Here is a 70,818-nt window from a genome sequence, read left to right as displayed (position 1 = left end):
TGGTTTGGTGGTGATAAACTCTTTTGCCTCCCCCCTACCCCCCCACTTTTTTTGGGGGGTCTGGAAAGCCCTTTATTTCACCATTTATTTTGAATGATAGCTTGGTGAACATAGTAATCTTGGTTTCATATCCTTGCTATTCATTACCTTGAGTACTTCATGTGATTCCCTTCTGGCCTATAGAATTTCAGATGAGAAATCAGCTGACAAGACTTATGGGAGCTTCTTTGCAAGTAACAAATTGCTTTTCTCTTTCTTTCTTAAAGATTCTCTTTTTATCTTTAATTAATGGCATTTTAATTATGATGTATTCTGGGCATGGGCCTATTTGGGTTCTTCTTGTTTGGGACTCTGTGTCTCCTGAACTTGTGTAACTTTTTCCTTTATCAGGTTAGGGAAGTTTTCTGCCATTATTTCTTCAAACACATTCTCTATCCCTTGCTTGCTTTCTTTTCCTTCTGCCACTCCTCTTATGCGAATATTATCATTTCATGTTGTCTCACAGCTCCTGTAAGCTGTCCTGTTTAAAATTTTTTTCCTTTTTTTTTTGGTTTTCTGATTATTTTTGTCTCTCCTGTCTTCTAATTCACTGATCCAATCCTCAGCTTCCCCTAATCTGCAGTATATTCATCCCACTGTGTTCTTTATTAGTGCTATGTCATTTTTTATTTCTGACCGCTCTTTTTTCATAGTTAGTATATATTTTTCATGCTGTTGAGCATCTTACCATTATTATTCAGAACTCTATATCTGATAAATTTTATTTCCATTTCATTTATCTACTCTTCTGGTCTTTCTTTCTTTCTTTCTTTCTTTCTTTCTTTCTTTCTTTCTTTCTTTCTTTCTTTCTTTCGTCTCTCCATTAGGGCTGCCTATTTGTGTTTGTGTTTATATATAGGTAGATGTACTATGACTCCCAATCTCTAGTGGCAGACTATGTCAGACATTGTTTCTGATTGGCCCTGAGTATCCTGTTTGGTGCTATCAGCAATTCACAGTCTGTAGCTCCCTCTGCTGGGGATGGATGTCTTTGAAAAGTACCAAGATGTGCATAAGGATCTGTTTTTCCTATTGTCAGGTCCGGAAGAAGATCAGGCAAACACTCAAAGCCTCCAGAGATCCACCTCTGCCTGCAGTCTGATTGTTATAAGCCTTGATTACTCTCAGGCTGTGGACCACAGGGTGGGACAGGAGTTCTCTCAACAGGGTGTGGCCACTGCACTTCCACCCCCTCCCGGCTCCGCAAACCACCTGGCTAGCAAAGGTATGCAACATGAATGAATGACTCAGCACAGGAAACCAGGGTGGCTGCCCTCTAAGTTCCAATCCCCAAGCCCCCTCCTCTGGACTCTCTTCACACTGCTCCAGTTTGCTCTGACCTTCTTCTGCTGGAGCCCAAGGTGAGTGGCTGCACACAAAATTTTGGGCATTGGCCCTTTAAGAGGGTGCCTGCAGTTACAGCCATCTCTGGCTAGCAGATAGCAACCCTGCTGCTTTTCATAGCCAGAGGTTATATGGGCACCTTATCAGATCTGGTTCTCTGGGTCAGGGAGCCCAACTTGGGGTTTAGACCACAGTTTTCAGTGGGAGCCTCCCACAGATGATATATTCCTCTGGACCTTCAGCTGCTATTTGTGGGAGCCTGGCCAATCTTTTTGTACCTTTGTCCTTCCTACCAGTCTCTTTATGGTCTCCACTTTCCATCCTTCATTATCAGGGTTCTCTTCAGTTGATTTTTTAGGATTTTTTATCGATTTTAGTTGCATTTCAAATTTGGTTTTGGGAGAGTGTCAGTGTAGCTTCCACTTACTCTGCTGCGCGCCCCCCCCCCCCCTTTATTGAAGTGACTGCCTTTAATCCATGTTTGCTCTTATCTCCTTTGTCAAATATTAATTGAGCATAATGGCTTGAGTCGATTTCTGAGGTCTCTGTCTGTTCCATTGATCTATGTGCCTGTTCTTGTGCCAGTACCAGGCTGTTTTGATTACAATGGCCTTGTAGTATTCAGGCAGTCCTCGGGTTACGTCGGACTTGACTTATGTCATTTCATGGTTACATTTACAGTATTTATATATTAAAAAAAGTTTTGTTATTTCAACATATGTGCTTTATGTTATTGTTTATTTACCATAGTAAAGATCAGGAATTGTTATCTTTCTTTAATTTTTTTTTTTTTACTGTTTCACTTCTTTATTGCTGTGTTTGTGCACTATGTGAGTGATGTAGGTGCTTCTGTATGTGGGTTCCAACTTATGGTGAAAATTGAGTTATGTTGCGCTGTAGGAACGAATCTCTTACATAATCCAAGGACTGCTGTAGTTTGATATCTGGTATTGTGATTCATCCAGCTTTGTTATTTCTCAAGATTGCTGTGGCTATTTGGGGTATTTTTAGTTCCATATAAATTTTTGGAGTATTTGTTCTAGATCTCTGAAAGATACCATTGATATTTTCAAAGGGATTGCATTGAATTTATAGATTGATTTGAGTTGTATGGACATTTTAGTTATGTTAATTCTTCCAGTCCATGAACACGGTATATTCTTCTACTTGTTCATATCTTACTCTATCTTTTCTTTCAACATCTTGTAGTTTTCCTTTTACAAGCCTTTTATCTATTGGTTTATTCCAATGTATCTTGTTGTTGTTGTTGTTGCAATGGTAAATGGGATTTTTTTTTGTTAATTTATTATAGTTGTACAAAATTTCATTGATTTCTGGATGTTAATTTTATATCCTGCTACTTTGCTGAAATCATTATTCATTATTAAACTAGCTTTTTTTTTTTTTTTTTTTTTTTTTTTTTTTTTTTTAGTGTAGTTTTTAGAGTTTTCTATGTACAATATCACGTCACTTGTGAATAATGACAGTTTCACTTCCTCCTTTCCAATAAGGATGCCATTTATTTTTTCTTCTTGTCTGATGACTGTGGCTAAGACTTCCAGTACTATCCTATATAATAAAAGTATAATATGCAAATTGTCCCCATAGGCAGGAGTTTGACCGACTGGGAGTTAGATGTGCATTGACCACCAGGGGGTGGCACAGAACATGGTGGGCATCAGTTATATGGTGCTGGCAGCTGGTGGCAGTGGAGGTGCTGCTGGCCCCGATGGGCCCTGCTGAGAGCGGGACCATGACAGGATGACTGAGTAGGTGAGCAGGAGGTGCTGATCAACAGCCAGGCCTAGGGACCCTACCTGTGCACGAGTTTCATGCACCAAGCCTCTAATGTTGAGTAAGAGTGGTGAAAGAGGACATCCCTGTCCTTTTCCTGTTCTTAAGGGAAACACTTATAGTTTTTGCACATTGAGTGTAATGTTGGCTATATGTTTGTCATATATGGTGAGGTATGACTCCTCTATTCCCCTTTACTAAGAGGTTTTAATCAAAAACAGATGCTGGATTTTGTCGAATGCTTTTTCTGCACCTATTGATATGTACATGTGGTTTTTATCTTTCATTTTGTTTATGTAATATACCACATTTATTGCTTTGTGAATATAGTATCAGCCTTGTATCACTGGGATTATCCCACTTGGTCATGGTGAATAATATTTTTAATATATTGGTGGATCCAGCTGAAACCGGTTTGGTTCAGTGGATAGAGCATCGGCCTGCTGACTCAAGGGTCCTGAGTTCGATTCTGGTCAAGGGCATGTACCTTGGTTGCAGGCACATACCCAGTGGGAGGTGTGCAGGAGGTGGCTGATCAATGTTACTCATTCTCTATCCCTCTCCCTCTCTGTAAAAAATCAATAAAATATATATATATATATATATATATATATATATATATATATATCCAATTTGCTAACATTTTGTTGAAGATTTTGTCATATATGTTCATCAGGGATACTGGCCTGAATTATCTTTCTTTGTAGTGTCTTTATCTTGTTTTAGAATTGGATAATGCAGGTCTCATAAAAAGAACTTGGAAGTGTTCCTTCCTATTGATTTTTAAAAAAAATTGTTTGAGGAGGATAAGTATTAGTTCTTTGACTGACTGATAAAACTCCCCTGTGAAGCTGTCTGGTCCTTGACTTTCATTTGGTGGGAGTTTTTAAAATTACTGTCTTAATTTTCTTAATTGTTATTGGTCTAGGCAGATTTTCTGATTCAGTTTGGGAAGATTGTATGTTTCTAGGATTTTGTCCATGTCACCCAGGTTGTCCAATTTAAAAAAATATATATTTTATTGATTTTTTACAGAGAGGAAGAGAGAGGAATAGAGAGTTAGAAACATCGATGAGAGAGAATCATCGATCAGCTGCTTATTGCACACCCCCTACTTGAGATGTGCCCACAGCTAAAGTACATGTCCTTGACCGGAATCGAACCTGGGACCTCTCAGTCTGCAGGCCAATGCTCTATCCACTGAGCCAAACTGGTTTCGGCCAATTTTTTGGCATACAGTTCTTTGTAATATTTTATTACAATCCTTTTCATTTCTGTGGTGTCAGTTATTACATTACCTATTTCATTTGTGATTTCATTTATTTGGGTCCTCTCTCTTTATCTCTTGATGAGTCTGGCTAATATTTTATCAATCTTGTTTATCTTTTCAAAGAACCAGCTCTTGGTTTCATTGATCTTTTGTGTTGTTCTTTTTAGTCTCTATGTCATTTAGTTCTGCTCTTATCTTTATTATTTCCCTCCTTATACTTACTCTAGGCTTTCCTTATTGTTCTCTTTCTAATTCTTTAAGTTGTAGTGTAAAAAAGCTTATTATTAAATTTTCTTGTTTCTTGAGATAGGCTTGTGGTACTATAAACTTCCCTCTCAGGACTGCTTTGGCGGTGTCCCATAGATTTTTTTTCAGGTGTTCATTTTGATTTGTGTCCAAGAAGTTTTTGGTTTCTTTCTTGATCTCATTGGTAATCCATTCACTGCTTATTAACATGCTACTTAGCCTCCGTATGTTTGAATGTTTTTTTAAAAAAATATATTTTATTGATTTCTTACAGAGAGGAAGGGAGAGAGATAGAGAGCCAGAAACGTCGATGAGAGAGAAACATCGACCAGCTGCCTCTTGCACACCCCCTACCGGGGATGTGCCCGCAACCAATGTACATGCTCTTGACTGGAATCGAACTTGGGACCCTTCAGTCCGCAGACCAACGCTTTACCACTGAGCCAAACCGGTTCTGGCTTGAATGTTTTTATTGTAGTTAATTTCTAGTTTCATGCTATTGTGATCTGAGAATATGCTTGATATGATTTCAATCTTCTTGAACTTGTAGAGACTTATTTTGTATCCTAACATGTGGTCTATCTTTTAGAAAGACCCATGTGCACTTGAGAAGAATGTACATTCTGCAGTTTTGGGGTGAAATGTCCTGAGGCAGATTCTCATAAGGTTCTTTGGTCTGCACCCCTTGTTATCACTGGCTTTTTGGGTTCTCCAGCACCCATTTTAGGATCTATGGACAGAAGGAGTATAGGACTCACTGTAGCATCTTCCCTCAGATCCCAAAGCCCTGGCAGCCTGCCTTCTCTCCACCTCTCACATCCTGTTTCACTTGGTCCTTTTGGAACCAATATCCTGTTCATGTTTCATGTTAGGTGCCTGAGTGATGGGCCATGCTGCTTCAGCTTCTAGTGTCAGGTGGCCTTTATTCTGAAATAGTGGCATTTCCAGCTTTTTGTCCTCTGGGGCCTCCATAGTGAATTAGGAAGGGCCAGAGGCAGCCCAGGTCTGGGTCAACCCATGAGGCCAAGAGGGTGCGGGATGAGCAAAGGGTGCGGGATGACCCTTCAAAGATGCTGTGAGCCATTTGTGTGGACTGTTACTCTTAGCTTCGATGGTATGGCAGGCACCTGGCAGGACAGTGTAGGACCCAATAAGCCCTCTCCACCTGCCTAGGAGTGTAATTACACCTCATCCTGGGGGTTTTGCATAGCTCTGAAATGAACTCATCTGTGGACACAAGAAGCAGGGGTCAGGATCTATAACTGAGTTCTGTGTCAGGTTTAGATTGGTGGGAGTGGGCAAGACTGGAACCCTCAAAGCTCTCTGTCAGATAGACCTCCAGGGGTCTCCTCATACTGAAGCTGGGTTGAGTGCTCTGATTCATGCTGCCTGGGGAGCTGTCGAGAGTCCCAGGTTGAGGGAGGGCTTTTTAAATGTCCGGGACTTGTGATGAGTGATTCTGAAAGGATCTGTCAGCAATCAGGTCTCCCAACAGTCTTTTCTGGGTGGCAAGATAGGAGGTGGAGAGGAGTGGTCACTAGAATGTGGGGCAGCCTGGAGAGATCCGTGACTTATGTGGCCTTTACCTGCTGAAAACTACATTAACATCAATGTGAAAAGTCGTGTCTGAAATGATCCCTTGAAGCTCGGCACCAGTTATATTTGTTGTTGGTTGCCATGAAAAAAAAAATCAGCAAAAGGCGAGTTTAAAACACTCATGTATCATGTCGTCAGGAGACAAAGTTGGTGCAGTGTGATTGAGCCCTCTGCACAGGGCCCCGCCAGGTAGATAACAAGGGTGGGCAGTTGCATTCTCATCAGAAGGCTGGACTGGGGACAGAACTAGCTGAACTTCTCTGGGTCATTTTGTCCCATTGTTCTTCTTCATGTTACTGGCAGAACCATAGACCATTGTCCCAAGTGTTGGGAGGCCTGTGAGCTCTCCCTGTAGGATGGCCAGAGCCTGTCTGCTACCGCCAGCTCTCTGGTCCACGCACATGGCCAACAGTTCCTGATCCTATCCTTGCTCCTCAGCCCTAGAGACCACACCCTGGGCTCCAGACCTGTATGGCTGCTTGCTCAGCACAAGGCCCTGTGTGATCTGCTTCCCTGGTGTCTTTCTGATTCTCTGGTGTCTCCTGGCTCTCCTGCACTCTGGCCTCTCCAGTGACCTCCAGGCACTGAAAATGGGGCACATGCATTCAGCTTGCTTTGCTCAGACGGGAAAACCACAGTGGGGAGCTTGCCTGGTTGAGGTGGACACTACAGTTAGTAAAAGGCACTTCTCCACCATGGACCAGTCAGCTGGGTCTGTCAGAGAATTAACTCAGGGAGCAGCAGTCTCCACCCATCCTTGATCCTGGGAAAAACTGTGACATTGGAAAAACAGATGTTGGTTACACACATCCTGCTTCAGGCCTGACCCTCCTAGGCAATATGTCATTTCTGAGAGTCACAGAATCTCAGCTCAAATGCCCAACCTTGCACCACATGGGCAAACCGAGGCACAGCAGGGTGGTAGGCATGGACTGGACCCTCCATACCACCCTGTTCCCCCTCATCCCACAGGGCCCCAATCTCACTTCTACTCTCTCCCTCCCTGGACTAGGGACAACCTGATGGCCTCATTTCACCTTTATCACCTCTATAAAAGCCCCTATCCAAATACAGTAACCCTGAGGTCCTGGGGGCTGGGCTCCAACATGTGAATTGAAGGGAGGGGGGCACAACATAGCCATAACAGTCTCCTGGATTCCGGCTGTCTCCTCAGTCTGGGACTCCATCTGGACCCCTGCCTGTTCTACATGTGGGAACCTAGGCTCACTGCACTGTTCACCCTTCGGGGTCACTGCTCTATGCTGCCTGCTGTCTAACGTCCGAAACCTTTCCATCAACGTTGTCTATTTCTCTGTTGTTTAAGGGGTAGGGTAAATCTGGTCCCTATTACTTCATCTTGGCTGGAGCAGAAGTCTCCCCAGTGCAGACAGTTAGCCTGCCTCCACACCCCCTTTTCCACCTCGTCCTCCTGCCAGCCATGCTTGTCCCCAGGGCTGTGCCCGGGAGACCCACTCTCCTTTTGGCAGTAGCTCTCCACTTGGCCAAATCAGTGGTCTGTGTTCTTCCTCTCAAAAATCTGTTGTCATCTCTCCTCCACTTCTCCAGGCCACTTTGTCCCATAGGTCTTCCACATTCTTCGTTTATTATCATTTTAGCAAGGTCTTGGGAGGAAGAAGTCAATGTGTGGGCTCAGCAGTCATCTTTAGCCAGAAATTGTCTCATGTCTTTAGACAGTTAAATTGTCCTGGAAATGTTATTTGAAAATGGATCCCCTCTGGAGGGCGTTTATACTGTTTATAATTTTGTACTATTACAAATAATGCTTTGATAATTATCCCTGCCTACAGTGTTTGTGCCTCTCTGTTATTTTTCTAGCATAAACGCCTAGAGACTGGGTCAAAGTTTTGATGTGGTTAGTGAGCCCTATTGCCAGATGGCCTACAAAAAAATGTGCATTTTACCCTGCCTTTCCCAGTATTTTCTTCCTATGCTGACGAAGAGTTTTCTCACTGTATACGAACACTCCTGTACTTTATTTTCATTATTTTAATGTTCCTTTAATCCATCTGAAAATTGTTTATGGCAAAGCCAGGCTTGTGTGACTTTTTCAGATAGTTAATTTGTTCTCCTTAAATCGGTTTTCAGTCAATATATCCCTGCTGCATATTTAAACCTCCGCCCACCTCACAGTGGCCACAGGGCTGGACTGGCACTTGGGAGGGACACAGACGTAGACAGGACCAACTTGTGGTCTGGCCCAGGAGGACACCTGTTGGGCCCCGCTGGCCCAGCTGTGACACCAGCAGTCCCCCTCACTGACAGAAGAGCACCTCACCTGGCACCCAGCATCTCAGGAAATTCTTCCCACCATAGGTCAAGTCGGAGCAGAGACAGACTGCCTGAAGAGGTGCCACCTTTGTGATTAAGACCAGACTGCACACAGGCAGGAGGAGATGGAGGTAAATCAGGTGTCCTTGCAGGGGGTGCTGCTGCTCTCTGCCCTGTAGTCAGCACACCCTGGCCAGCTGGAGGGTCCAAAAGACACAGTGGACCACATGGCCTGGCACCTACATCTCAGGAATCCAGGCTGCTGAGTCTGCAGGATGAAGTCATGGGAAAGACAGGTCCAATCTGGTGGGCTGTGATTCAGGCTCCCACAGGTGAAGGCTCCTCAGGATCCCTGTCTCTCCGCTGCTGCTGGCATCTGGACCCCTACTAAGCTGACAGCCCTGACTCTCTGGCTTCAGAGGAACCTGCTAACATTGAAGTTGCTCCTGGGTCAGGGCCAATTCCAGGGATGCTGCTGACCACTGGGGAGGCTTGGCATGACTCCACATCTTCTCTTGTGAACTGGCAAACCCCAGGAGTAGGGGCACCTGACTGAATATGATGGTCTCAGTGTCAGAGCCCCATAGGCCAGAGGGGAAAGGGAAGAGCCTGAATGCCATGAGTCTGCAGCCATTGGACTCCAGCCCTGAGGAGGGGCCTTTAGGAGCAGGAGCCAGGCCTTGATCATGGCATGTGTCAGCCCAGCCCCTGAGTGGGCATAGTGCCTTTTCCACATATGCTCCAGGTAGGAACAGTCATTCTGTCTTAGCACCTGTCCACTTTTTCTGCTGGGTCTGTGGTGGGCATGGCTCAGTGCTCACTGACCGGGACCATGTGCTAGGGGCACTATCTTTACCAGTGGTGGATGAACCAAGGAAGAAGAGCCCATTCAGATTTCTGGTTTGGAGTAGATTATTCATACAAAATCTTTTCTTACATCAGATGTTAGCGTCAAATTAGGGAATAGACTATTTATGATTTAATTAAAAAACAAAAATTTGCCGAAACCGGTTTGGCTTAGTCGATAGAGCGTCGGCCTGTGGACTAAAGGGTCCCAGGTTCGATTCCTGTCAAGGGCATGTACCTTTGTTGCGGGCACATCCCTAGTGGGGGGTGTGTGCAGGAGGCAGCTGACCGATGTTTCTCTCTCATTGATGTTTCTAACTCTCTATCCCTCTCTCTGAAAAGTCAATAAAATATGTTTATAACAAACAAACAAACAAACAAACAAAAAAAAACCCCAAAAATTTGAAAAATGTATGTTTTCATTTCCTTTGAGACCATGGGTTATGTGTTGTAGCCCTGGACAGGTAGCTCAGTTGGTTAAAGCATCATCCTGATAAGCCAAGGTTGTGAGTTTGATTCCTGGTCAGGGCATGTATGAATCACCAATGAATGCGTAAACCAGCGAAATGGCAAATCAATGTTTCTCCCTCTCTCTAAAATCAATTTAAAAAGAACAGGTGTTGTTTAGCTTAAGTGTTTGAAAAATTTCCAGGTGCTTTTCTGGCACTTATTTCTAGTTTGATTCCACTGTGGTCAGAGAATAAACCCCAGTGATTTCATTCCTTTTACATTTGCTCAGATTGGTCAATGTTGCACAGCCATTTGAAAATAAGGCACATTCTGATGCTGCTGTATAGGTGTCAATCAGACTTCTTGGGTTGTTGAATTCCTTGATGCCCTTGTCTACATCTCCCTTCAGCTCTAACAGTTTTTGCTTCATGGATATTGAGGTTCTATTGTTTGATGTGCACAAATTTGGAAATTATAATGAAAATACAACATATCAAATATGTGTGTGAGATGCAGCTAAAGCAGTGAGAGGGAAGTTTATAGCCCTGAATGCTTACATGAAATGGGACATTTCTCAAGTCAATATTCTAAGTTCCTATCTTAAGAAACTTCTAGAAAGAGATGAACAAAATAAAACCAAAGCAAGAAGGAAGCAAGTAATAAGAGGAAAGCAATAGAAAAATCAGTAAAACAAAAAGCTGGATCTTCAAAAAAAAAAAAAAAATCAATAATGTTTACAAACCTCTAGTAAGACTGAAGAAGATAAAAAGAGAGAAGCCACAAATCATCAATATCAGGATGAAACGGGGACATTACCATGATTATAAGGTAATGCTATGAACAACTTTCTACTCATAAATTAAACAACTTAGGAGACATTGACCAATTCCTCACAAACTAGACTACTAAAATTCAACCAAGATAAAATAAACAACATGAATAGTCCTATTATCATTTTTAAAAATTGATATAAATAAGAAACAGACTTATACTAGTAGATACAAACTAATAGTTGCCATATGGAAAGGGTGGGGGGACTAGGTAAAAAGGTGAAGGGAGTAAGAAGTATAATTGGCAATTACAACACAGTCACAGGAACACAAAGTACATCATAGGGAACATCTATATATATATACATATATATATATATATATATATATATATATATATATATATATATATATATATAAAAGCCTAAGTGATAGAATAACCAAATGACCTGAACAACAGGAATGACTGAAACGAACAGTTGCTATCATGTGCAGATGCTCAATGCAGGAGCTGCCCTCTTGTAGTTAGTGTGTTTCCACAGTGGGAGCACTGCTCAGATGATAGACACGTCCTGGTGGTCCACCTGTGACAGCCACTCCCTCAATAGTCCTGGATGTTCAGTCTCCAGAGAATGGGCCAGGCACCGATGGAACAGAGCCACCAGCATGATCCCGACAGCGCTGCCGGCCTCCTGGAAGTAGGCCTCCTGTACCATGGCCGCTTCCCCTCTCTAGTCACTCCACATGGGAGAAAGGATATAAAAGTGGCCGCCAGGTGGCTCTGACAATCAGTGTGAACATCAGCGGGATAAATCCGGATCCCAGGCCAGCAAGGGTGTCCCAGTTCCCTCTTGGAGAGCTGATATGTCCTAGCAATGCCCCCCACTCCCCCTGGACCCCAGCTATGCACGAATTCATGCACTGGGCCTCTAGTAGTCAATAATATTGCAATAACTTTGTATGCCTAACCACTGTGTTGTACACCTGAAACTAATATAATATTGAATGTCAACTGTAATTAAAAAAAAAAGAAAAGAAGCACCAAGAAAAGAAATCTTCATAATCACATAGTTTCATTGGAGACCTCTATCAAACAATTAAAGAAGAAATAACACCAATTTTATGAAATACCTTCTAGGAAATAGAGGAGATGGGAATAGTTCACAACTCATTTTAGAAAGCTAGTATTACCCTGCCTGACACCCAAACCAGGCAGATTGTGCAAAAAAGAGAAACCTACAAACTAATATCCCTTATGAACATAGAAGCAAAAATCTGCAACAAAATATTAGCAAATTAAATTTAGCAATGTATGAAAAGAATTATACACTATGATCAAGTGGGATTCATACTAGGTATGTAAGTCTGAGTCAGCATTTAAAGTCAATCAATGTAATTCATCATATCAACAAGCTAAAGAAAAAAAATCCATATGATTGTATCATTGCAGAAAAAGCATTTGGAAAAATTCCAACACCTATTCATGACAAAACTTACAGCAAATAAGAATAGAGGGGAAATACCTCTACTAACCTTATAACTCATTTCATACTTAGTGGAGAAAGATGAATGCTTTCCCCCATGAGTGAGAACAAGGCAGAGATGTCTGTTCTCACCACAACTATTAAACACTGTGATGGAAGTCTTAGTCAGTGGAATAGGACAGAAATAGAATAAAAACATACACATAAGTAAGGAAGAAAAAAGTTCCTGTTGGCAGATGACATGATTATCTAAAATCCTCCCCCTAAAAAAACCTTCTAAAACTAAGTGAGTTCTGTAAGGTTGCAGGATACAAGAACAATGCACAAAACTCAACCACATTTCCAGATACTCACAGTGAGCATGTGGGAACTGGGGTGCAACACACAGCATTGTTTATAACCACTCCAAAGAAAACAAAAGTTACAAACCGAACACAACGTGTGCAAAATCTGCTTGCTGAGATTACAACATGCTGACAGAAAAAGTCGAAGATGACCTAACTAAATAAAAACACATTCTGTGTTTGTGGACTGGAGGACTCTATTCTCCCCACATTAATCTCCAGGTCTAGCATGATTCCTATCACAATCCTGGCAAAGCTTCTTGTTGGCACAGACAAGTTTATTCTAAAACTTATATGGTAGGGTGCAGGTCCTGGAACAGATAAACAGTCTTGAAAAATAGGTAGAAGAATCACTCTACCCAACATTAAGGCTGCTTTACACTTACAGTAATTAAGACAGTGTGGTATCCGAGGCTTAAAAATGGCAGCGGAGTAAGTGGAAGCTATACTGATATTCTTCTGGACCAAACTGGAAATAAAACTAAAATATAGAAACACCTCCCTGAAAAATCAACTGAAGACCAGCTGAAGAGAATGCTGCTAACCAAGGACAGAAAGTGGAGACTGCATAAAGACTGGTAACTAAGGAAATGTGGAAATATGAAAGGGCTGTCTGGGTCCCACAGACAACAGCTAAAGGTCTGGAGCAATATCTCAGCTGTGGCAGGTTCCCACCAAAAACTCCGAGAACCAGAACTGGTAAAGGTGCTCATATAACACCTGGCTATGAAAAGCAGGGCTTCTGTCAGCCAGTTAGAGACAGCAAAAACGCAGTCACCCTCTTAAAGGGCCAACACACAAAAATTTTGTGCAGTCACTCACCTTGGTCTCTGGCAGAGGAAGGACAGTGTGGGATGGAGATGTGTGAGAACAGACCAGAGTTGGGAGCTTGGGGGTTGGAGCGTAGAGGGCAGCCATCCTGGTTTCTGTGCCGAGTCATTCACTCATGCTGCATAGGCGATCTTTCTCTGTGGACCTTTGCTATCCAGGCGATTTTCCTCCTGGGGGAAAGCAGCTGCTTAATCCTGTTGGAAGACCTCCTGCTCCATCCTGTAGTTGATAGCTTGAGACTAATCAAACATGAATGAAATCAGACTGCAGGCAGAGATGGGTCTCTGGAGGCTTTGAGTCTTTGCCTGATCACCTTCTGGGCCCAAGATTAGGAAAAGCAGACCCTTGTGCATGTCTTGATCCTTTCCAAAAGACACATAGCACCAGCAGAGGGAACCCCTCTGAATTGCTGACAGCTCCAAACAGAGTACTCAGGACCAGTCAGAAACAGCATCTGACATAGTCCTGCACTAGAGATTTGGAGTCATAGCAGATCTACCTAATATATAGATACAAAGACAAGCAGGAAGCCCAAATGGGGAGATAAAAAACACACCAAAAACCCCAAATGAATTAACTAGAGAATTCTCCAGAATTCTCTTATCACCAAACAAAATGGAGATAAGAAATTTATCAGATATAGAGTCCAGAATAATGATGGCAAAGATGCTCAACAGCATGAGAAAAGATATAGTAACTATGAAAAAAGACCAGTCAGAACTAAAGAAGGACATAGCACTAGTAACACAGTGGAAGGAATAAACAGCAGGTTAGGAGTGAGGATCAGATTGGTGAATTAGAAGACAGAGTAGAAAAAAATCATGCAATCAGAGAACCAAAAAGAAAAAAAAAATTGAAAAACAGGAGGACAGCTTAAGGGACCTATGGGACAAAATGAAACATAACAACATTTGCATAATAGGAATGCCAGAAGGAGAAGAAAGCAAGCAAGGGATAATGTGTCTGAGAAACTAATGGCAGAAAACTTCCTTAACCTGGTGAAAGGAAAAGTCACACAAGTTCAGGGGGCATAGAGAGTCCCAAACAAGAAGAACCCAAAAGGCCCCTGCCCAGACACATCATAATTAAAATGCTAAAAATAAAAAAACAAAGATAGAATCTTTAAGGCAGCAAGAGAAAAGCAATTTATCACCTACAAAGGAGCTCCCAGAAGTCTGTCAGCTGATTTGTCATCAGCAACTCTACAGGTCAGAAGGGAATCACATGAAGTACTCAAGGTAATGAATAGAAAGGATCTGAAACCAAGATTACTAGATTCAGCAAGCTATCATTCAAAACTGATGGTGAAATAAAGAGCTTCATACACACACACACCTACACACACACACACACACACACACACACACACACACACACGTGGCTAAAGGAGTTTATCACCACCAAACCAGCACTGCAAGAAATGCTGAAGGGACTAGCATTTCTATTAATAATAATGTAATGAGGGGAGAGAGAGAGAGAGAGAGAGAGAGAGAGAGAGAGAGAGAGAGAGAGAGAAACAACATAGGCAGGCAGAATTAAAATGGCAATACATAAGTACCTATCAATAATACCTTTAAATGTAAATGGATTAAATGCTCCAATAAAAAGAATAGGATAGCTGAATAAATACAAAAATATTACTCAACAAATGCTATCTACAAGAGACCCTCTTCAGAACTAAAGACACACAGGATGAGAGCGAAAGGATAGAAAAAATTTTTCCATGCAAATGGAAATGAAAAAAAAAATGAAGGCTGGGGTAGCAATACTCATATCTGACAAAAAAGTCTTCAAAATTATGCCCAGGACCAAACCAGAGACAGTTGGACCTGCATCACCACCATTTGTCCACCAACCAGATCTGAAATATCATGGCTGACATATACACATAAGGAACTGTTTGACATTGAAATTGGGACTCAAAAGAACTTTTGGCCCAGAAAGGAACTCACTATAGACTTATTCATTTGTCTCTAAGAATAACCATTATGGCTTGTCTCAGTTTCAGTTCTTACAAGGGTATTTCTTGTATCACATGATCTCACATATCTAGAGAAAATAATGAACAACATAAACTGATGAACAAAAACAGACCCAGAGAAAGAGAAGCAGCGATCAGACTCTCAAACCTCAGAGAGAAGGTAGGGGAGGGTGGGGGTAAGGGGGAGAGATCAACCAAAGGACTTGTGTGCATGCATATAAGCCTAACAAGTGGCCATGGACAACAGGGGGGTGGGGGCATATGTGGGGAGGGGAGGGGTTTGGGATGGGAATGGGGGGATGAGGACAATTATATGATATCATAATCAATAAAAAAATTAAGGCAATCACAAGAGACAACAAGGGTCACTACATAATACTAAAGGGATTGATCCAGTAAGAGAATATGACCCTGGTAAACATATATGCACCCAATATAGGAATATATATATATATATATATATATATATATATATATATATCAACTTCTTAAGGACCTTAAGGGAGAGACTGACAGCAATACAGTCAGATTGGGGACTTTAACACCTACTGTCTTCACTGGATAGATATTTCAGACAAAAAATTAACAAGTAAACAGTGATTCTAAATGGCATACTGGATCAGATGGATTTAATTCACATTTATAGTCCATTTCACCCAAAACTGAAGAATATACATTTTTCTCAAGTGTGCATGGGTCATTCTCAAAGATAGATCACACGTTAGGACACAAAACAAGTCTCTACAAGTTTAAGAAGATTGAAATTATATCAAGCAGCTTCTCAGATCACAACAGAATGAAATTAGAAATCAACTACAGTAAAAAACATTCAAACATGTGGAGGCTAAATAGCGTGTTATTAAATAACTAGAGGCCCAGTGCATGAAATTTGTACACATGGGAGGGGCGTCCCTTAGCCTGGCCTGCACCCTCTCACAATCCAGGACTGCTGGCTCCTAACTGCTTGCCTGCCTGCCTGCCTGTCTGATCACCCCTAACCACTTGCCTGCCTGCTTGATCACCCCTAACTGCTTGCCTGCCTGCCTGCCTGATAACCCCTAACTGCTCACCTGCCTATCTGATTGCCCCTAACCACCTCTGCCTGCCTACCTCATCACCCCTAACCACTCTGTCTGCTTGCCTAATTGCCCCTAATCACTTTGCCTGCCTGCCTGATTGCCCCCTAACTGCTCACTTGCCTGCCTGATTGCCCCTAAACACCTCTGCATTGGTCCTTGCTGCCATAGCTTAACTCAGAAGGACGTCCAGAAGGTTGTTCAGCTGTCTGGTCTAATTTGCATATTACACTTTTATTATTATAGGTGAATGGGTTGCCAATGAATCTAGAAAGAAATAAAAAAACTTCCTGAAAACAAATGACAATGAACACACAACAACCCAAGATCTCTGGTACATAGCAAGAGCAGTCCTGAGAGGAAGGTTCATAGCACTACAGGCCTATCTCAAAAAAACAAGAAAAATTAATAATAAACTAACCCTAAAACTTAAAGAATTAGAAAGAGAACAACAAGAAAAGCCTAGAGTAAGTATAAGGAGGGAAATAATTAAGATGAGAGCAGAAATAAATGACACAGAGACTAAAAAAACAATGCAAAAGATCAATGAAACCAAGAGCTGGTTTTTTAAAAAGATAAACAAGATTGATTAACTGTTTGCCAGACTCATCAAGAGAGAGGACCCAAATAAATAAAATTAGAAATAATTCCTGGCCAGAGTGGCTCAGTGATTGAGCATCAACCTATGAACCAGGAGATTGGGGTTCAATTCTTGGTTGGGGCACATGCCGGGTTGTAGGCTTGATCCCCAGTGTGGGGCATGCAAATATCATCATTGATTCTTCCCTCCCTCCCTCCTTTCCTCTCTGGAAAAAAAATATTTAAAAAAAAATCAGAAACAAAAGTGGAGAAGTAACCACTGACACCACAGAAATACAAAGGATTGTTAAGAAAATCCTATGAACAACTACATGCCTACAAACTGGACAATGTGGATGAAATGGACAAATTCCTAGAAAAATATAAATCTCCCAAAACTGAATCAGGAAGAATAAAAAAACCTGAATAGGCCAATAACAACTGATGAATAGAAACAGTCATAAAAAAAACTCCCAGCAAACAAAAGCCCTGGTCCAGATGGCTTCATACAAGAGTTTTATCAAACATTCAAAGAACTGACAAATACAATATATACCTCAATCTATTCAAAAAATCCAAGAGGAAGGAACCCTTCCAAGCCATTTTTATGAGGCCAGCATTATCCTAATCCTAATCCAAAACCAGAGAAATAGGCCAATATCTCTCATGAACATAGATGCTAAAATCATCAACAAAATATTAGAAAATTGGATTCAGCAATATATTAAAAAGATCATACATTATGACCAAGTGGGATTTACTCCAGGGATACAAGGCTGGTACAAGATTCACAAATCAATAAATGTGATAAATCACAACAACCTGAAATAGGAAAAAATTCATGATCATATTGATAGATACAGAAAAAGCATTCGACAAAATACAATACCAATTTTTGATTAAACTCTCAGCAAAAGGGGGAATAGAGGGATATCTCAGCATAATAAAGGACATATGTGACAAACCTATAGCCAACATTATATTCAATGGGCAAAAACTTAAGCCATTTCCCCTAAGAACAGGAACAAGAGAGAGAGATGTTCGCTTTCATCACTCTTATTCAACATAGTCTTGGAAGTCCTAGCCACAGAAGTCAGACAAGAAGAAGAAATAAAAGACATCCAAATTGGAAAGGAGGAAGTAAAATTCTCTTTATTTGCAGATGACGTGACATAGTACATAGAAAACCTTAAAGACTCTACCAAAACATTACTAGATTTAATAAATGAATTTGGCAATGTAGCAGGATATATAATAAATATTCAGATATCGATGGCATTTTTATACTCCAATAATGAATTCTCAGGAAGAGACACTAAACAAACATTCCCATTTACCATTGCAACAAAAAAAATTAAAACACTTAGGAATAGACTTAACCAAAGAGGTAAAGCACTTTTACTCAGAAAATTAGAGGATGTTGAAAAAAAAATAGATAGAGGAAGATATAAACAAGTGGAAGAATATACCATGTTCATGGATTGGTAGAATTAACATCATTAAAATGTCCATACTACCCAAAGCAATCTACAGATTCAATGAGATCTCTTTTTAAATCCCAATGAAATATTTCACATATCTAGAACAAATACTGCCAAAAATTTATATGGAACCAAAAAAGATCCCGAATAGCCACAGACATCTTGAGAAAGAAGAACAAAGTTGGAAGGATCGCAATACCAAATATCAAGTTATACTACAAATCAAAACAGCCTGGTACTGCACAATAACTGGCATATATAGCAATGAAACAGAACAGAGACCTCAGAAATCAACCCAAGCCATTACATTCAATTAATATTCGACAAAGGAGGCAAGAGCACACAATGGAGTCAAGACAGTCTCTTTCGTAAAAGGTGCTGGATAATTAGACAGATACTTGCAAAAAAATGAAACCAGACCACCAACTTACACCATATACAAGAATAAACTAAAAATGTAAGTTGTGAAACCATAAAAATCATAGAAGAAACCATCAGCAGCAAAATATCAAACATCTCTCATAGATACATCTCCCAACAGTGGTTGGCAAACTCATTAGTCAACAGAGACAAATATCAACAGTTTGAAAACTTAAACTTCTAACGCCACTTCTTCAAAATAGACTTGCCCAGGAAGAGCCACACTCGAGGCGCCAGTTTGCCGACCACTGTCCTAAGACTAAGGAGAAAATAAACAAATGGGGCTATATCAAAATAAAAAGCTTCTGCACAGCAAAAGAAACCATCTAACAAAATGAAAATGGAGCTCACTGTATGGGAGAACATACTTGGCAATGATACATCTGATAAAGATTTAATAACCGAAAAATATAAGGAACTCATACAAGTTAACAAAAGAAAGACAAACAATCCAATTAAAAAATGAGCAAAGGACCTAAATAGACACTTCTCCACAGTGGACATACAAAAGGGCAAGGGACATATGAAAAAATCCTCAGATTCACTGATCCTCAGAGGTATCACAATGAGGTATCACCTTACACCTGTCAAAATGGTTACCACCAACAGATCAACAAATGACTAGCGCTGGCGAGGATGTGGAGAAAAGGGAACCCTAGTACACTGCTGGTGGGAATGCAGACTGGTGCAGCCAATGTGGAGTTTCCTAAAAAATTTAATATGGAACTGCCCATTGACCCAGTGATCCCACTTCTAGAAATAAAACCTAAGAAACCTGAAACACCAACTAGAAAGAATATATGAACCCCTAGGTTCATAGCAGCACAATTTACAATCACTAAGATCTGGAACAGCCAAGTGTTCATCAGTAGATGAGTGGATAAAAAAGTTTTGGCCCATGCCCTAGCTGGTTTGGCTCAGTGAATAGAGTGTCAGCCTGTGGATTGAAAGGCCCAGGTTCTATTCCAGTCAAGGACACATGCCCGGGTTGTGGGCTTGATCCCCAGTGGAGGGCATGCAGGTGGCAGTCAATCAATGATTCTCTCATCATTGATGTTTCTATCTCTTTCCCTCTCCTCTCCTCTCTGAAATCAATAAAAATACATTAAAAAAAAAAAAAAAAGCTGTGGTCCCTTCAAACCATGGAATACTATGCAGCAGTAAAAAAGAAGGATCTCTTGCCCTTTGAGACAGCATGGAGGGACCTGGAGAGTATTATGCTGAGCGAAATAAGTCAGTCAGAGAAAGACAAGTATCACCTGATCGCACACATATGTGGAATCTACAAAATAAACTGTTGAACCAAATTGATCCAGATACTTGAAAGAATGGAACAGACTGGGAAAACTCAGAGGGAAGGCAGCAGAGGGTGGGTACTTGGAAGAGATCAACCAAAGAACTTGTATGCGTATATGCGTAACCCGTAGACACAGACAACAGGATGGTGAAGGCCTTGAACGGGGAGGGGGGAGGTTTAAAAGGTGCTGTGGGCAGGCTAGAAGGTGTCAATGGGGGGGGGGAAGGGAACCTATGCAATACTTTCAACAATGAATTTAATAATAATAATAATAATAATAATAATAATAATAAAGACAGTGTGGGCCTGGCTTGTGTGGCTCAGTGGTTGAGTGTCAACATAAAAACCAGGAGGTCATGGTTCAATTCCTGGTCAGGGCACATGCCTGGATTGCAAGCTCGATCCCCAGTGTGGGGTGTGCAGAAGGCAGCGGATCAATGATTCGATCTCATCAGTGAGGTTTCTACCTCTCTCTCCCCCACTCCCTTCCTCTCTGAAATAAATAAAAATATATTTAACAAAAAAGACAGTGTGTGCAGAGGAACACACACAAAGACGAATGGAAGGTAACAGAAGCGGCAAAAAGGCCCACACAGACATCACAACTGATCTTTGAAAGGTGCACAAAAGCACTTCCGAGGAGAAAGGAGCCTTTTCCGCAAATGGTGCTGGAGCAACTGGTCAAAAAAATGAACCTCGATCTAATCCTCACAGTTTAGAAAAAAAAAAATGACTTGAAACAGATCATGGACTTAAATGTAAACTGTAAAAACATTAAACTTGTATTTTAAAAAGGAGAAATCTTCAGAATCTTAGGGTAGGCAAAGAGTTTAGACATCACCAATGGGGGGGAAAAAGCATTGATACACTTCATCAATATGAAAAAGTTTTGCTCTACAAAAGCCCATAGGAAGGGGATGAGAAGACAAGCTACAGACTGGGAGAAAATATTCGCAAAGCAGGCACAAAAGTATCATACCCTTAATGTATAAAGAACTTTCCAAACTCAATATAAAACAATATTAAAGAAAATGGGCAAAAGATGAACAAGCATTTCACCAAAGAGATACAGTCAGCAGATGAAGATCATTACTACTCCACATCACTAGCCGTTATGTAAGTGAAAGCTAAAACCACAATCGCATTCCACTACACCCTATCAGAGTGACTCAGATAAACACAGCCACAACCCAAGTGCTGATGAGGAGGTGGGAAGTAGACCACTCACACACAACTGATGGAACGAATGGTCAGCCCGCCTAGAAACATTGGCAGTTTCTTACAAAACGGAACATGCAACCACCTTACCCTGCCATTGCCTTCCCGGGCATTGGTCCCAGAGAAACAAAACCCATGTTCACACAGACCCTGCGCTAGTACGTGAATGTTTACAGTAGTTTTGTTTGTAGTAGCCAGAAACTGGAAGCAACCCAGATGTCTTTTAGCGGGCAAATGGTTAAACAGACCGTGGGGCATCCGTACAGTGAATTGCTTTGAAGCAATGAACAGGAACTATAGATACATTTGACAACCTGGGTGAATCCCCAGAGAATCATACACAATGCAAAAGCCAATCCTGAGTTACATACTGTATGATTCCAGGTGTATAGCATTTTTGAACAACCAAGTGATAGCAGATTAGCGTGCCAGGAGGAAGGGGGATCCTCTGCTGAGGGAGATGTTCAGTATGACTGTGGTGGTTGACATATAAGCCTCCATGTGTGTGCCCTAACCGGTTTGGTTCAGTGGATAGAGCATCGGCCTGCGAACTGAAGGGTCCCAGGTTCGATTCCAGTCAAGGGCATGTTCCTTGGTTGCGGGCACATCCCCAGTAGGAGGTGTGCAGGAGGCAGTTGATTGAAGTTTCTCTCTCATCGATGTTTCTAACTCTCTCTCTTCCTTCTTCTCTGTAAAAAAAATCAATAAAATATATTTTAAAAAAAACCTCCATGTGTAATAAAAGTGCACAGAACTACGCATGTGCACACAAATGAGTGCATGTAGCAAGGTCAATGGACTATGTCAGTGTCAATTTCCTGGAATATTGTCCTAGGGTTTTGCAAGGTGCTACCTACCATTGGGGGAAATGGGTGATGGGTACAAAGGTTCTCTTTATTTTTTCACAACGGCATGTGAATCTACATTTCTCTAAAAACAATGTTTTAAAACTTTTGAAATACGTTAAAAATTTCGTTTTATACATCCAGTCTTCAACACGTGCAACAGAGAGTGTCCCACCATGAAGAATAACCACATCTCTCTGGCATCAGTCCCAAGAAAGGTACTGTGCTAGGCACTGTCCAGAGGGTGTGTGCGTGCTGGACCAGGATGCTGAACTGGATGCTGGACCAGAATGCTGGATGAGGATGATGAACTGGATGCTAGGCCAGGATGCTGGGCCCTTCCCTTGCCAACCTGCAGGGGGCAGCCTGGCCATGCAGGGAGAGGGCTGTGGTGAAGGCCCTCCTGGGCTCCAATTCCCAGTCCCAGCTGTTTGAGCACCAGTGTTCTCCCCCCTCCTACCCCGCGCAGCCACACACCACACACACACATGCACACACGCACGCATGCTCCACAGCCCATGAGCTCATTCTGCCCAGACTGGCAGCCTGGGTGGGATCATTTCTCCTTGAGCTCTTTGTCCAGCTCAGTTTCAAATGACTCATAAGTGGCTTTTGCTGTCTCCCCCAGGGAGACCCCCTGCCTGGCCCCATAAACCTTCCCAATTAGGCAATGCTTCCTGATAAGCGGCTGTTCACCCACTCTCCCAGACCACCTGAGAGAGCTGCTCCCCCTCCCGGGCAGCAGCCTGGCAGCACGGCCATCCCAGCCAGCTGGGAAGGTGGACCTCCTGTCCCGTCTCCTCCTCCTCTCCCACTCTGTCTCTGGCCCGAGAAGGAGGGGACTGAGAGGCCTCTGAAAGGACCACTGGGGCCTCACTATTGCGCCAGATAGTGAGCTGCATATGTTGGGTAGCTTGCCCTCATCCAGCCTGGTGTCGTGGTGGCCACTCCCCCTGACTTAGTAGGACTTTGCTGTTTGATGAGGCCTTGGCAGCCTTCCACATGGTCAGGCCCTTCCCTGTGTCAACACGCTCAGGACCTGTTGTTGTGCTGACCCTGGCAGCTCACAGGGCCCAGGCCTCATAAAGCTGGACTTCTGCAAACGCACGGGGTCTGGTGAGCACTCATGGCTTGCTGCCTTGATGCTTCCCATCCCTGAATGGGCTCTGCTGCAGAGCACACACCGCTTCCGGGCACCATGCCGCCCTCTTGGGGCTGTGCATGTTCTAACCCTTGTTAGGCAAGTGTGCAGGGCGGAGACAAACCCAGCCCCGCCTGGACCGTTCCTTGTCTGCCTTGCTCTGTGCAGGGCAGCTGTAGTCCCTGCCGACTTGTCCTCTCCTGGCCAGCTAGTCTGTGCCAGGCAGGCCTGGTGGCCACAGGGATGAAGGAAGCCTAAAGCTCGGCTTCTCTGATGCAGGGCCACGTTGCCATTGGCCAGAGCACGCCACGCCTGTTGAGAGAGATCTGCTCTTGGGGAGAACATTGCTTCTCATGCTGTGCCTGAGGCCAGTGAGATGATGTCTGAGGGGCCTGAGCTGGGGAAGCTGGGCTCAGGCATTTGTCCCAAAGCTTGCCCTGCTCCTTCCGCAGGAGTTCTCTGGGCCTCAGTTTACCATCCAGGATCAACTGAGCAGGTGCTGGCTTGTCAATGGTGGTTCCTCATGAATTTGCTTTCCTTCTCCAGCCTGGACAGAAGGAGAGTGGCCAGGGGAGGTGTTACAGGTGACCAGTTAGCATAGGTGGACTGGACTGGGTGTGGCGGAGGCAGTAGCTATAGACACAGAGGTGGGAGCGTTTAAAGGTCCCCTCTGGAGAGGGCTGGACTCCACAGATGCCTTGAAGGCCACTTTGATTCCTCCCCACCCCACCCCCAGTAACTGGAAGGGGGGGGGGGATAGAATGCAGGCGGGATGGGGCAAGGCAGCCAGGCCTGAAGGGTGGTGGGGTTAAGGCTTGGCTGTGTCCAAGGTCCAGATGAGGTGGGGGTAGCTGGTGTACCATCTCCACCAGCTGCCATCTCCCCAGGTGCAGGGGCAGTGGCTGAGGTGGCCTTTCCCAGAACTCATTGCCTGCCTTAGGCGCTGCCTCCACCATGTGGCCTGGTAAAGCCTGGTTCTTCTGTGGGCCTTGTTCCACACTGAAGGGTGTCTTGGAATCCCTCTCCTGCTGATATCTGGGGTTTCAAGTGGGGTACAGTGGAGCTGCTTAGGGCTGGCTGAGCTGACAGGACCATGGTGGTGCTCAGAGTCCACAGGAGGTGCTCATCTTTCCAGACCCTGTGCCAGCTGCTGCCCATGGGTCCCAGGCTGGGCCTCAGGTGGCTGCCTTCTTGCTCACACTCAGGAGGCAGCTAACAAGAACCCCGAGCTCGCCAAGAAGGGAGTTCTGTGCTTGTAACGCTGGCACTGCCTTCCAGACACACATTTACAATCTCACACTTCATTTTTCTTGGACGACATCTCAGTGCCTTTAAACATGTCATCACTCTGCGCCCCCTCGCCATGCCTCACACTTCCCGGGTGGGAGGCCAGGCCTTCAGGTGGAGGCGCTGTAGGCTGTGCCCGCTGTGGTGGGGAGGGCAGGGTGACCCCAGACCTGCAGCCTGGGTGGCCTGGAGCTCTCTCGCTTGTGCTAGTCTGTTGGTGAGGTGACCAAGTAGGCAAGGGAGCACCCCACCCACAGGAGGGTCTCTGGAGAGAGGAATGACGGCTGTCACACCAACGGAGAGGCAATGCCCCAGAGGGCTTCCACAACATGACACTGCAGCTTAGAAAGAGCCACAGCTCCCTGGAGGTTGATAGGTCTCAGATGGGGAAACAGGTCCAGAGAGAGAGAGAGTGATCTGCCCAGACCCCATCTCCTTCCTGTCCATCCCCCACCCAGTCATGCACCGGAAGCTCCCCAGGAGGACAAGCCATGCTCACCTGGATGACCTTCCTGGAGAGGCAGGAACTGAATGGTGTCCTGCTCCGGGACCACTGAGAAGTGCGTTTCCCACCCCCTCGCTTTGCCTCTCGGCACTGTCCAGAGACAGGTCACCAAGGACTGGGGCACTGGGCCGAAGGCAGGTGCTCCGTGTTCAGATGCTGATAGGGAGCTGCACTCTGCCCCGCTGACCCAGCCTCGGGCCCTCACTGCCATCGAAAGGCGGCCAACACTGTGTGGGCATCCAGTGCTGCTCAGCGGATTCAGAGCCCAGCTGTCCTCCTGCGTGTGGCTGCAGACAGGGAAAACCCCAAGCCCAGGAGGCTTGTCAAGATTCTCCTTGATGCCACACCCCCTCCTGCATCTGTTTTAATTTAGATTTGGGGTCTCAGGGTGACACGATTTGCTTCTCCTTTCTGCCTCTACCAACTCCAGGCCTTCCCCCTCGTCTCCTGGAGCCTCCTTCTTCCAGTCTCCCCCTATACAGAGGCTCTGAGGAGAGGGTCACCAGAGGGTCAGCAGTGACTATGACTTTAGCCTCTACCTCATTTTCGATTTAAGGATGGGGAGACAGATGTCCCAAAAGCTTGAGCTTCTCGGCTGGGGTCTGAGCTGGCGGGGTAGCCCCATCCCCAGGCCAACAGACCAGGGAGCAGCGCCCCCAACCCCGCCCCTCGCTTCCCCAACAGTCAGGTTTCGCCAAGGGCGCGGACATCACCTGCTGTCCGGCTCCCTTTCCTCCAAACTCCCCGGGGAGCGGACCGACTCAATTCAGCTGGGGCTAGACACCGGGTCCCCAGCAGCCCCAACCCCCGACGTCCCCGCCTCGAGCTCCACCCCGGGCCCGCTGCGGCCCACCCTCCCACCGCCGCAGCCCCGCGTTCTCCCCACAGCGCCCCCGACGTCCCCACCCCTTCTCCCACGCCGCCCGCGCCCGCCGCCCCGCCCGCCCTCACCCCGTCTCCACCCGGGCCGCCTACGCTCCGCCCCGGCCCCGCCTCCGCGGCCGCCGGGGAGCGCGTCCTCTCCGCGGCCCTCTGCGCGCTCCCGCCCCGCCCGCCGGTCCCGAGGTCCCAGCGCCCCCCGCCCGCCTCCCTCCGCCGGCGCCGGGTGCGCTCCGAGGCCCGCGGGCGGCGGGCGGCGCGGCGGGCGGCGGGCTCGGGTTTCGGCCCGCCCCCGGCGCCGGCGTGACCCCGCCCCGGGCGGGGCGGGCCGAGCCCAGCTGGCGGCCCCGCCCCCGCCTGGCGCTCCGGGCGCTATAAGAGGGCGGCGGCCGCGGGGCGCCCTGCGCGGGGCCGGGAGCGCGATGGTCAGCCGCCGCGGCGCGGCAAGATGCTGGATGGGCCCCTGCTGGCGCGCTGGCTGGCCGTGGCCTTCGCGCTGACGCTGCTGCTGGCCGCGCTGCGCCCCTCGGCCGCCTACTTCGGGTAGGTGCCGGGCGGCCCGGAGGGCGGCGGGCGGGCAGGCCCGGGGCGGGGGCGGCGGCGGCGCGGGGCTCGCCACCAGGTGCGCGGGGCTCGGCCGGCGGGGGCTGCCGGGCTGCCGGGAGCTGTTTGTGTGCGGTGCGCGCGTCGCCGGGTCCGCGGGTCCGTGTCCCCGCCGCGCGGCGTGGGGACGGGGGCCCGGGTACCTGACGGGCTGGCGCGGGGCTGCTGTCCCCCGTGATTCCGGGGTCGTCGCCGCCGCGGCCGCAGCCGGGCGCCGGGCTCCCCAAGGTGTGGTCCCGGCGCCCTTAGGCCGCTGAGTTCTTGCCAAACGCCTGGAACCTCCCAGCCCCTGCCCACCCGCCCCCTCTGCAGCTTCCCCCTCCTTTCTCTCCTCGAGAAGTTAATTTAACAACAACAAAAAAATACGTACAAAATCCAGATGTTCCTTGTACTGAGCCCCAAAGGAAAAAAAAATAACTCCAAGCCGGAGGAATTTATTTTTCTTGCGCTTTGCTGCGGACGCTCCCTCGCCCCGGCTCGCGGGAGCGCGTCTGCGGGACCGGCCGGAGCGCAGGGCCCGGCGGGGCCGTGAACGCTGCCCGCGCCTGCTCGGGGGTCGCTGCGCCGGGCGCCTCTCCGGGCGGCCGCGCGTGGTTTCCGCGCTCCCCTCTCCGCCGTTTCTTCCCACCCCTCCTCACTCCTGGCTCCCAGACCTGGGGTATCCAACCCAGCGACCTTTGGGGACCCTCGCGGCGATACGCATATGGGCACACTTAAGTGTAGGGTGGCATCGTTAGGGCAGCCCTCCGGCTCTTCTCCGCCTCCTCACTCTCCCCCCACCCCGACCCTGAAGCCATGGCCCATTCTCTCGGCCTGGCACCTGTCCGAGGTGCCCTTCCCTTCGGCCGCGCCCCGCTGCCACCCTCCGCCCTTCACCCTTCACCTGTTCCCTAGCCCCTGGCCCCCGCGCCGGCAGGCGGTGGCCTGGCCGGCAGAGGGCCCTGTTGGTCCAGAAATGTGGCACCGCCAGGGCGGGGAGAGGCCGACTGGGCGAGGAGCCCTGCAGGTGTATCCTGTTCTCAAAGAAAATAAAATATTTTCATGGGAAACTTTTCCTTTGTGTCCCCCGCTCCCCCCCTTCTCCTTCTGTTCCTTTCTCCTGGGTTGTCCTTCGGGGTCAGCTCCGTGTCTTACCTGGAGCCCCCACCCCAAGGCCCTCTCCTGGCTGCCTGTGGGTCTGGCCCTGTCTGGGGCCCAGGCTGTGTGGAGGCTGGCACACCCCCGCGCGCCATCTGTGCAGCCTTCCCCTCGCCCTCATGGGCAGAGGGAGGGTCAGAGGATGGCCGTCTGGCCGCAGGTCCACGGGTGAGTCACCCTGGCCTGTCAGCCAGCTGTGCCTTCTTGCTGTCCTGGCCCAGCCGCAGGTCTGCTCCCCAGGCTTCAGACACACCCGGGGCTTGTCTGCTCTGGCTTGTCTGCCCCAGCTGTGCTTTGCCTAGACTCTGCTGCTGCCCACTCCTCCCGGGGAAGATCAGTCAGGGGGAGGTTAGGGTCTTGGCTCCCAGATGCCCTCTCCCCGCCCGTGTCCTCCCCCCACTCTCCACCCCCGCCCCAGCATCCCTCTTTCTGATTTCCCTGCACTCTGCCTCTGAGGAAGTCTTTGAGCGGTTAGTGTGTGTTTTAGCTCCCTCTTGGAGAAAAGTCCTGGTGGGCATGTGGCGTGCGGGGAAAGCTCGGGACCCCACGGCTCCTCCAGCCAGCCGACCTTGCCCTGCTTTTTGCTCCAGGAAGGGCCAGGCCTGGGAGGAGGAGAGGGGGCAACACACAGTCTGCTTTATGCTACCGTGTGTGGAGGCTCTGCCTCTTTGGCCCACTGTGACCTGCTGGGCTGGGGCTCTGGGGTCCTTTCTCCTGGCCCAGCAAAGGGGCAGAAGCCGGAGGGAGAGGGAGGAGGAGATGGCCCGAGGGAGGCAGGGTCTGTCTGGATCCAGGGGGCCTCTCACCGCGCCGCGCAGGGCAGAGGGAGCAGGAGGAAGGACCTGATCCAGGCCCGCTTATCCCTTCCCCCTCTCCGAAATCTCTGCCTGGCACCGAGGCTCACAGTCAGGGCAGCTCCAGTTACAGCCCAGAAACCCAGAGAGGCTGGCCTGGGGGAGGGTCACGTGGGTGGTGGGAGTCCTCCCTGCCCCCTCCTTGAGGCTGCAACCCAACCCATGCGCTGCTGCCCTGCTCCTGCTGCCCTCCTCTGGCCTCTGGCCACTCGGCAGGACCTTCCCGGCCGCCCACTGGCTCTCCTCTCAGGCCTGGCTCTTCTTCTCCGGCATGATTAGCAGGTGGCACTTTCACCTGGTCCTCCAGGGGCTTTGGAGGTGCCTGTGCTGGGGGGCCTAGACCCCTTGGCCAGATGCCCTCTTGGAAAGAGAGGGGAGCCTGGCCCCCAGAAGGAGGGCTGCCCTGAGTCTTTGGTGAATTGGGGGCACACACTCAGGGACCTGGGTGGGCCGGAAGCTTTGGCTGCACTGGGGTGGAGGGCACCAGCACCCAGGCCCTTCCTTGGCCTTCTCCTCAGGTGTGTGCTGAGACCTGCTCAGGAAGGGACTCTCCCTCTACTTCCTGAGCGGCAGCCAGGGGCCGAGTCTGGGGCTTATGGGGGATGGTGCCTGGCTCCCAGGCACCTTGCTGCCTGTTTCTTAGAGATCCTTATGCAGCCCTCACAGAGACCCTGGGGGATTGCTAGACCTGCATCACAGTGCTGCCCCAGGTGAGTGGAGGCCTGTGGCTTCTGACCTGCTTACTTTTCAGAGGAAGTAGGGAGGGGTGGCATGAGCCCAGAGGCTGTCTCATAGGGTTGGCGCCCCACCCCACATTCTGCAGGAAGCATTTATAGGCTGGCTTGGGGAGTTGGGGCCCTCCCGTGAGGTCTGCAGGCTGGTCCCACCTCTCTGGTCCAGGCTGCCGGGAGGCCAGCTTGGAGGAGGCAGCACCAGGCTGGGCACTGAGGACTCCCCCAGCCAGGGCGGGCATTGGCATGTGAGGGGCGTTGGAGCAGGTCTGAAAGACTGCGAAGGCCCTCTGGGGGCCAACTGGGCGTGAGGCTCTTTTTGTTATTGAAATGTAACTCATATCCTGTAAATTTACCCTGTTATAGCAGTTCCGTGGTTTCTAGTTCATCCACAAGGCTATGCAGCCAGCACTCTATCTAATTCCAGAATATTTTCATCATCCCAGAAACCTCATATCCCACCGCCCCACCCCCAGCCCTGGCAACCACTAATCCACTTTCTGTCTCTGGATTTGCCTATTCTGGATGTTTCATAGAAATGGAATCATACGATATGTGGCCTTTTGTGTCTGGCTTGTTTCACTGAGCATATCATTTTCAATATTCATCCATGTTATAGTGTGTGTTAGTGCTTTGTTCCTTTTTGTGACTGAAAATATTCCGCTGGATGGACACATGCAGTTTTCCTCCATCCGTTCCGTTGATATTGGGACTGTTCCCACCTTTTGGCTATTGTGGGCAAAGCTGCTGTGAACATTGTGTACAAGTCTTTTGGGGGAACGTATGTTTTTAATTCTTCTGGGTATACACTAAAGTGGAATTGTTGGGTCACGTGATAATTCTGTGTTTAATATTTTGGGGAGCCCCCAAACTCTTTCTCACAGTGGAGGGCAGCGTGTCACATTCCCACCTGCAGTGAGCAAAGCCTCCTATCCTATCAATGATTGTTATTCTCTGGTTTTATAATTTTTAATGATTTTTGTTCTAGCCATCCTGGTGGGTGGTTTTTATTTGCACATCCCTGGTGAGGCGTTCATGGGCTTGTTGGACATCTGTGTGTCTTCTTTGGAGACATGTCTGTTCCGTTCCTTTGCCCAGTTTTTGGTTGAGTTTCTCTTTTTGTTGTTGAGTTGTAAGAGTGCTTTATATATTCAGGATCTTTCTTGGACTGAGGAGAACCTGCCTTCTTGACCCATGACAGCACACAGAGGCCGCCCCCACAGGTCTTCCTAGCTTGGTCCCCAGCCCTGACTGCGTGGGGGGCCAGGGTGCAGGTGGTTCTCGGGTTACTAGAGTGGTCTGGGGGCCTGGTGGGGGCCCTGGCTGAGGAGGTTGCCCCAGCCCTACTCTGAGGTGGCACTCTGGAGGGGCTGCTGTCATGGGGCTGTGTCAGGAAGCTGAGGACTCTCTGCTTCTCCATGCACCGAGCCTAGAGCCCAACTGGAAGGTCCATGTGGCTTCATGCCTGCTGGCTTCTCAGAGGTGGGGTACCGAGCTGGCCCCTGGAGGGGAGAGGGAGGGCCGTTTCTGGGGACCAGAGGAGCATACCTGGTATAGAAGGATGAAGCTGCATGGTGGGCCTGTGAGGGCGTGAGAAGCAAGATAAGGGGCCGCCAAGAATACGGGGCAGCTCCATTGGGCAGAGGGGGCTGTGTGGGGCTGGGGCTGGGGCCGGGCTTACTTGTGGGTGACCAGGGAGGGACTGGCAGTAAGGGAGGTAACTCCGTGGCTGGGGGCCAGGAGTGGTGGTGCTGGGAGCTGAGCAGTCAGGACTTTGCATGATGGTCAGGAAGGTGCTGTCTGTGGAGACCACCTCAGGACAACCGTGCCTGGATCCAGGGTTTGGGGGAGAGGCCATGGATAGTAGAACACTTGGGGAGGGGTGTCAGGACAGATGAGTTTTACACCAGGAGCGGGGGGAGGGGAGGACCCATGAGAATGACCTTATCATGATGCCTAGGATACCAAGGGGCCACAGGGAGACTGTTGAGGCCCCTCGGATGTGGCCCTGCAGGTGAGACCGCAAGAAGTCAGGCAAGGGGTATATAGGGCGGGGCTTCTGGCTGGGTGGTGGGCACACTCAGGTCAGGGGAGGATGGAGGGAGGTGTGTGGAGGGACCTGGTTTCTAGCCTTCAAAGGAGGGGGGATTCTTCCAGCACCCACCGCCCAGGGACCCCGAAAACATTAGAAGGACTGTCTCCCAGGTGGGCCTGGGCAGGAGTGGGGAGACGTGGAAGGAGCAGCAGACAGACTGAGGAGATGCTTTGGGGGCACCAGCCACTTCCTGCATCTGTGGTCTCCAATGTTTGTCCTCTTGCCTCCCTTCTCCCAGCCAGTCTGCTCTGGGGGCCGCCCTGCCCTGGTCCCCAGTTTGCCCTGATCCTCTTCCACAGTCCCTGGGGGACTCTGCCTGGCCCCCCAATGCAGAGAGCAGACAGGCAGGTGAGAGCCCGGGGCCAGGATGGGACTGGGCTGGGGCCTCATGCTGGCGGTGCTGTGTGCAGGCCTTGCTCTGGGGCCTGAGGTGAGGAGGAAGCCCGGCCACCTGGCTCCCTCAGCTGTGTGAGCAGACGTCCTGCCACAGCCGGTGGCCATCTGGATTGGGGGTGGTTGGACAGCTGGTCTAATCTTGCTCCTGTCCTTGCCACTGTGGCCCTGGACCTAACTCCAGGGCTTTGGGCACCAGAGTTTGGGGGAGAGGCCATGGAGAGCAGCACGCTCTGAGGGGTCCATCTGGAGGGTCCATGTGGCCACATGCCTGGTGTCAGGAGAGTAGTTTTGCATCAGGAGCAGGGGCAGAGGGAGGGGGCAGGGGGAAAGGAGAGGGGTACCCATGAGAAGGACCTTATCATCATGTCTAGGACTATCAAGGGGCCACAGGGAGACTGTTGAGACTCCTTGGATGTGGCCTCCCAAAGTCAGGCAAGGGGTATATAGGGGTGGCTTCTGGCTGGCGGGGGCGGGGCGCACACTCAGGTCAAGGTGGATGGAGGGTGGTGTGTGGAGGGACCTGGTTTCCAGCCTTCAAAGGAGGGGGATTCTGCCAATACCCACGGCCCAGGGACCCCACGGCAGTCAGAGGGACCGAGGTCTCCCCGGTGGGTCAACTCCAGGGTGGCCCTAGCCAAGGGCGCTGCCTGCCGCCTGCCCAGGGGCTCTCGATGTCGAGGACAATAGGAGAAGTGTGTGGGTAGGTTTTCTCCTGGGAAAGAATCTGCACACACGATTCCTCCCCGTGGGCTGTGGGCCTGGACTCAGGAGGGGTGATGAGCTGATAAGGGCCTGGCTCGGATCACCTGGTCGCAGAAAAATGACACCTGTCAGGGGCCAGCACGGGGCCCTCTTAATCCTGGCCTGGGAGCACTACCAGCTCCCTTTGTGCATTGTCCCTGCAGGTGGCGGGTACCCCTGTGGTACCCACCCCTCTCACCGGGCTGGGGCGGGGGCTAGGGAGGGGGCTTTAGGAGGAGGCACAGAGGTCTGGGGAAGTGGGTGAGGCCAAGCCTCACTTGGAGACAAGCCTCTGGCAGGTGGGGAGCAGGGCCTCCAGGCTCCAGGTTGGCCTCAGCTGTCAACTTTTCTGAGAAGCCAGAGGACAGCCCAGGGGCATCATTCTTCACTGTAACAGGAGCTCCTGTCTGAGGAGGCCCGGAGGGTCCCTCATGGAGTCTCCTCCAGCTGTGCTCCCCTGGAGGCCTGTGGGGGTCCCTTCCCTCTAGCCTGGGTCCAGGAGCCCAGTGTGGGGTTCGAGGCACTCATTCCCCAGGCAGGCCAGCCCCCTGCTGCCCCTGGCTCTGACCTCTGCCTGCGGTGCCCATACCTGCTGACCTTGGGTGCATGGATGGTGGGCCAGGGGCAGCAGACCACCAGCCTGGACACTCAGAAGCTGACTTTTCGAGTGGCATGGGCATGGTGCTAAGGGGTGGAGGGCTTCCCGGAGTCCCCAGGGGGCAGGTGTGAGGCGAGAGCTTGGGGCTCTGCCGGAGGAGGGTGGGGCAGCATGGCTGGATGCACTGCAGGCCCGGTGGCCGGGGCCGGGCGCTGGCCAGCCCGCTCTCTTGAGAGGGCTAATCACTACGGGATGTCTGTGGGCTGGGCCAGTCTGGCTGGCAGGTGGCTGCGCTGGGGCGGCCACAGAAGGGCAGCCCCCGACCTGGGTGGCATGAGGCCGCCAGGTTCCATGACCCGAGGACCGGCCCGCGTCCTCCCCTGCCCCTCCCAGTGGTTCTCGGCTGGCCCGCTGCCTCTGGCCACAGGAGGAAGCACGGCCGCCCAGCTGGCAGGCGCTGCACCTGGAGACCAGCAGCCGGACGAGGGAATGGAAAAAGGCAAGCCTCAAGCTGCGTTTGTTTTTCTTAGCGATACCTGAGGTAGATGTGGCCAGGGAAGTGGTCTGGCCTGTGTGGAAAGGCTGCCAGCGGCTCCCAGATCACAGCATGTCACAGCTGCTTCCTCCCGCCCGGCCACCCTGTCTGTGCCCTGCACCTGGGAGCCAGCCCCAGGAAGAAAGCCTGTCGCTGAGGCGGCTCTAGGGCTCTCTGCACACCTGCCTGGTGTCCTACCTGCCTCTTCCCGTGACGCTCCTGGGGATCTGTAGCTGTCCTTGAGGCCTGGGGTCTGGTGCCTGGGACCGAGGCTGTCTGGCCGCTCTGGTTCCTCCATGAAGCCCCTGCTGCCCATCTCTTCCTCTCAGCCATCAGTGGAGCTGGGACCCCACAGCTTCCCCGCTGGGCCCCAGCACCCGGCTCCTGAAAGGAGCCACCAGTAATCAGAGGTCTTCAGGGTCTGCGGGTTCTGCGGTTCTGTGTTCTCCGGGGCCACCAGGTGTGGACAGGGACGTCTCTCTTAGGCAGTGCTGTGGGCCCCAGTGTCCTGGCGTTTGCTCAGTCCTAGGTCTGCCAGCTGACCTCCAGGGTGGCTGGACCTGGGTGAGAAGCTCTGCTTGGGTGGCTGGTCAGAGGTGGAACGAGAGCTCTTTGTGCCCTGGAATATTGGGGCCTTGTGAGGGGGGGAAGCTGAGGGTCTCTCAGCCAACGGAGCTGACAACCATTACAGACACGAGGTCCCTGCCTCAGTGTGAATGGCCTGTCCACATGGGGCTGCCCTCTGCCCACGGCTTCCTGTCCACGACCTCCCGTCCGGGCCTCCTTAGCATGCTGGGCATTGGGTGACGGTAGAGCCCTCGGAAGCCCCCGGACCCTCTCAGTATCTCTGCCCACCCTATCGCTGCCGTCCACGGGCTGGGTGGAAGGCCACAGGCGGCAGGAGACTTGAGGGTTAATCTCAGAACCAGTGTCTCAGCGCTGGAATTTGTTTTGAATTTGATTCACACAGAAATTAAATGCCGTCTGGTGGGGCTGAGGTTTCCTTGGCAGGGCACTGCGGCTTCTGGAACTCCAGCCTCCTCCCCTCCGCCCAACTAGGGTCTCAGGCTCCCCCCACACACGGGGAGCTGAGTTTGCGGGCAGGGTGGCCCTTAGGATGGCCAGGCCTGTTGGCAGGAGGAAGGAGTGTCAAAATCTGTAGCGCTCCCCCCTCCTTCCCGCCCCCCAGCAGAAAGTAACGAGACACTTGGAGGAGAGATGCTGGGCAGGGTGGGCTGAACCTTGCTGGGCTGTTCATGGGTGGGACCCTGAGGACAAGGACATCTCTGGCCTCTGCCTGAGCTACACCTGCCCCCCAACCCCCATATGGCAGTGTCCGTCTGCCACCTGGCTGCCCTCGGGGGCAAGTGTGGTGATATGTGACCAGTTGAGTGCTCAGAGGGGCAGCCACTGGCCCTCAGGCCTGGCTCTCAGAGAGGGATGGGTGTCCCCAACTTGACTCTATCCATCCTAGCTTCTTTCACAGTCTCTCTGGGGCTGGGGCGGAGTCTCAGCAGAGCTGCTCAGGTGGTGAGGGGTGGGCTCTCGACAGTAGGTGACCTAATCCAGGATGGTCTTGTCTCAAAATCCTCACCTTGATCACATCTGCCAACACTCTGATTCCAAATAAGGTCACATTCTGAGGTCCTAGGTGGGTGTGATTGTGGGTCCCTTTATCTTTTGCTTCAGATTATTCCTGCAAACCATTTCTGTGAGGAAATGAAACTGAAGCTCTGCCAAAAAGATGGCAGCAGATCAGTCAGTGAGCAGCAAATCTCACTGTCTGCAAGGAGGGAGAGATGCAGACCGACCTAGCAAGCCTGGAGAAGTACAACTGGGGAAAAATTCAAGTAATGGACTGATTTGAAATCAGATTAGAAACTGCTGAATAGAATTAGCAAACTGGAAGATAGGTTAGGAGAAATCACTGCAGCTAGCCTGGGGCAGGAGACACATGGAAAAGAGAGAGTGCTCCGAGGTGGGGACAGGGTGGTGTCTGGTGAGAATGGCCAAGGGCTTCCTGAAACTGGAGAAATTAAGAGGACTCCAGGGGCCCAGTGCCTTTTCAGGCAGAAACATGAAAGTTCAGGCGGGAACATCATGACTTGGAAGCGCAAAACGCTGAGCACAAGAGAATTATAAAACAGTCCAAGGGTCATGACCTGACATCTCCCTGGAGACCCAGCAGGACAGTCCACTTGGTGTGTGAAAGAAGGGAACGGTGGAGAGGAAGGTGAAAGAAGACATTGTCAGCTGTGTCAGGAGTTGCTCTGAAGGAGCCATGGCTGCGTGGCTCGGGCCTGGGAAATGCCCTGCTGCCCTCCGGACAGGGCCAGGGATGAAGCCAGGAGACTCACATGAAGGGATGGGGAACAACTTCTTATCAGGTCCCAAAAGTAGAACTAAATACCCAACAGCACACAGCCTGGCCTCAGCGGAGTGTGCTCTCAGGCCTCCTGTTGCCCAGAGGGGACAGTGTGGACCATGTTGGGCGTGGGTAAATCACAGACTTGTGTAATTCTGAGCGTCTTCATGAAAATAACAGAAATGTACAACTTCAGATTTCCAAGGGGGAAATGGAATAATAAAAATAACCCCAAAAGAGGCAAGAGAGGAGAAAAAGAGAAACAAAGCAGGCATGGACGGTAGAAAGGATGCACTAAAGCCCCAGGTGTGAGGTAGGTGCAGGGTTGTGGTCAGGTCCTAGCTATTAGAGACACATGGATGACATGAAGAGATGATATACCAACTCAATGGGCTGTAAGATGAAGAGGAAACAAGGGAAGAGAGTGAAGGAGACACTGGCCAAGGCTCAGTACAATTGCCCAGGCTCAGCTTGGTGACCTGAGCCATGACCCAGGCTCTGCATGGTGACCTGATACTGCAGTTTGGGAGAGACTGAAGTGGTGACAGTGGCAGCTTTAATGCATATTTTAGAAATGGCGAAAAGCTCGGAAGTCCTCAGGAAACATCTGTCACAGAAGCGAGAACAGTTAGCTAAATGCAAAGGATATAAAGGGAATGAAGAAGTAGTGAAAAATTAACAAAATAAAAACAGACCTGCATTAGAGATGAACAGACCTGTGTCTGTGAAGGTCTTGTGAATGGCTGAGGAGACTGAGGAGGGGGCTCAGGACACGTGCCCTGCCACGGGGAACATCTCACAGTTCCTATAGAATAAAACAAGGGAATGTAATGAAGAGTTTCGTGCCAATACATCTGAAAATTCAGAAGAAATAAAGAAAACTTGAAAAGCTACAGAAACAAGTTCAAGATAGAATGTTGATGGATACCATAATCAGTAAAGAAATTGGGGCACTGGAATGTAAATGGTGAGGCTACTGTGGCAAACGCTGGCAGTCCCACAATTAAATACAGGTTTTGTCTGTGACACAGCAGCTCCCCTAGGGACATACCCATGAGAAATGAAAACATACATCCAAGCACCAATGTGTATGTGAGTGGTGACAGTGACATTGTGCATAAGAGCTGAGAGTGAACACCTTTGCATGTCTGTCAGCTGAGGGATACAGAATGTGCTCCATCCTACGGTTGAACGCTATCCTATATAATAAAAAGGTAATATGCAAATAGACCAAACGGCAGAACAACTGAACAACCAATCAAAGCGTAATATGCTAATAATATGCTAAGGCTGCTCAACCACTTGCTATGATGTGCACTGACCACGAGGGGGAAGATGCTCCAACCTGTATATTAGCTTGCTACTGGGGTCAGGCCAATGGGGACTGAGCCAGATGGGTCAGACATGCCCTGGAGCCCTCCTGTAGATCCTCCCTGGCCCGATCGTGCACTGATGGGGTCCCTCAGCCTAGCCTGTGCCCTCTTGCAATTCAGGATCCATTGGGGGATGTCAGAGAGCAGGTTTGAGCCTGATCTTTCAGGCCACTCCCCTTGGGACTCTGCCAGATGCAGGGCTCATGGCTGGCGGATGCTGTTATAGCAGCACAAGTCTCTCTTGATCGGGACTGATTGGGCGCCAGCCTGTGGCAGGCACAGTGGGGCCGGGGTGAGTGGGAGTGGCAGGCAGGAGCTGCAGGCAGCATTGGCCTGCGGGTTTCAGCCCATCCTTGCAGGCCACCCAGAGGGATCCTACCCAAGCACAAATTTGTGCACCGGGCCTCTAGTTTGAAAATAAAAAGGGGTGAATCTCGAAAACATTGTGCTCAGTGACAGCCTCAGAGTGTGTGATTCCACTTTATGGATCGTCCAGGACAGGTAAATCCACAAGCAGGAAGTGGGTTAGTGGTTGCCAGAGCAGGGGGAGCAGTGTGGATTGATTTCTAAAGGGTAAAGGGTTCCTTTCTGAGGCAATGAAACTATCCTAAAACTGCCGGTATCTGTGAATATCCTACAATACTAATTGTGTACTTTAAATTCTATGGTAGTGACTTATCCTCCTATATAATAAAACCCTAATATGCAGATTGACCAAACAGCGGGACGACCGGTCACTCTGATGCACACTGACCACCAGGGGGCAGGCGCTCAATGCCCCCTGGTGATCTGTGTGCTCCCACAGGGGGATCACTACTCAGCCAGAAGTCAGGCTCATGGTTGGCGAGTGCAGCAGCGGTGGCGGGAACCTCTCCTGCCTCCATGGCAGGCAGACATCCCTGAGGGTCCCAGACTGCAAGAGGGTGCAGGGTGGGCTGAGAGACCCACCCCAGTGCACAAATGTCATGCACCTGGCCTCTAGTATCTCAATGAAGCTGTTTAAAAACAAAACAGAAGAGAGAAATTGGGCCAGAAAGGAAATCTTTCCATCAAGAAAAGGTTAGCCTGCATGGCTTCATGGCAAGTTCTACCAAATAGTTAAGAAGACACAATTCTAATCTGACACAGCTCTTCCAGGAAATTTAAAAAAGAACATTCACTAAAGTACCTAAACTCAGCAGGAAGAACACAGAGAAGAAAATTACAAACAGATGCAAAAGGCCCAGACAGAGCAACGCCAAGATCCATCACTCCGGGATCACTTAGAGTCCAATGTGGGAATTCCCTACTCGAGCAGATCAAAGGAGAAAAGTCACATGTCAGAAGGAGCAGGGATGGCATTTGATGAAGTTCAGCCTCCATTTGTGATTTGTAAAAGGCTCTTAGTGAACTAAAAGCAGAGGGAACTTCTTTAACCGTAGCGAACTTCTTCCTTAACAGTGAAGTGGTGAACGCTTTTCTTTCAGACCAGGAGTAGACATGGACGCCTGTGGTCATCTTGTCTGAATGTGGGTGATGCCAGCTCTTTTAACAGACCCTCATGCAAGATGGTATTTTTCTCTTAAGCAGTGAGCTGTTCTGGCTCTGTGGGCACACTTTCCCAGTCTTGGCGGTGTGGCGCTCTGCCGGCCTTTAGGGGACACCCCCCCCACCCCCCCCGCTGTGAGCTTGGGCATGTGGAGGGGATATGACAAGGCAGGGGTCCTCACTTCCTAGCATTGGTGCCCAGCAAGAAGGGGAGCTTTTGGAGGATATTTAGGGGGCTGTATTCATGATATTAGAATAGGGATGGGTTTCTAAAATGAAGTAGAGCCGAAACCGGTTTGGCTAAGTGGATAGAGCATGTGAAAGGTCCCAGGTTCAATTCCGGTCAAGAGCGTGTACCTTGGTTGCGGGCACATCCCCAGTAGGAGGTGTGCTGGAAGCAGCTGATTGATGTTTCTCTCCCATCAATGTTTCTAACTCTCTATCCCTCTCCCTTCCTCTCTGTAAAAAAAAAAATCAATAAAATATATATTTTTTAAAAAATAAAATGAGGTAGAGGTAACATAGACAGGAGAAGGCTAAAAAGTTAGGGGCAATAAAGTTAAGAACTTTCATTTATGGAAAGACACTGAAGCAAATGGAAAGGTGTGTTCCTTTGATGTTGAGAGTTTTGCTGGGAAGGGGAAACTCCTACCCTTTCTGTAGGATGTTTGTGCCTCTGCAGGGTTTGGACGGTGGTTCCCACTGACCCTCTGCAGTGAAGGATTCAGGAGCTCCTGAGCTCCAGTTCCTCCTCCCCTCCTTCCTTCCCTCTCTCCCGCTCCCCGTCTCTTCTTTCCTTCCTGTATTAAAGTTGAGGCTTTACATTTAGGTCTATGATCCATATTGAATTAATATGTGGATATTTGTATATAGTAGAAAGTATTTACTTGCATATAGCTATCTATAATAATTGCTCCAGTGCCATTTGTAGAAAATAATCTTTCTGTACCCAATTGCCTTTGCAACTTTATTAACAAAATCTGTTTCCCATATACCACGTGTACCGGTTAATAATGCAGTTTTTGTAATAAAAAAAAACACACACGATCATTTCAAGAGAAACATCAAAAGTGCTTTATTCAAAGTAATGTCCGCCACTAGCTACACATTTCCCCCATCTTTCAGGTAATTGTGGATACCATCACAATAGAACTTTACTTGTTTTGAGGCAAAGCATTCAGAGACCCAATTTTCCACTTCTTCGTACGTTTTGAAGTGCTGCTCAGAAAGTGCGTGTGCCATCGATTGGAACAAGTGTTAATCTGAAGGAGCAAGGTCTGGTGGTTAATACTTCCCAGGCAACATCTTCTAACATGTCTTTAACTGATTCTGAAGTTTGTGATGGTGTGTTATCACGAAGCAAAATTACTTTTCCGTGTCTTCTGGCCCATTCTTGTTGTTTCACGATAAAAGCGTGATCCAAATTGATTATTTGTTATCAGTAGTGATCAGTATTAACGGTTTCACCTGGTTTTAGAAACTCATAATACACCACACCTTCATGATCCCACCAAGTCGCAGAGTGTTGTCTTCTTTCTGAAGCGATTTGGCCTTGCAGTTGATGTTGATGGTTAACCTGGATCAATCCATGATTTTGTGCGTTTGGGATTCTTAAAAAAATAAATCCACTTTTCATTGCCAATTACAATTCGATGCAGAAAAAAAACTTACTTTCATGCCGTTGAAGCAACATTTTATTGGTGACTTTTCAGTTTTCCATTTGTCTTTCGTTCAGTTGATGTGGCACCCATTTTCCTTCCTTTAAAATCTTACCCATTGCTTGTAAATGATCAGAAATTGTTTGAGCAACATTTAATCTTTCTACAAGTTGTATGTGAGTTTGACAGGCATCATCATTCAATAATGCTTATAATGGTTGGTCTTCAAACTTTTTCAGTTGACCTGGAAGTTCTTTGTCTTTCACATCAAAATCATCACTTTTAAACCAGCATTCTCAAGTATCTTGAGATGGAGCCTGTTCATCATAAGTTTCCAAAGTACACAATAACTTTCAGCAGTACTTTTCTTCAAAATAAAGTAATGAATTAAAACTTCCCTCAAATGCTCTTTTTTTGGCACCAAATTTGACATTTTTAGGCATAAAAATAGCTGTTAACACCTTCAGCAAATTTGACATATCAAGTTTTTTTTTTTTTTTTAATGGTGATGTCTTTTTAAAAAATATTTCTTTATTGATTTCAGAGAGGAAGGGAGAGGGAGAGAGAGATAGGAATATCAATGATGAGAGAGAATCATTGATTGGCTGCCTCCTGCACACCTACTGGGGATCAAGCCTGCAGCCCAGGCTTGTGCCCTTGCCGGAATCGAACCTGGGACCCTTCAGTCCACAGGCTTATGCTCTATTCACTGAGCCAAGCAGCTAGGGCCATATCAAGTTTTGAAGCTTACTGTCAATACAACAAAATATCATACATATCAAATAACATATATATCAACATGTGTGTAACTTCAGCTATTGAAAAAATCTGCATTATTAACCGGTACACCTGGTATAGGGGGCCTGTTTCTGGGACTTTGTATTTTGTTCCTTTGATTTTATTTTTATTTTTATTTTTTTTGTCTATGTTGACACCAACACTATACTTTCTTAGTTACCGAACTTTCTAATAAATCTTGAAATAGCCTCCCAACTTCATTGTTTTAAAAAGTTGCTTTGGCTATTTTATTTTTTCTGTCCCCCACTGCCTCCCCTTTGGCAATCATCAGTTGGTTCTCTATTGTTTTGATCATTCGTTTTGTTTTTAGATTCCACAGATAAGAGAGATCATATGGTATTTGTCTTTGTTCATACTACTGACTAATATTCTATTGCATATATGTAGCACATCTTTATCCATTTACCTATTGGTGGATATCTAGGTTACTTTTGTATTTTGGCTATTACTAGTTAATGCAACAATGAACATAGGGGTGCATATATCTTTTCAAATAGCTGTTTTTGATTTCTTTGGATAAGTACCCAGAAGCAGAATTGCTGAATCATATGGCAGTTTCATTTTTAATCTTTTGAGGAACCTCTATGCTGCTTCCCACAGTGGCTGCACCAGTCTGCATTCCCACCAGCAGTGCACAGGGTTCCCTTTCTCCACGTCCTCGCCAACACTTGTTTGTTGATTTATTGATTATAGGCATTCTGACAGGTGTGAAGTAATATTTCATTGTGGTTTTAATTTGCATTTCTCTGGTGGATTAGTGATGTTGAGCATCTTTTCATATGTCTGTTGGCCATCTGTATGTCCTCTTTGGAAAAATGTCTATTTAGGCCTTCTCCCCATTTAAAAAATAAGATTGGGGTTTGTATCTGTGTGTGTTTGCATGTTGAGTTATATGAGTTCTTTATATATTATGGATATTATTGGATGTGTCATTTGCAGATATCTTCTCCCATTCATTTTGTTGTGCAAAAATTTTCTAGTTTGATGTAATCACATTTATTTTTTTCCTTTTGTTTCCCTTGTTCCAGGAGATATATAAAAACAATATTGCTAAGAGTGATGTCAAAGAGTCCACTGCCTATATTTTCCTCTAAGAATTTTGTAGCTTCAGTCCTAACATTTAAGTTTTTAACACATTTTGAGTTTATTTTTATATGTAGTGTTGGAAAGTGGTCCAATTTCAGGGTTTTTTTGCACGTGTCTGTCCAATTTTTCCAGCACCATTTATTGAAAAGACTATCTTTACCCCATTGTATATTCTTGCCTCCTTTGTCATAGATTAATTTACCAAATAAGGATGGGTTATTTCCTGGCTCTCTATTTTCTTCCATTGGTCTGTGTCTGTTTTTATGGCAGTACAATGCTATTTTGCTTAGTATAGTCTTGTAGTATATTTTGATATCAGATAGTGTGATACCTCCTACTTTGTTCTTTTGTAAGATTGCTATGGTTATGCAGGGTCTTTAGTGGTTCCATCTATATTTTAGGATAATTTGTTCTAGTTTTGAGAAGAATGCCTTTGGCATTTTAATAGCAATTGCATTGAATCTGTAGATTACTTCGGGTATGGACATTTTAACAATTGCATTCTTCCAACCCATGGGCAAGATATATCTTTCCAATTATTTATGTCTTCAATTTCTTCATTATCTTACAGTTTTCAGAGTACAAATCTTTTATCTCTTCCGTTAAATGTATTCCTAGATATTTCATACTTTTTGATGCAATTGTAAGTGGTATTGTTTTCTTAATATGGCTTCTGATTGTTCATTATTGGTGTATAAAAATGTAACTAATTTTTGTATATTGATTCTGTATTCTGAACTTTACCGAAGATACTTATTCTAATAGTTTTTATTGGAGCCTCTAATGCTTTCTACTAGTATATATAGCATCGTGTCATCTGCAAATAATGAGAGGTTTACTTCTTCCTTTTTTATTTTGATGTGTTTTATTTCTTTTTCTTGTCTTATTGCTGTGGCTAGGACTTTCAATACTGTGTTGAATAAAAGTGGGGATCTCTGTCCCTGACTTTAAGGAAAATGCTTTTAGCTTTTCACTGTTGAATAGGATGTCAGCTGTGGGTTTGTCTTATATGGCCTTTATTATATCAAGGTATGTTCCTTTTATGCCCATTTTGTTGAGAGTTTTTATCATAATAGGATGTTGAGTTTTGTCAAATACTTTTTCTGCATCTATTGAGATGATGGGTTTTATCTTTTATTTTGTTAATGTAATGTGATTTATGCATGTTGAACCATCTTTGCATACTGGTATAAATCTCATTTAATCAATGTGTTTAATCCTTTTAATGTAGTAGGTTTTTTTGTTTGTTTTGGTTAATCCTCCACTGAGGATATTTTTTCCATTGATTTTTAGAGAGAGTGGAAGCAATGGGGAGAGACACACAGAGAGAAGCATTGATGTGAGAGAGACATATTAATTGGTTGCCTTCCCAGACAAGAGCTGCAACCAAGGTATGTGCCCTTGACCAGAATCGAACCTGTGAACCTTCTAACCACGGAGCAGAACCAGAGAGGGCCTTTAAATGTACTGTTGAATCCAGTTTCCTAATATATTGTTGAGAATTTTTGCGTATATATGTTCATCAAGGATATTGGCCTGTAAGTCTCTCTCTTTTTCTTTTGGCAGTGTCTTTATCTGGCTTTGGTATAATGCTGGCTTCATAAAATGAGTTTGAAAGCATCCCTTCCACTTCAACTTATAAAAATAGTTTAAGAAAGATGCATATTAATTTTTCTTTAAATATTTGGCTGTTTCGTGGGTGAGAACTGTGTTCCACACTTCCCTGGACGTATTGTATCTTATGAGAATGTTAAAGATGAAAAGAAAATCCCTGACTGTGGTAAAGTGCATTTAGGTCTTGTTACTGCTTCCTGGGAAGTGGGCTCGGCACTGTGAGAGGTGATCCACCAGAGGAAGCCAGGTGGGAGGGGTCTGCTGCCGGTCAAGGGGCTGCCCCCTGTGGGCAGCCTGGGCTTACTGCCTCCACGGGCTGCCTGTGTAGGCCTGTGAGCTCATCTGTCCTGGGCCAGACCTTTGCTTTGGGTGTGTGTGTTGCGGAACAGGAGGGGTGTCACGGGGGTGGCAGCTGCATTGAGCAGCTGGGTGGGCTGGGCAGGCTGGGTGAGCCTGTACTGTGCCAGGAGACCTGGCTACTTTCTGGGCTGAGGCAGTCTGAGTGGGCAGAGGCTCCGTGCTAGAGCTAGCATGCAGGTCTGAGAGCTTGCATTGGGCAGTGGTAGGGTGTGTGTGTGGGGCTCACCTGGGCCACCTGCTTCATGCCGAATGTTGTGGTTTTGGATGGGTCACACGTGCACAGCATCGTGTGTGAGGAGCTCACAGGCTGCAGGAGAGGAGTGTTTTCCCTGCCCCAGGCCACCTGGGTCCTGGGTTGCCCATATGCCCGCAAACATATATGCTGCACTGAGGCAGGCAGACCAAGTTTGCCCTGGAGGGGTTAGATCCCAGCGATTCAGTCAGTCTCCAGTCTTGTGTATAGCAGTCCCTTAATTCATGGCCAGTTTTGCTTTATGCAGTTCCAGTCACTGTGGTCACAAATTTTTAAATGGAAAATTCCAGAAATAAACAATTCGTACGTTTTATTTTAATTTTTTAAAATATGTTTTTCTTGGTTTGAGAGGGAGAGAAAGGGAGAGGAAGAGAGAGAAACATTGATGAAAGAGAAACATCAATATCGATTGGCTGCCTCTTGCATGACCCCCACTGGAGATCGAGCCCACAACTTGGTCATGTGCCCTGGCTGGGAATCGAATGGGTGACCTCTTGGTGCATGAGTTGACACTCAACCACTGAACCACACTCGCCGGCTGACATCTTATAAGTTTTCAGTTGTGTGATGTTCTGAGTGGCATGATGAACTCTTAGAGTGTCTGCTCAGTTCACCTGTGCCATAATTTGTCCCTTTGTCCAGTATTTCTATGCTGTAGACACTCCCACCTGTCAGTCACAGATTACCTGTGTTGGTAATCAAATTGGTGAGAGAGAGAGAGAGAGAGAGAGAGAGAGAGAGAGAGAGAGAGAGAGAGAGAGGGACCATGCTCACACATTTATTACAACATATTGTTAAAATTGTTCTACTTTATTGTTATTTGTTGTTAATCTCTTACTGAACCTAATTTATAAATTAAATGTTATCATAGGAAAAAACACAGCATATAAAAGGTTTGGTACAATCTACAGTTTTAGGCTTCCCCTGGGGGTCCTGGAACATGTTCCTGCAGAGAAATGGGGACTACCGTGTAACAGACCGTGCTTCCAGTGTTTTTGTATGACAGCATTGTGTTGGATAGTGTGTGAGTATGTTTTAAGATAATATACCTGTAGCCTGTATTTATAGAAAGGGAATTGGTGGGTGAATTTTATTTTATTTTTAATCTTCACCCAAAGGTATTTTTCCATTGATTTTTAGAGAAAGTGGAAGAGAGCTGAAACCGGTGTTTGGCTCAGAGGTAGAGCATCAGTCTGCGGACTGAAAGGTCCCAGGTTCAATTCCGGTCAGGGGCATGTACATTGGTTATGGGCACATCCCCAGTAGGGGGTGTACAAGAGGCAGCTGGTCGATGTTTCTCTCTCATCGACGTTTCTAGCTCTCTATCCCTCTCCCTTCCTCTCTGTAAAAAATCAATAAAATATATTAAAAAAAAAAAAAGAAAGTGGAAGAGAGAAGGAAACACAGAGAGAAATATCAGTGTGAGAGAAACACATAGATTGGTGCCTCCTGTATGAGCTTCAACCAGGGTCCGGACCAGGGAGGAGCCTGCAACCAAGGTACATGTCCTTCACCGGAATCCAGCCTTAGGCCCTTTGGTCCGAAGGCTGACACTCTATCCACTGAGCCAAACTGGCTAGAATTTTTATAGATATATCAGTACAGAATTCCAGCCATGGAGGGACATCTCTTACTATTTGTCCTTGACAATAATCTTATCAGACACCAATTTGTGCTCATCTGGTGAATGAAAAATAACATATCAATACAATTTTATTTTGTGTTTATATTTTTTAAAAATATGTATTTTTATTAATTTTCAGAGAGGAAGGGAGAGGGAGAGAGAGACAGAATGATGAGCTAGATTCCTGCATGCCCCATACTGGGGATCCAGCTGGCAACCTGGGGCAACCAGGAATCGAACTATGACCTCCTGGTACATAGTTCTATGCTCAACCACTGAGCCACACCAGCCAGGCTATTTTATGTTTCTTTGATCGGGTTGGAGCCTCTTATAAGTTTTAATAGCAGCTATATTTCCTACCTTTGAACTGTATGTGCATATCCTGTGTTCTCTGCAATTGACCCCTTTTATTAATGATCTTTAGGAAAAGATCCACGTGCACGCACAGCACGCACGCACATACACATGCACAAGCACATGAACAAAGGAAGTTGCCCTTGGTTTGGGATTGGCGTTGCAACATTTTTTTATTTTACTCTTGTGTATTGTTTTTTGGTTTTTGCTGTCATTAGTATTAATTTTTAAAAATCTTTAAAAAAATTTATTATCTAAAGTATTACATATGTCTCCTTTCCCCCCGATTGCCCCCCACCCCCAGTCATTCCCACACCAGGCAAGTCCCCACCGCCTCAGTGTCTGTGTCCATCGATTATGCGAATATGCATGCATACAAGTCTTTGGTTGTTCTCTAACCCCCACCTCCCCTGCCATTTGTCTCTGGATCTATTTTTGTTCATCAAATTATGTTAATCATTATATCCCACAAATGAGTGAGATCATGTGATATTTATCTGTCTCCAACCTGCTTATTTCGCTTAGCATAATGCTCTCCAGTTCCATCCATGCTGCGGCAAATGGTAAAAGTTCTTTCTTTTTTACTGCAGCATAGTATTCCATTGTGTAGATGTACCAGTTTTCTAATCCACTCATCTGCTGATGGGCACTTAGACTGTTTCCAGATTTTAGCTATGGTAAATTGTGCTGCTATGAACATAGGGGTACATATATCCTTTCTGATTGGTGTTTCTGGTTTCTTGGAATATATTCCTACAAGTGGGATTACTGGGTCAAATGGGAGTTCCATTTTCAGTTTTGTGAGGAAACTCCATACTGTTCTCCACAGGGGCTGCACCAGTCTGCATTCCCACCAGCAGTGCACGAGGGCTCCTTTTTCTTCACATCCTCTTCAACACTTGTCCTTTGTTGATTTGTTGATGATAGCCCAGTGGTCGGCAAACTGCGGCTCGCAAGCCACATGGGGCTCTTTGGCCCTTTGAGTGTGGCTCTTCCACAAAATACCACGGCCTGGGGGAGTCTATTTTGAAGAAGTGGTGTTAGAAGACATTTAAGTTTAAAAAAATTAGGCTCTCAAAAGAAATTTCAATCGTTGTACTGTTGATATTTGGCTCTGTTGACTAATGAGTTTGCCGACCACTGTTCAGATAGGCATTCTGACAGGTGTGAGATGGTACCTCATTGTTGTTTCGATATGCATCTCTCGGATGATTAGTGATTTTGAGCATGTTTTCATGTGTCTCTCAGCCTTTTGTATGTCTTCTTTCGAAAAGTGTCTATTTAGGTCCTTTGCCCATTTTTTTTTTAATTGAATCCTTTACCTTCCTTTTGTTAAGTTGTATGAGTTCTCTGTGAACTTTGGAGATTAAAGCCTTATCTGAAACAGCATTTACAAATATGTTCTCCCATTGTCTATTGTTTTCTAAAACTCTATGCTACTGTTTCACTGTGCAGAGATTCTTGTATTTTTAGAATAAAATTTATTAAATTTTCAAGGTCTTTTGGATTCTGATTCCCTCTGAGAAAAGCCTCCCTGATTCTAGAGGTGGTTTGTAAACCTCTCATCTTCCCTCTGGCACTGCTGTGATTACTCTCTGTGTTGAGGAGGTTCTGTCCTGGACCCCTGGTCCCTGTCACTGAGAGTTCTCCCGCTAGGCCCAGGAACCAGTCCTCCCGCACCGGAACATGGTCTGCCCACTTACCTTGCCATCCGACACCTCCACAAGGGTCTGTCCTCTGCACCCCAGGCTGTGAGCCCAGATAGCTGCTCCCTCTGCAGGCCGCACACTGAACATACCCAGCAGGGTAGGGGTCTGGCGCAGGGACCATCTGGGTGCTGGTGTCCGACAGTTGGGAAGGGGCTGCCTTGGGAGCAGAACGGTGTGGCTCAGCAGGGTTCCACCCTCACAGCACCTCTAGGGCATGGGGAAGCTGCCGTCAGTCTGCACGGCAGGATAGTATGGCCACAGTCAGCCTAGGTGGCAGAGGACTCCGCTTCTCAGCCCCCAGATGCAGGGTGGATGACCCCTGCCTCAGCCTCCCTGGACTGAGGAGAAGCATGGCCCCAGGCATGGTGGACACCTGCCCTCAGCCGCCATGTACAGCTGGACCGGGTACGACCTCAGGTAGGGGACTCCTGCCCTTGCGCAGTGAGGATGGGAGGCAGGGCAACGCCGGTGTAGGGGGGCTCTGGCCCTCTCCTTACCTGAACTAGAAAGCAGGGTGGCCCTGGGTGTGCTGGGACCCCTGCCCTCAGCCTCTCTGGGCTGGGCGGCACTGTGGCCCACTGTCCTTTCCCTCTCCTTGTTCATTCTCACAGCTGCCCTCTCCGGGCTGGCCTCAGATCCCCCCACGTTGGCCCCACCTTTGGGGGTCCTCTTGGATGCTGGAATGTTTGGCACCGCCTGGAGCTTGGTTAATCTCGTGCAGGTTGGAGGCTGCGGGGTGTCTGCTGCCTGGCACCCGTTCTGGGCACAGCTGTTGACATTCCTGTCTGGGGACAAGTCTCTACTGTGTGAGCCGCCTTTGTGTGGGGAGCGCGGCTTTTCCAGCCTCCAGCGTGGGGTCTGCGGGCCCCAGCCTGTACTCCGTCTGCCTCGGCAGCTGTCTTTGGGCAGGAGGCTTGGAAGTCCACGGAGCCACTCATGGCGGTCCCTGTGCCCTTGGGAACGAAGCACCAACCCTGCGGCAGCAGTGGGGATGCAGGCCACTGGCTGGCTGGCTGGCTTCGTCCTTCACCCACCTCCTCGCTGGCCCCGCATCCCAGCTCAGAGCTCACAGACTCCTTCTCCTCAAAGGCCTTGCTGCCTCTCTGTCTGCACCGCAGGGCCACCCACTCCAGGCCCCTCCTGTGCCTCAGGGACCTTTGGGGCTCTCTCCCAGCCCGGGTCCATGCTGGCCTCCCACTGTGCACGGGGTGGGGGGAGCAAAAGGGGCTCCAGGCTCAGAGCATCACTTAGGAGAGTCGCCCTGCAGTGGAGTCTTCTGGGACGGGAGCTGGCAGGGCACGGCCAGCGCTCTGCTCTGGTGCCAGGCCCACTCTGGGCACGTGGAGAGCAGGGCCCAGGCCTGGGAGTGGCCTTCTAACAGAGCCAGAGTGTGGAAGGGGTGGAGTGTAGGCGCGCATCCTTGGTCTGAGGCCTGCCTGCGTGGCCTCACCCTCCAAGGGTGACTTGCTCCCTCCCACCTGCGGGCCCCTCCTCTCTGCACCCCGGGCCTTTGCCCTGTGTCCCTACAGTGTTGCCTGGCTCCCTGCTGGACCTCCTGTCTTGGGGGAACTGCCTGGAGTGAGTGAGGCAGGCCGTGTCTCTTCAGAGTCTGGGAGTCCCACTGGGCCCTCAGCAGGGTAGAGGCCCCCACCCAGGCAGGGCCCGGGAGAGGTCCTGCTGGGGTGTGTAGGGGGAGGCGAGAGGGAGCAGAGGCAGGGAGACTTTGAAAGCCAGTGCCTGGGTTATCGCCAGAGGAACATCGCTGCTGGGGTCTGCCACGGGGAGGGGTTCTATAGAAAGCTGGGGCTCCTGGGGTCAGCCTGGTAGCCACTGTGCCCCTGAGTGGCCTTTCGAGAGGCAGCAGGAGGGAGGATGGGGCATGGTGAGGGACCATGTTCCCCATGGGTGGCTGGGGTGAGAGGCTTATTTCCAAAGAGGCTCAAACAGAAGGTGAGTCCTGCCCCTGTCCTGGTGGGCATCTCTCCCTCCCAGGGCTAAGGGTCTGAACGAGGCCCAGGTGTGCCGTCGCTCTGTCTGGGGACACACAAGGCCAGGCCTGTCAGCCCCTGGCTGGAGCAGGTGGGCGTGGAGGCAGCAGGACAGAGAGCAGGCTACGGACCCCGTGGGCAGGGCCTGGGGTGGAGCTGCAGGAGAAAGGGGCCGTTTCCCAGTGGCACGTGGCCCCGGGCTGGGAGGCGCTCTTGCAGGCGTTTTGGGAGGTCCCGTGGGGCCTGGGGCCATGTGTACAGACTACAGGAGGACAAGGGCCTCCAAGGGTCACCTCCACCTGGGGATGGCAGAGGTGCCCTCCAGGAGCAGGGCTCCTCCAGCTGGGTAAGCAGGCAGGTCAGTGGGTGCAGTGTCTGTGCCCCCTTGGGGCCCGGCCTCTGCGCCCTGCCTGGCTGTGTGCGATGGCTCTTCCTCCGGGCGCTGCTCACTGGGCTCTCTGTGTGCAGGCTGACCGGCAGCGAGCCCCTGACCATCCTCCCGCTGACCCTGGAGCCCGAGGCAGCCGTGCAGGCGCACTACAAGGCCTGCGACCGGCTGAAGCTGGAGCGGAAGCAGCGGCGCATGTGCCGGCGGGACCCGGGCGTGGCGGAGACGCTGGTGGAAGCGGTCAGCATGAGCGCCCTCGAGTGCCAGTACCAGTTCCGCTTCGAGCGCTGGAACTGCACCCTGGAGGGCCGCTACCGGGCCAGCCTGCTCAAGCGAGGTGTGGTGCCCTGGGCCCAGGGCAGGGGAGAGGAGCTGAGGGCATAGGGGAGGTCCCGGAGCCAGCTCCCGCCCAGCCCCTCCCAGCTGCCCTGTCTCCACACAGGCCTGCTCGGCTGCTGGCAGCACCAGGAGCCTTTGGCAGCTTTGCCAGGGCCTCAGGCAGCTCTGATGGCTTTTCCCACATGCCTGTGGCCAAGGCTCCGTGCCCATAGGGATGGCGGGGGTCCAGCTGGTGCCCAGAGCACAGAGCCTCTTCTCTCCGTCTCCCTCTGCATGTGGGAGCTACTGGGGACTCCTCTGAGCTCTTGATGACCTTGCTAAAAAACGGGGGGCCAGGCAGGGCTTCCCTAGGGCCCCGGGCCATTCTGGTGGGTAAGAGCCCCGGATGGGTGGGATCTCTGATCACCAGGCAAAATGAAGGCCACAGTACCTCTGGATCTATACTCCCTCTCTCCTCCCCCCCCCCCCCCCCCCACACACACACACAGGAGAGCCCTCAGCCCAGGAGGTATTCCCCTCCCCTCTCTCCCCTCAAGTTGATCCCGGGAAGGGGCCAGCAGTCCAGGATTTGGGATTTGGGGCTTCGTCAGGAATGCAGTGGTTCAGCTGCACGTAGTGACAGGTTCTGCTGCTGGTGTCACCACTGACCGGCCCTGCTGCCCCCCCGCCTCCCTCCCCCCGCAGGCTTCAAGGAGACTGCCTTCCTCTATGCCATCTCCTCCGCTGGCCTGACCCACGCTCTGGCCAAGGCCTGCAGCGCCGGCCGCATGGAGCGCTGCACCTGTGACGAAGCCCCTGACCTGGAGAACCGGGAGGCCTGGCAGTGGGGTGGCTGCGGAGACAACCTCAAGTACAGCAGCAAGTTCGTCAAGGAGTTCCTGGGCCGGCGGTCGAGCAAGGACCTGCGTGCCCGTGTGGATTTCCACAACAACCTCGTGGGTGTGAAGGCAAGCGGGGCGGGGGTGGGGGCGCGGGGTGGGGAGGGGTGCCATGGGGGGGGGGTGGTGGTGGTGGTGGTGGTGGTGGTGGTGGTGGTGAAGGGGGTAGGCCAGGCTCAGAAAGGGCTGGCGGGGGGGGGGGGGGGGAGGGGTCCGCTGTCTGTGCTTTAGTTCTGGCCATGTGGTGCCAGCCACACAGCCTTGTAGTTTGCCCGCTTATGTAAGCCTTATTACCTGCCAAATAGATGGAGATGCTAGTTGCCAAGGAAGGCGTCTGTGGTCTCCAATGGAGAGTGTTCCGTGGCCTCCCCTGGAGGGTGCCCGTGGCCTCTCGTGGAGGGTGTCCTGTGGTCGGTCCCTCACAGAGAGGTAGAACTGGAAGGCCTACTTTCTACTGGCGGGGAAAAGCTGGGTGGGTCTGGGGCCATCTGTGCCTGGCCCTGGGTGTCCAGGCCACCAGGAGGGTCTCTGTGATGGGCAGCATCTGTCCAAGGGGATGGCAGATTGAGAGCCCTGCCTGCCAGGGCTGAGGGGCAGGTGGTCCTGTGAGCAGGGACCTAGGTAGGGGCAGTCTGGAAACTGTGCTGGCCAGGGAAGGCCTGGGTGCAGCTGGTCCTAGTGTGTGTTGGGCGGTGCTTCTGCTTAGAGATCTGTGGCCAGGACTCTCTCCCGAGGAAACCCAGCTCAGAAGACTCAGGAATAGGAGTCTCTTGGCATTTTGGCTGGGCCCTTCAGGGGCTGCGGACTGCAAGCATGACTGAGCCCGGGGGCACCTCGCTCCTGCCACTTTTTACCCTTCCTGCAGTCCCGCGGCTCTCGGGTCCTCAGCACTGTGGTAGGCAGCAGGCCTGTGCCTGAGTCCTAACTGTGGTTGGAGCCCTGCCCCTTTAGGTCCCCAGCAACCTGGGCCACCAACTGCCCCCAAGGCTCACCATTGCCTGGGACCGGCAGGGGACCCCAGGAAAGTGGAGCCCAGGCCTGGGGGTGTGTGTTGAGAGCCAGCCCTCTGTGAGCCTCTTTGTTGACTCGCTGGAGTTCTGAGCCCTGGATGGGAACTCCCTCCCTCCTCCAGTCCTCTGGGGAGGGCAGCGGGAGATTAAACCCCCCAGGCAAGGCCTTTTCTTTTCCCTTGTACTCGCCTTTTGTAAGCTGTAAATGGAAAGTCAGAATATGAAAAGTGCTCCATTAGCTCCAGGCCCCGGTAAGTAGTGTTTTAATTAACTTTGCCATGTTTCTCAGCAAAGTATCATTAAATGTTACTCTTCTGTTGTGTGGCCAAGGAGTAGCTATGCTTCTTAATCCCCTGAGATGGCCCTCCCTGGGCGCTCACACCTGGCGTAGGCCTCTGGGATGGGCTCTGCCCTTCCTCCCCAGTCCCTCTGGGGCCTCCTGTGCGGGCAGCCTGGCAGGAGGCTCCGTGGGGCAGTTGTCTGACTTCCTGACTTTGCAGGTGACACCCAAGTCCTGGAGGTGGAAGTACCTGGCCTGGGGCTTGGGAAGCTTCCCCCAGTCTGAACACAGCTTGGTGCTGGGCCGCACCTGCCCCTGCCCTGGCCAGCTGCTTTCCCTCCTGAGTGGGCTGGGTGGCACCCATATGTGCAGTAGCACCAGGTCCCAGTGCCAGGCAGGGACGAGGTCAGCTGAGTTAGAGACACCAGTGGCCAGTCCTGCCATTGGGTGTGCCACACTCCAGAGAGCACACGGATAGGTGCTGGTGGTGGGGCTGGCGCCTGGCTTGCCGAGCCCGTGTAGGGGCAGCCCTAGACGCAGGGGAGAACATCTGGGCGGGAAGGGAGTGTCCCTGCCAGGCCACAGGTGCTGTGGTGGCTGCTCGAGGCCATGCTGCTGGCCAGAGGGCTCTGTCCTAGGCGGTCTGCGGCCTGAAGGCAGCGAGCGGGAGGGGGGATAAGCCAGGGAGCCTGGGCGATGGGCCGTGGTGGCCCTCTGGGCCATGCCTGGGTTTGGGGGCCAGAGGATTTGGTTCTAGGGTGGGTGCCAGTTTCAGCCCCTTTTGGGGTGATTCGTGGGGTCTGGTCTCTTCTGCCGGGTGTGGCCCACATGCTCACCTCCCCCGCTCTCTCTCCAGGTGATCAAGGCTGGGGTGGAGACCACATGTAAGTGCCACGGCGTGTCCGGTTCCTGTACTGTGCGGACGTGCTGGCGGCAGCTGGCACCCTTCCACGAGGTGGGCAAGCGCCTGAAGTACAAGTATGAGACCGCGCTCAAGGTGGGCAGCACCACCAATGAGGCTGCCGGCGAGGCAGGCGCCATCTCGCCGCCCAGGGGCCGGGCCTCGGGCACAGGCGGCGACCCGCTGCCCCACACGCCGGAGCTCGTGCACCTGGACGACTCGCCCAGCTTCTGCCTGGCCGGCCGCTTCTCCCCGGGCACCGCGGGCCGCAGGTGCCATCGCGAGAAGAACTGCGAGAGCATCTGCTGCGGGCGCGGCCACAACACACAGAGCCGCGTGGTGACACGGCCCTGCCAGTGCCAGGTGCGCTGGTGCTGCTACGTGGAGTGCAGGCAGTGCACGCAGCGGGAGGAGGTCTACACCTGCAAGGGCTAGCGCCGGGCGGCCAGCTGCTGCGGGGGTCCGGGCAGCGTGTGCAGCAGAGGCGTCTACGCTTGCAGACTGAGCCCCGGGCGAGGTGCTCCCGGCACATTTGGGCAGAACGCGGGGGCAGGAGCCCAGCCTGGTCTGACCTCCGCATGCCCTCTGCTTTTCCCTCCCCGGAACCCGACGGCATTGCACTGATGCTTTCTGTCCTTAAGAGTCCAGTTCCTGTGTCACAGTGCCCCGAACCACGTGGGCTCCCTCCGAGGAGCATGGGTGCACCTTCATGACCACGCAGGGCCTCCGCGGCAGCCTGTTGGCTGTCCTCTGCCAGCTCTGGTTAGAGTCAAACCACTAGGAGAGGGACGGCCAGTGATGGGAGGGGGCGCTGCCTCTCCCTCTGACATCAAGCACTTCTCTCTGGAGTACTATCAGTGACTTTTAACTTATTTTAATTTAACTAATATATAATAATTATTTTCTTTGTCCCCGTTACGTTCCAGGCTGTGGCTCTCCCAGTCTGCAGTCTGGAGGGGCCCCTTCCAATCTCCTTTCCCTCCCCTCCCCCAACCCCCGACTTATTTGCCTGATCTGCTTTGTGTTTGAAACCACTAAGTCAAGAGAGACGTTGCTGTCGTTGCTCTAGGAGTTAAAGTGAGCTGTGTCCGGCCACCTCCCTCAGGGCTTCTGGAAGTCAGGTCCAGGCTGCTGCCCCAGGGAAGCCATCCTGGGAAGGGAGCTTGTGGGCACACGGCCCTGCACTCCAGCCCTCAATGCAGATTTTGGAGCCTGGGGTGGCAAGGCTGGCCTGCCTTCCCCAAGGGGTATGCATGGGCAGAGGGGCAGGGCCAGCCCCGTGGAGCGTTTATTCCACAGGGAAGCACAGCTTGCTCTGTGTCGTGGTGGGGGAAGCAGGGTGGGCGTAGATGCGATGGAGTGTGTTTGGGGCTAGGATTTGGCAAATGGAAGGCTGTGTTCCTTGGCCATGCTGTTGTCTTTGCCGGAAGGAGGAAAAGATGGCCCACACCGACCTGGTTTGGTGTTAGTGTGCGCACACGTGTGCATGTGTGCTTGAGTATGTCTCTGTGTGTGGTGCGTGCATGCTTGTGCAGTGTGTGCATATATAAGTTGCATGTGTGATGTGCATGCACACGTGACTGCACACACATGTGTATGAGCATGTGCCATGTATGCATGTGCTGTGTGTGCATACACGAGTGTGTGAACATACGCATGTGTTCATGGGTGTGTGTCCTTACGTGGATGTATGCTCTGAGTACATGCCTCTGTGTGCATTATGTGTGGAGGTACGGTGATGTGTGTACATGTGTGCATGTGTGTGTGCATGTGTTATGCGTGTGTGCTGGTGTGGTCTGTGGGTGGTTGGGGTGTGACCTGGTCCACCCTGTGCCCGTCCTTTGGGCCTCTCCTTCCCGCATTGACGTGATTGGCGGCCGTGGCTCTGGAGCTCCTGCCCTGGGCCTGTCCTGCTCAGCTGGCGGCTGTGCTCCAAGGTGCAGCAGTGTGGACGCAGGAACTACTGAGCTAGGGCATTCCTGGGCGTCCCCGGGGCTCCAGGAGCCCCAGGGAACTGAGTTTGTAAAAGAAAACCTATTTATGTTGATGTGGGTCTCTTCGTTCCTGTTTCATAGTGTAAATAGTAAAGTTTATTCTCCTGTGGTCCAGAGAACACGCCGTGAATAACTGCTGTGGAGGCCCATCCTGGAAGGGAGCCAGGGGGCCCCTCAGTGGCAGGAGATGTGGACCTGCCCCATCTCTGCAGGCCTGGCTGGACGGGGTGAGCGGGGTGCACCCCTGCCGCCGGGCCCAGAGCAGGCGGAGCGGCACGCTCCCACGACAAGACTGTAGCCAGTCACTCCTGGGTCTGGAAAGGTGGCAAGTCAAAAGAAGGATATATATTTTTTAAATTAAATACCACATTTAGCTATTTTTGTCATAAATATTAAGAAAAGTATTTTTTAAAACAAGGCAGGCTGAGAATGTCTGCTGGCTGGCTTGTTCATATATAAATATATATCAGAATGTCTTGCTAAGCAAAGAAGCAGCTCCCCCGGATGGAGCCTCTCCTAAACATGCTTCTCTTTCATGTGGCAGAGGGTCCGGAAGGCCCCGCGTCTGCAGTGGGGCCAGGTCCCGGGTTCAGCCTCTCTAGGAGCTGCAGGGTGGGCAGCCATGCTGAGGGCCAGGCGGGTCCCGGCCACCTGCTCCCCACCAGGCCCTCGGATGTGGGTTCCGGGCAGGCGCGGCCAGTCCGGAGGCTGGGAGGAGAGGGGCATTCACACACGACTCCTGTTCAGCCTCTCCCGCCAGCCTACCCACTTCTCTACCTCATCTATATAGCGAGTAGGTGTGCACTCGAGTGACTAGGGGAATGTATTTATTTAACGGCTTTGTGTAACACAATCAGAAACAAGTGGAAACACTAAATAAACGTATTTTAAATTATAGCCCGACTCAGTCCGATGACTTCAGGGTAGTTATGATGAGCTTATGGGTGGAGATGAGGTATGGGGAGAAGGACCTGGGGGAGGGGGACTTGAGGGAGGAGGGCCTGAGGAGAGAGGGCCTGAGGGAGGAGGGATTACCCAGGTGTACTTGTTAATAATGCAGATTTTGTAATAAAAGAAAACACGATCATTTCAAGAGAAACATCAAAAGTGCTTTATTCAAAGTAATGTCTATCGCTAACTACACATTTCCCCCATCTTTCAGGTAATTTGTGGATACCGTCCCAATAGAACTTTTTTTGTTTGGGGCAAACCATTCAGAGACCCAATTTTCCACTTCGTACGTTTTGAAGTGCTGCTCAGAAAGTGCGTGTGCCATCGATTGGAACAAGTGGTAATCTGAAGGAGCAAGGTCTGGTGGGTTAATACTTCCCAGGCAACATCTTTTAACGTGTCTTTAACTGATTCTGAAGTTTGTGATGGTGCATTATCACGAAGCAAAATTACTTTGCCCTGTCTTCTGACACAGTCTGGTCATTTTACGATCAAAGCATGGTTCAAATTGATTATTTGTTTTCGGTAATGATCAGTGAAGCTCATAATACACCACACCTCTCTAATCACACCAAATGCAGCATTGTCTTCTTTTTGAAGCGATTTGGCCTTGCAGTTGAGGTTGATGATTGACCTGGATCAACCCATGATTTTGGGATTCTCAAAATAAATCCACTTTTCATGGCCAGTCACAATTCGATGCAAAAAAGACTTTCTTTCATGATGTTGAAGCAACATTTTACTGATGACTTTTCAGTTTTCCATTTGTCTTTTGTTCAGTTGATGTGGCACCCATTTTCCTTCCTTTAAAATCTTTCCCATTGCTTGTAAAATGATCAGAAATTGTTTGCTGAGCAACATTTAATCTTTCTCCAAGTTGTGAGTTTGACATGCATCTTCATCCAATAATGCTTGTAATTGTTGGTCTTCAAACTTTTTCAGTTGACCTGGACATTCTTGGTCTTTCATGTTGGAATCTTCACTTTTAAAGCATTTAAACCAGCGTTCACAAGTATGTTGAGAAGGAGCATGTTCACCATAAGCTTCCCGAAGTATACGATAACTTTCAGCAGCACTTTTCTTCAACATAAAGTAATGAATTAAAACTTTCCACAAATGCTCTTTTTTTTGGCATGAAATTTGACATTTTTAAGCGCAAAAATATCTATGATGTTAACACCTTCAGAAAATTTGACATGAAGTTTTGAAGCTTGCTGTCAATACAACAAAATAGCATACATATCAAATCACGTACATATCAACATATGTGAAACTCCATTGAATAAAAAAAAATCCGCATTATTAACCGGTACACCTAGTAAGTCAGGACTTGGGCAGGACCGAGAAGAATTGAGGCAGGAAAACCTGTTTCGGTGGATCCTAATGATGTGAGAGTGTGGAGGGAGCTGAGTGTTTGTGAAGCCCAAGCACAGCACAGCGGGACCCATATGTGGAAGGTGGTTTATCTGTGGTCACACCTGGAGAGGCCGCAGGTGCAGAGACCCTGTCCGGGATCTTTGGTCACTGAGTGGCTGCATGTCCCTCTCACATTGCTGTCACTGCGGTCCCAGGAGCCCAGCAGCATTCAGCTTGTCCACTGTCAACGCCCAGCATAGCCTCACACTGGAGGGGGCTGACTGATCCTTGAGGCCCTTGTCTCCCCAAAGCTGGAGGTCGTTTACATCATCTGCAGAGGCCCATTTCTATCTAAGGTCCCACACTGTGAGTCAAGTGGAATTTGGGAAACACAGCTCCACCCATGGCAGTCATGGGGCCCTGGGTGAGGGCAGGCCCTGGGTAGGAAGTATGAGCTCTCTGCCGGGCGGGCGGGCGGGCGGCGGGCGGGACAGGACACACACCTTCTCTTGATCATTAGGAAACCAGCTTGTTTCTTGGGCAAACCTTCCCTCCGTGCCTCAGGGCCCATGTCCTTTTTGGTCCGTGGGGAGAGGCCTCCAGAATGCTGGAGGTGTAGCCCGCCTCCAGCACATTGGGCACCGGCCCCTGCCTCCTTCTCCCTTCCCCAGGAGTGTTGGGGTGGGGGGAGGGTTCAGCCTGCTCGCAGGATGCCCGCTGTGGCCTTGCTCTCCCTCCTGATCTGAGGCTGAAGCCTCTTCCAGAGCAGGTTCCTCACAGCTCCTCACAGCAGTGGCCCCCCCAACAGGGACCATTGGTCCATCTGTTCACCTGTTCCAGTCTGGGGTTCTCTGGGCACAATACACAACCCTCATTGGTCTCTAGTCCCAGGCCCCTTCAGCCTCACTGCTGGTCTCTGTCTTCCCTTGAACTACCTCATGTGTGTCCCCCCGCCCCCCTCGAGTACTGTGCTGTGTCCTGCTGGACCCTCGGTGGCAGGCCATCTCCAGTTCCATGTGAACCCACTAATTCCCCCAAAGGAAAATGTGAGGTTACCCTCCTAATATCCATGCCCAGGCAGAGGGTGGCCGCATGCTTCCCCCGCTCCCCACTGCCTGGCCCATGGACACTGCCATGAGAGGCCGAGGTGCACTTCCTGGCACGGATCTTTGCCAAACTGAAGGCCACTAGGCAGCCCTGCGAGGCCCCTCAGCTGGGCACTGATCTCTCTGGATTAGGGGTTGGGGCATCCCACCACTTGGGGGACACGTAGGGGTCAGCTCCTCCTCTTTGCACATTGTAAGACCAAAGCTTCCTCCTGAGTGGGGGTCTCAGGTCTCTGTGCTGGTGGGAGGGGGCTGTGAGCTGCCTGGGCATAGGGAGCAGGCAGCTTGAATGGGGCCATTCTTCCCGGGCAATTGTGACCGAAACTGTAGCTGAAATCAACCCAGTGTGAGAAGGCAGGGGCCGGACTTCTGGAGGGAGCAGGGCTTCTGGGTAGCACAGGCTGGTGCAGAGCCTCCACCGGGGCCCGCCCTCCTCCTGCCTGGGCATGTGCCCCTGCTGAGGAGTCCTCTCTGGACACTTGGGTCTTCCCTGGATCCCAGGGTCCTGAGTGTGGTGGCTCTGCCCTGTGCATCCAGCTAGTCTTGAGTGTTTCTGTGTCTGCGTGTGTGCCTGTGTGTGAGCACACTGGGGGGGGGGGGGGGGGGAGGGGGGCTGGGTTTGTGCATCAGCCTGTGTGTGTGTGTGTGTGTGTGTGTGTGTGTGTATGCATGCGTGCGCGCGCCGTGGGGCTGAAGTGCTGGGCTGTTGCTGTTCTTTCTGGCCACTCGCCCTGCCCTGTGACTGGCCTTCTGCTCCATCTCTGGCCTCCCCTAGCTGCAAAGCTCCTGCTGGCCTGGCCCAGCACCTCAGGTAGGGAAGACCTGCCTTGTCCAACCACATTTTCCTGTTGGGCAGAGACCCCTAGGAGACTGCTTCCTGTCTGTGGGGAAGAAGGTAAGAGACCTCAAGAAGTTCCAGAGGACAGGGTGTAGCTGCAGCTTAAGGGCGAAATCCCGTGTTGGGTGAGGAGAAAAAGAAGAGGAGTCTGCAGAGCTCAGGGTTCAGGTTGGGAGGCTGCTCAGAGCGGTTTCCGATTGGCCGTGGTTCCCATTTGCAGGTGTGGAGGCACCCAGGGGCTGCTTTATACTGACCAACCAACTTCCCACGGTTTCATGTGCTTCTGACGGGCCGATCCATTGTTCCCCGGGCTGGACGGACAGGCAGCCCCTTACCCTGCACCACCCCAGCTTCACTGTATTATACATGTGTCCTTTTCCCCTTTTGCTCAATCCCTTTCCCATTATCTGCAGGGAACGGACTAGTGGTTCCCTGGGGAGCATGAAGTTGTAGCTTCCTGGTGGAGCTGCCCAGATGATCATTCTTATAATGCCTGGCCTCCCCTTTGCTCTCTCCCTATTATTAATATTAATAAACTCGCTAATTATGACAATAACAGAGGGGGACCCCTGTCTGGGGACAAGTGTCTTGGTCTGCCTGGTTCCTTGGCCTCACTTTCCTCACCCTTTGGATGTGGGGATGACCATTATGGCTGCTCCCTGGCAGCCCTGGGTTCTGGGTGGGAGATGGAGCTAGGGGCCTGGGGCAGCTTAGTCCTCTGAACCAGCAAACTGAGTGTAGTGGAGGAGGGGTCTAGCAGGTTTCCATGGTAACAAGACCAAACAAATATCCGTACTCCTCTCCCTACCGCCCCTGTGGCAATGACCTCATCTGCCCACCAACCCTGTGCTGTGGGGGGTCCTGGGCTGGCAGGGGAGCTGCAGCATCCATGTTTGTGTTGGGCCCTCGTCCATGGAAACGGCTGGAGCAGGAGCCCAGAGGCTCCTGCTGTGGTTATTAGCTGGGTAGCCAGAGGCCCTTCCCAGAGCAAGAGAGAAGAGTGGAGAGGAGAAAAAAGGAGAGGGAAGGGAGTGGGAGAGGAAGCAGGAGGACGGGGGAGGGCAAAAGAAGGAGGGGAGGGCAGAGGAAGGGAAGAAGAGGAGAGAGGAGGGGGGAGAAGGCCAGAGGGGGAATCCTAGGTGCTGTTGCGGTTTGATAACAGGACACTGGAGTGGAAGTGAGAGGCCTGCTGCTTGTCTGCATGACTTTGGGGAGGAGAAGAGAGACCAGCACAGCAGGCAAGTGTCTGCATTGGGATGTGGGGACCTGGAGGCAGAAACTGGAGCGTGGGCCGGCAACCCACAGGGCCTCCGTGTGGGTTTTGTCACAGGGGCAGGGGCAGTTTCCATGTGATTCTGCCCCAACCATCAATGAGCTTATGGCTACAATTGCCTATGGCCAGGGAACAGGGGGCACCTGTCTGTCTCCTCCAAGCCCAGGTCAGGTACTCAATTCCCCAGTTGTTAACTTACTCATGTTTGCTCTGTCCTCCTAAAAACACATCTGTTTTACCCTGTGAGAGCCACTGGCCCATTCAAACACATCCCCTGTCCCTCCCAGTGCATCTTCCCCTGACATGGACTCACCCACATGGCTCCCAGCAATTGAACTTGGAGGAAAAACCTCATTGTGTAGCTTGTTTTTTATTTCCTGATCCAGGACCATATGACATGTACTGTAAAAAAAATAACATGTACTGTTTGCCCTTCAGGGCTGCCGAGGTGGGTTCCGAGCAAGGCTCTGTGTGGCCACCAGGAGTTCTCCAAGCCAAGTCCCGGTCCTGCCATTCCCGCTGTGGTTACTACATGTTCTATTGTAAAGTAACCTCCCCTCATGGACTTTTCACTGTTATCGACACATGGATAGTCTTTTCAGTTTGAAGTTTATCTCGCAATACTGCTGTTATGCTTTGAGGGCTGATGTTTTCCCCAGAGTGGGCTGGGAGGCCCCTCTGACTGGCTTCTCTGTCCTTCTCTCAGTCTGTAAAGAAGCCCTACCTTTCTGGCTTATAAGGTCGTCAGACAGAAGTGAAATGTGGTTATAGAATTACTCTGGGTGCTTTTGGGAGATACACAAAAAGATGACACTGGAAAAAATAGAGATAATTCAGGACACAGAAGGGGGTTTTAAGTAAAATTATTAGCTCATTAGAAAGATTTGTGAAGGAATTACAAAACAAGAGTAGAGTCAATGGAAAAGTAACAATAAAAAGAAAAGTGAAGTATTGGAAATACAAATATAGCAAGTGAAGTATAAATAACTTCTCCCTGGCTATCTTGCAGCCACGAGATCACCTGACAGTTCTGGCCAAGGAGATACGGTGATAAGTTCCTATGGAGAGGCTCCCTTCCCTAGTGAAAAGGCAAAGCTTACCAAGAAAATGCCTTTTCTGCTCATCACCTCTGCCCTTCCACCCTTTTCTGGCCTGGCACATAGGCCATGACGGAGCAGCTGTAACAGCCATGCTGGGGCCATGAGTATGGGAGCCATGCATGAAGGATGAAGATGCAGAAATAGAAAAAGCGTGGTGACTTATCGCCTCTTCTATTTCTGGGATGTGTGTGTCTCCAAGTGATTGAAAACAAATGAACTTCTGTTTGTTTAAACTCCTGTTGTTTGAGTGTTGTTATCTGTCATCCAGATCATTCCTAACTCCACATGGAGCCTGGAGGAGGATGGATAGGCATCTGACATCGTCAGTAGTGGGGGTGCTACGCTAAAGTGGAGCCATACCTTTCAAGCACAGGGACTGCCATCTCCAGTCTAGAAGTCATGCCTAGCCAGGCCTGCATAAAAACTAGAACAGAGGCATTTGGGGACAGGAAAGTTCTCAGTTCACTTCGTTACACACTCTTAAAAATATATATATATTTTATTGATTTTTTTACAAAGAGGAAGGGAGAGGGATAGAGAGTTAGAAACATCGATGAGAGAGAATCATCGATCAGCTGCCTCTTGCACACCCCCTACTGGGGATGTGCCTGCAACCAAGGTACATGCCCTTGATGGGAATCGAACCTGGGACCTTTCAGTCCTCAGGCCAACGCTCTATCCACTGAGCCAAACTGATTTCGGCTACACAATCTTTTTGGTAAATTATTGGAAAAATTACTGCACAGAGCAATTCAGGGAATGCAGAGAATGAGGCTCTACCAGAGATGGCTGGGGCAGGGGCAGGGGCAGGGACCCCAGGTCAGGGGAGAGGTCAGCCGGAAGCAGGAGTGCAGACCCCTGGGGGGAGTGGAGAGATGGTGTGCAGCCCAGGGGCCTTTTATAAAAAGAGCCCTTCATTCATTCATTCACTTATTAAAATGCCTGATGAGTACCTAATACATGCAAATGCTGCAATTAAGGATGTAAACATTAAAACTGTCTGCTTAACAAAGGGCAGTACATTTGTGAAAACTTTTGCAAACTCATCACAAGAACACAAGGAGGAACCAGAGCGCTGGAGTGGATTATATCGGGGAGTAAGAGGAAAGGTGGCCCCAGTGTCTGCCCTCAGGGGCACTCCTGTCAGGACCCGGGCATACATGCCACCCTACCGGAAATGGGTTGTGGATGCACCCAGAGCCACCCGGAGAGCCATGCCTCCGTCACTGTCCTGGGGGGCAGGACACACGGCTTTGTACTGGCCACAGCTCAAATACAGGATTGCAGGGGCAGAGAGCCAAGTGCTGCTGCTGCTTGTTCATCTGGAGCCCCGCCCCTCTCCAGGGAGCTGGAGGCTGAGAGGAGGGGATGATAGACATGCCTGGACTGAGCCAAATAGCAAGACAGGCTGGTCCAAAGATATGACCTGGAAAAAAAGGTCAGTATAGTACCACTCAGGTAAATTAAAAATACTCAGACCAGCCCTGACCAGTGTGGCTCGGTTGGTTGAGTGTTGGCCCATGCACCTTAAGGTTTGATTCCTGATCAGGATACATGCCCAAGTTCAATCTCAGATTTGATTCCTGATCAGGATACATGCCCAAGTTCAATCTCAAGTTCAACTGACCTATGTTTCTCTCTCTCTTCTTCTTTCTCTCTAAAATCAATAAAATCATATTTTAAAAAATACACAGGACAACCCAACATGGGCACAATTCCTTGATGCACCCATTGGAGGTGAGTGGAAGTGAGAGAGCAACAGGGAGCAACTGATGGTGCAGGAAAGAGGGCATTCCTTCCTGCAGGAGAGAGCTGGGGCAGGAGCCATTGGTGAGCAGGGGGTGCTGGCTGGCAGGCCCCGGGAACAGGTCATGGTGAGGGTGGGCCTGTTGGCTATCCATCATGATCATCTGTCCAAATGCAGACAGATGAGGTGAGGTTTGGAGGCAGGGCTTTGGGGTTGTCCATGGAGGAGCTGTAACAGTGGACGTGGAAGTCATAGGGGCAGTGAGAATGGGGAATGCCCAGGCTGGGCCCAGAGTCTCAGCGGGGCAGAGTCAGGTGTGGTGGACTGAGATGCCCGGCAGGGAGCAGGTGTTTAGGAGGGGCTTCTTCCTCAAAGCTGGAGCCCCTTCCTGCCCACTCGCAGAGGCATCCCTGCACCCTAAATTTAGAGCAGAGAGAGAAACAATAAGCAGTGAGCAGGCCCCCCTTTTGGTGCAGCTGCTCTGGGCATGGCTTCTGGCCCTGCACTGATGCTGGGGTGAACCGTGGGCAGTGGGGCTGTGGGCTGGTTGGGGTGACTGCTGGAGCCCCACTCTCCTTGGAGCACATAACCCACAGTGTCCCTGTCACTGCGCTGGGCTGCCCCAGGGTGACCAGGCAGGTGTCCCTTGAGCCTGGACATGAAGCCCGAGGGACTCATGACCATAACCTGAAGATGCTGCCCCCTGCTAGGTGGTGGTGGGCATCCGGGCCTCCAGGTTAGAGAGGAGAGGAACTGAGCCTTCTCTCAGCCAGGTCAGGGCACAGGTGCTGGGGAACCTGGGATGAACCTGTCAATGAGAGAGCTGGTGCAGGGGCTGCGGAGCGAGGGCTGTCTGAGAGGAGGCTGGTAGGAGGGCCGGGGATGAGGGAAAGGGCCCATGTGTGAGCATGTATGTGTGAATATGGGAGTGGTGTGTGAGTGTGTATATGCGTGTGTGAGTGTGTGTATGTGTGACTGAGTATAAGTGGTGTGTGAATGTGTGAGTGTATATGTGTGTGTGTGAGCTGAGATTGCTGGGAGGGACTCCAGCCCTGGGCTGGGTGCTTTTGAGCCAGTACTTCCTAGTGTCTGAGAATGGGTGTGTTCAGGGCAGGGCAGCTGGAGCAGAGCCTGGAAGCTTCTAGTATGTGAACTGTGGGGTTACTCAGGGGCTGGACCCTGTGGGAAAGCAAGGAGATCCAGACCCATCAGCTCAGGCCTAGTCCTTGGCGGCTGAAGGGTCCTTGCCCAGGGTAGGAGTATTGGTTCAGAGAAGTGGGACCTCCAGTGTCACCCTGACCATTTCTCTGTGTGGCCATGACTACATTAGACCCATAGTCCTGCACTCTGAGGTATTTTCTCCCCTCCTCCCTGCCCAACCCCCAGCTGCTTCATGTTTGTCTCCAAGCTCGTTTCAGGTGGGGCCCAGAGAGGGTGAGAGCTCCCCAAGGCCACCCAGCAGGCCGGGAGGGGAAGCCCAGCGCTGGCTTGGAAAGTGGTCCTTTCGCTGCTGGTGGTATCCACGGTCAGTGGCATTTACGTTGCTCTGGGAGGTGGGCTGTTCCATGCCAGACAGCCCAGCAGGGCTGCATGTGACAAACACGTGAAACCAGGACAACAGGGGGCTGTATCGTCTTCATTACAAGCGTCTGCGCTGAATGGTCCTCCCAGCGCTGCCTGGGTCCAGTTTCTGCCAAGTATGCAACTTGTCAGGCCGGGGAGTGTCTCAGCGGCGTGTTGGCTGCGTTCCCTTGTCCGGCGGGCCGGGCGGGGCTGGGCTGGGCCTGCACTCCCTCCCAGCTGAGGGGGCTGAGAGCTGGGGCACATGGTGGTGAGCAGTGCGTGCTCACAGAAGACAGGAAGGCCCCGTAAAAGCTGGCCTTTCCGGAGGTGATCCCTGGCCCCTCAGGTCAGGGGACAGCTGAGTGAGGGCCCTAGCCCCCTGACTTCCTGAAGGAGAGCTGAGTGCAGCTGAACAGCACCCAGGGGCCCTCGAGGTGCCTGGCCTGCTCTGCACACGTGACTCTGGAGAAACCCACCACCACATCTATAGGCAGTGACATGCCTCCCTGGCCGTCTGTGTGGAGCCTGAGGGACTGTCCCCACATTCCCCTGCCTGCTTGGGGGGTCCCGGGGGCAGGACCCACAGAACGGCAGGTCATGTGAGGGCCCAACCATGCAGGCCTCCGGTCCAGGCTGTCCGGAGGGCCGGTCCCAGATTTGAAGAAGGCTCCCGAACAGCTGAGGCTTGGACTGAAGAGGGGACACGCTCCAGTGGCTGAGAGGAATGCAGGGCTGCCTGGCTAGCTGAGTCCCGCCCCTCCACATGCCCGGGTATGGAGCCATCCTGCACCCATGGCTGGAAGCAGCTTAGCTGCTGGTTCCGCTGGGCATCTGGACTAGCCAGCCCTTCTGATTACAGCCGGGAACCCCAGACAAGACCCTACGGTGAGGCCATGTCCCTTACACCCCAGGTCAACAGGGCCATGTGCCCTAAACCAGAGCCCGGAGTAGAGCCATGCCCCTCCAGACTTCAGGGCCAGCTCTAGAGTCTGAGGTTGACTTCCTGAACCTGCACCCCTCTCGGGTTGGGGCTGAGACCCAGAGGCCTGGGGGAGATGGAGGGTGAACACAGATGGCCGGCCCTCCTCTCACCCATATCACTGGGGTGTCCTGGCTGCTGCAATTGTGGAGTGTGGGGAGCCCTCCTGTGCTCCCGGACCCTCTGGGTTCCCACGCCTGGGACAGCATCCCTGTCTTGGCCAGGACCCAGAGAGAGAGGTCTGTGAGCCTCTCCTGCCTGTGGCCTCTACCCCCCGGGCTCAGGATGGCAGCAAGTACTGAGGCTCCTCTCTCCTCACCCCTCTCTCCATCGGCTCTCACTGATCTCTATCCAGTGATAGCTGCCGAGTCCCTGTGGGACCTGGAGGACCCGTTCCCCCTCAGGTGGGTGGGGCGGGGCTGTGCTGCCAGACGCCCTTCTGTGTCGTCCTAAAACCCCTCTCTCCATGCAGTCCCAGGCTTCCGGCATGGACATAGTGCTCTGTCCACCTGCTTGGCCTTGGGTCTGCAGGAGGGTCGTCCTCAGCCCCCTCAGTGTATGATGAGAAGATTGAGGCCTGGGAGTGCTCAAGAGCCCAGGGATCCGGGCTAAGACTGGGAAGGCCTTGGCCCTTGAGCCCCAGGTCCAGGCTGGCCCTCAGCCCCACCGGGTAAGGGATTCCAGCAAGGAAGACCCAGAGCTGCACCCCCCCCCGCCCAACCCCGCCGAGCCCCCTGGTATGACAACTGGGGATCAAACACTTGAGACTGATGGAACCTGTTCTGAAACCCTCAGGAGCCCTGGTCTGAGTGGTGACCAGAAGGGCTGAGAGGGCAGTGGCCACGGAGCAGGGGGACGCGGGATGAGGGGTCATCAGCTTGGCCCAGAGGCAGCTGGTGTTCCTCATCGCAGTTGCCTTCAAGCTTCTGCCCTGCCCACTCGTCTCCCCTGGGCTTTGAATGCAGAAAACCGGGGTGCTGTTTTCCCTTTGGGTGGGCCTCATACTTTGGCCCCGCTGGCCAAGTCCCCTCCCTTCCTGTGGCCCGAACCCTCTCAAAGCCTCTCAACTCTGCCTGGATCTCGGCCCTCTCATCTGCCTCATGAAATCCCATTACACAAGACTCATGGCTGCTGCCGCCTCTTGCAAGTAGCCTTCCCAGATTGCCTGCTCCAGGTCTAGGTGAGAATGTTTCTATTCTCAGCCGGGTGGGTCTGTCCAGGAAGAGAGGTCAGGGACTCCTGGCACTCTGCCAGCTGCCATTGCACATGGAAGGGATGCTTAATTGGCCTGATTTGCCACCTGAGAAGTAGCTCTGGAGAGGAGCAGTGGTCTGGGCCAGCTGCCTGGACCCAGGGGGTGGGGAGCTGAGCAGCTCGCCCACCTTTCTGCACTTCGGTTCCAGGGGCAGGGGGTGGGGGAGCAAAGTGTTTATGTAAATACTGCGTGCTGCCAGATTCTGTCGGGGTGAAGTCATCCTCCTCTCACTGAGGGGAGCATAGCTGGAGCCTGCCAGGAAGGTTGGGGAGGGGCTGAGACAGGCCCAGGCCCACCCAGAGTGGGGTCCAGCAAGGGAGGCAGGGCAGCGCTCGGAGCACCAGCAGCCAAACAGGGAGAAGAAAAGCCCCAGAGGCCACCTGCAGTGGACATGTCAGGGGCGAGAGTCCGGAGGGTGGGGCCTCTGCCTGCTCCTTCTCCAGGGCCCGGGGAGGGAGGACCAAGCAGGGAGGGCTGCTCACACGGGTGGCTGACACCCCGCCGGGCTCCTGTGTGTTTTGGCGGTATTCCAGGAGACTGTGAGCCCGGGGGATGGGCCTGCACACCGTTGGTGCTCCATAACTGCACCAGGAAGAGGGGGAACTGGGGAGAGGGCGCTGGTGCTAGGAAGGGGCTGAGAGGGGCCATGTGCAGGGCACGTGCTTCTTGTTGCCCGGCTGCCCAGGGGGCCCTTCCAAGGCAGGGGTTTCTCTTCCCATTTTGTGGGTGTTAGAACGGAAGGACAGTGGCCATGGTGATGGGCCAAGGGCAGCTCAGAGAACAAGAGACCAGACAACCATGCTCATGCCAGACTCAGCCACGGCACCACCCAACTTCAGGAGAGAACATTCTAGGAGGGGAGACAGGGACTGAAAGCCCAGAAACAAAGGCATAAGTAACTGGAGAAACATGGTAATAACAGAGAAGGCTGGTCCTCGTGCACGAGACATGTGGGGACAGGGGGATGAGGACATGTGCTCACAATGTGTTCATTCATTCATTCATTCATTCATTCGTGTATCCATCCACTCATTCGTTCATTATCTAGGTTGCTATGAGGCTGACACTAAGCCCTGAGAAGAGTGAGGTCAGGGACCCCTCTGCCTGCAGGAAGGACACAGCCCTGTTTCGTCAGAGACCCACCCCATGTGGGGAGCTGGTGATCTCCAGGCCTGGCAGAGCTGGCATGGAGGACTGTTCCCCAGAACCATTGTCCTCTAGGAGGCTGGGTCTGCTGGGATCAGCTGGACACAGAGTCCTTGGTTGACCTCACACCCCAGTCCAGCCATGCACCCCCACCCAAGGTCCCCCTTCCTCTCCTTGGGCCAGGAAGTGAGGGGTTACCCACTGCAAGGCAGTGTAACCTGTCAGTAGTTGGCAGGTCCTCCTTCCAGCCTCTGGCTCAGAGCGGCTCCAGCACCATGGCCCTCTTTCCCCTGAACAGTGGGATGAGCCCCAGGGGCCTCTGCGGCACTCACTGCTGGCGGCATGTCTTGCCTGCTCCAGCCTCTGGCCTTGGTCCCCATGGTCAGATCCTGGCCTGCTCCCCTTGCTCAAGGCTCCGCCACTAAGGACTCAGCAGGTACCTCAGGGCTAGGCCAGAGCCCTGCTGCCCGTGGTGTGCCCCCCGGGGCCCTGGGGCCAGTGTCCTGTGTAGCTGAGCAGTGGATGAAGCACATGTTGCCTCTAGTGGTATCTGGCATGGTTGCAGGCACCCATGAGTGGCTTTGCCAAACTCTGGTTCAGATCGCCCCACCTGCTCATGCCAGAACACCCCTGATGAAGTTCTCAAACAACCCCAGTCCCGGCCATCAGGAATTCCCTCCCTCAGAGCCCACCGGCCAGGTCTGTGGCCCCAGGAAGGAGCCTGGTACAACCCTCGCTCCACACTGTTGCTCAGTATCGCCTCCTCAGGGATGTTTTCTTGAACCCCGGCATGGTTCTGAGTCCTGGGCCTGTCCTCCCATGGGCTCTCTGAGGGGCAGCACTGTCTCACCGCCCCCCTCAGGCCTTGAGGCCAGAGATCCGCATGTGCTGAATGGAGGCCCACCTGCCTGGTGAAACCTCCACAAAAGAAGGTCGTTGTCCGCATCCCCTTCTCCTGGCCTGGCATATAAATGAGCGACTTGGCAGGCAGCGGCCATCTTCGGACCATGAGTAGCGGGCACTGACCGGGCTCTGCCTGGCCCGGGCAGCCCCTCTGTCCCTTCAGTGGGACTGGACATGTGTGTCACGGCCCCTCTGCTCAGAGTGTGAGCCGGACATTGGCATCACCAGGAGCTCAGCCCCACACCATGGTCAGAATCCGCCTGGGTGGGGAGGGGATCACAGAGATCTGGGCTGTGACTTCCCGGAGGAGGGTGGGTGCTGGGCTGGAGATCCCATCGGGCTACACTGCCCCCAGGAAGCCCAACCCCCCATCCCCACCCCGCCATCGCTAGGCCTTTCT

At 50.6% G+C, this 70,818-nt stretch overlaps 1 protein-coding gene across 2 annotated transcripts; it reads left to right on the top strand.

Moving 5' to 3' along the window:
* Window positions 1-26,368: 26,368 nt before the first annotated feature.
* Window positions 26,369-57,098, top strand: WNT9A (Wnt family member 9A). 2 transcript variants are annotated; one of them, XM_084885194.1, is made up of 4 exons: window positions 26,369-26,555; window positions 50,880-51,136; window positions 51,823-52,073; window positions 54,163-57,098. In XM_084885194.1, exons 1-4 carry the CDS (start codon window positions 26,461-26,463, stop codon window positions 54,640-54,642), a joined length of 1,083 nt encoding a protein of 360 aa, XP_084741320.1. In that variant the 5' UTR covers window positions 26,369-26,460; the 3' UTR covers window positions 54,643-57,098. The 2 variants fall into 2 exon arrangements, with proteins under 2 accessions (XP_084741320.1, XP_084741319.1); XM_084885193.1 differs by having other exon boundaries at window positions 26,371-26,555; window positions 51,823-52,085.
* Window positions 57,099-70,818: the final 13,720 nt, after the last annotated feature.

Source organism: Pipistrellus hanaki (assembly GCF_964339955.1).
Source record: "Pipistrellus hanaki genome assembly, chromosome: 5".
NCBI lineage: Eukaryota > Metazoa > Chordata > Mammalia > Chiroptera > Vespertilionidae > Pipistrellus > Pipistrellus hanaki.
Note: the sequence above shows the minus strand (reverse complement) of the source record. Positions and strands in the feature narration are given on the sequence as shown.

Excerpts from the sequence above, each read along its gene's own strand:
- WNT9A (XM_084885193.1), top strand. The coding sequence starts at position 26,461 with ATGCTGGATGGGCCCCTGCTGGCGCGCTGGCTGGCCGTGGCCTTCGCG. Across the intron at positions 51,137-51,822 it reads GGCCAGCCTGCTCAAGCGAG|GCTTCAAGGAGACTGCCTTC; the intron begins GTGTGGTGCCCT and ends CTCCCCCCGCAG. Across the intron at positions 52,086-54,162 it reads ACAACCTCGTGGGTGTGAAG|GTGATCAAGGCTGGGGTGGA; the intron begins GCAAGCGGGGCG and ends CTCTCTCTCCAG.